Genomic DNA, 71,224 nt, shown 5'->3' with positions numbered 1-71,224 from the left:
TTGTGCCTTCTCTTCCTGCCCCCAATCCCTCCTAGCATCCGGGTCTTTTCCAATGAGTCAACTCTTCACATGAGGTGGCCAAAGTATTGGGGTTTCAGCTTCAACATAGTCCTTTCAATGAACACCCAGGACTGGTCTCCTTTAGAATGGACTGGTTGGATCTCCTTGCAGTCCACGGACTCTCAAGAGTCTTCTCCAACTCCGCAGTTCAAAAGCATCAATTCTTCAGCACTCAGCTTTCTTCACAGTCCAACTCTCACATCCATACATGACCACTGGAAAACCATAGCCTTGACTAGATGGACCTTTGTTGGCAAAGTAATGTCTCTGCTTTTGAATATGCTATCTAGGTTGGTCATAACCTTCCTTCCAAGGAGTAAGCATCTTTTAATTTCATGGCTGCAGTCACCATCCTCAGTGATTTTAAAGCCCCCCAAAATAAAATCTGACACTGTTTCCACTGTTTCCCCATCTATTTGCCATAAAGTGATGGGACCAGAGGCCATGATCTTCGTTTTCTGAATGTTGAGCTTTAAGCCAACTTTTTCACTCTCCACTTTCACTTTCATCAAGAGGCTTTTTAGTTCCTCTTCACTTTCTGCCATAAGGGTGGTGTCATCTGCATATCTGAGGTTATTGATAGTTCTCCCAGCAATCTTGATTCCAGCTTGTGTTTCTTTCAGCCCAGCGTTTCTCATGATGTACTCTGCATGTAAGTTAAATAAGCAGGCTGTGACAATATACAGCCTTGACATGCTCCTTTTCCTATTTGGAACCAGTCTGTTGTTCCATGTCCAGTTCTAACTGTTGCTTCCTGACCTGCATACAGGTTTCTCAAGAAGCAGGTCAGGTGGTCTGGTATTCCCATCTCTTTCAGAATTTTCCACATTTTATTGTGATCCACACAGTTTGGTATAGTCCTTAAATCCTACCCTGGTCATTCCTCTTCCTTTTCTCTCTCCACAAAGTCTAACCGGAAATCAACATGTTTCCATATGTATTATACTTAAGAATTGTATGTGTGTAACAGCAATCAATGCAGAGAAATAGAGGAAAACAACAGAGTGGGAAAGACTAGAGATCTATTCAAGAAAATTAGAGCTACCAAGAGAACATTTCATGCAAAGATGGGCTCGATAAAGGACAGAAATGGTATGGACCTAACAGAAGCAAGAGATATTAAGCAGAGGTGGCAAGAATACACAGAAGAACTGTACAAAAAAGAGCTTCATGACCAAGATAATCACAATGGTGTGGTCACTCACCTAGAGCCAGACATCCTGGAATATGAAGTCAAGTGGGCCTTAGAAAGCATCACTATGAACAAAGCTAGTGGAGGTGATGGAATTCCAGTTGAGCTGTTTCAAATCCTGAAAGATGATATTGTGAAAGTGCTGCACTCAATATGCCAGCAAATTTGGAAAACTCAGCCGTGGCCACAGGACTGGAAAAGGCCAGTTTTCATTCCAATCCCAAAGAAAGGCAATGCCAAAGAATGCTCAGACTACCACACAATTGCACTCATCTCACATGCTAGTAAAGTAATGCTCAAAATTCTCTAAGCCAGGCTTCAGCAATATGTGAACCGTGAACTTCCAGATGTTCAAGCTGGTTTTAGAGAAGGCAGAGGAACCAGAGATCAAATTGCCAACATCCGCTGGATCATGGAAAGAGCAAGAGAGTTCCAGAAAAACATCTATTTCTGCTTGACTGACTATGCCAAAGCCTTTGATCGTGTGGATCACAATAAACTATGGAAAATTCTTCAAGAGATGGGAATACCAGACCACCTGACCTGCCTCTTCAGAAACCTGTATGCAGGTCAGGAAGCAACAATTAGAACTGGACATGGAACAACAGACTGGTTCCAAATAGGAAAAGGAGTACATCAAGGCTGTATATTGTCATCCTGCTTATTTAACTTACATGCAGAGTACATAATGAGAAACGCTTGGCTGGAAGAAGCAGAAGCTGGAATCAAGATTGCTGGGAGAACTATCAATAACCTCAGATATGCAGATGACACCACCCGTATGGCAGAAAGTGAAGAGGAACTAAAAAGCTCTTGATGAAAGTGAAAGAGGAGAGTGAAAAAGTTGGCTTAAAGCTCAATGTTCAGAAAACTAAGATCATGGCATCTGGTCCCATGCCTTCCTGGGAAATAGATGGGGAAACAGTGGAAACAGTGTCAGACTTTATTTTTTGGAGCTCCAAAATCACTTCAGATGGTGACTGCAGCCATGACATTAAAAGACGCTTACTCCTTGGAAGGAAAGTTATGACCAACTTAGACAGCATATTAAAAAGCAATGACATTACGCTGCTGGCAAAGGTCCATCTAGTCAAGGCTATGGTTTTCCCGTGGTCATGGTCATGTATGGATGTGAGAGTTGGACTGTGAAGAAAGCTGAGTGCTTAAGAATTGATGCTTTTGAACTGTGGTGTTGGAGAAGACTCTTGAGAGTCCCTTGGTGCAAGGGGATCCAACCAGTCCGTTCTAAAAGAGACCAGTCCTGGGTGTTCGTTGGAAGGACTGATGCTAAAGCTGAAACTCCAATACTTTGGGCACCTCATGCGAATAGTTAACTAATTGGAAAAGACTCTGATGCTGGGAGGTATTGGGGGCAGGAGGAGAAGGAGACAACAGAGGATGAGGTGATTTTATGGCATCACCAACTCAGTGGACATAAATTTGAGTAAACTCCGGGAGTTGGTGATGGACAGGGACGCCTGGCGTGCTGCAGTCCATGGGATCGCAAAGAGTCGGACACGACTGAGTGACTGAATTGAACTGAACTGAACTGAATACATAGTATGGATTTTTGCATTAAAAATTTACAGAAGTGTTTACTTGCTTTTTCAACTTCTCCGCCCCCCTTCAGCTTTGTTTTTGAAATTCATTCGTATTGATATATGTAACCTGGGTTACTCATTTGTATGGTTATTCATGGTATGAATTATTCAGTTTAGGCATCCATTTTCTTACCAAGGGAAAGTTGGAATATTTCTACTTTTTTACCACTGTAAACTTGCTTTCCTGGTCTCCAGGCATGAGTGTGGAAATTGGGTATATGCCTAAAGAATTGCCTGGTGGTGAGGTTTGCATTTCTGAAACTTTACCAAGCACTGTCACATTGCTCTCATACTTACATTCTCACTGGAAATATATGAGGGTTTCCATTTCCTTAAAAGCCTGGTATTATCAAAGTTGAAAATTTTTGCTAATTTTTTTGATATGAACTAAAATCTCATTATAGATTAAATTTTCATTTCCCTGATTTCTAATGAGTTTGAACATTTCCCCATGCTTTTGGCCACAGAGGTTTCTTTTATGAATTGCCTTTTCATATCTTTTGTCAATTATCCTTAGGTTGTTTGTATTTCATTTATTATTTGCAGATCTTATGTATTTGGAAAACTAATTTGTTGCTAGTACATGCTTTGTAAATATGTGATTCAGTCTGTGATCTTTTAATTTTGCTCTTTATATCTTTTCTATGCAGAAACTTCAAATTTTAATGTTTAATTTCCCACTTTTTAATGTGGTCAAATGTTTTATTTATCAAGACTTTATGATTTGATAGTCTTTTAAAAGTTTTGACATATTTTTAAAGACTTAATGTTCATGTTTTTGAACCACTTGGAATTTTTGTATATTATATAGGACAGAGACTTAATTTCCCTGTTTCCTTGGGGACAGACTGTAGTAACAGAACCATCTACTGAGTGTTTCATTTACCTTTACTGACTTGTAATGCTATTTTTGTCATTTATGATATTTTGATATCATTCTTAGTTTTTCTGTTCCATTGTATGAGTACATTTAAAAAATATTACTAGACCTGTAAAATGTCTTGATATCCTATGGGGGTAAATCTACCCTTATTCTTTTTCAAATTCCTCTGGGTATACTTGGCCCTTTATTCTGCTGTAAAAATTTTAGGATTAATTCATTAAGTGCTATGGAAATTCCGGTTGAGCTTTGTTTGGAATGCCATTAGAGTTATAGATTGCTTTAAGAAGTGCCATTTTGAAATATTAAGCCTTCCCTCCCTTGGATTTGGTTTATTTTTCCATGTATTACCTCTCCACCTCAGTGGCTACTGAGACAAATATTAGGTTTCCTCCTTTAATGAGCTCACAAGGTTTTGTGAGAATCAGTAGAGATTATACTCAGGAAAATCTTTCTAAAGTCTGTAGTTCTGACCATATCTGTTGCAGCCTTGGCATTTTATTAAGACCAAAAAATTTCTGGCCCCATATCTCACTGAGATTAAAACTCATAGAAACTGGGGGCAGAAAAGGAAGCTCCACATTTACAGGCCTGCAAAGAATAGCATGGAGATCAGTTGCTCCACCACATGTAGAATCTTCCCAGACCAGGGATTGGACCCGTGTCCCCTGCATTAGCAGGTAGATTCTTATCCATTGTGCTACCAGAGAATTTCTGTGCTGCTCATTTAATTCTTCACACAGCCTGATGAGGTGGCTACTATTGTAACCACTGTTTCACAGATTAGCAACCTGAGATTTAAAGAGGTCAAGGAACTTGTTCAGGGTGGGATGTGTACCTAAGAACAATCAGAAACCCAAGATGATGCTCTTAACTGGTACTGTTGTTTGTTCCAGGCAGCTAGTATGTTTGATAAGGAGGTAGAGGGGGCCAGGCTATTCTTAGCCTGCACATGGTTTGAACACCAGGGTCGGGGTTTGGCTGCCCCAGCCAGATCTCTAAGGGCAGAAGCTACTAGAAGCTTATATCTGGGAGATATCACATGGGGTGGAGCTGGAAAGGGCCTGAGAGGAGGGCTGTTAAGAGTCACCCTCATGGGGAAACATGCCCTCCTTTCTGGGTTCTTCCAGAGGGGAAAAGAAACTCTGTTTACCAATTGCTCTAGCTGTCCCCAGAGGGAAAGTGCTGAGTCATCATCCTTGGCCCCGTGGGGGGGGGGGGGCGGGGGGGGGTGGGAGAGAGAAAGGAAAAGGAGGAAAGAAGAGAAGGAAGGAGGGGGGATGAGAGTCAAGGAAATCGGTCTTTTTGAAATGTCAGTTGAAGTTTTCTCTGATGTGCCAAACACACCCTTTCCCCTACGCATTCTGAAGCAATTGAGAAATACCTGTATCCCTTTTCTTTATACCTGGGAAACTGGGCATTTACAGAGGATTTCCAAGTTTCTGATTCTCCAGAACCATGCTGATAGAGCTGACCATTGACTCAGGGTCCATTTGACCTAATCAGGGCAATAAAATAGCATTAACATGTAAGCCCCACCGCCTGCATTCTGACATTTGTCACCCCAGCTCTTCCCATGCACTTAATCATATAACCATGAGTCACATAGCTCTAGGTCTTAACTTGGGTCTCCCTCAAAGGGAAAGCAGATCATTCACCCCAGAAAATAGGAGGGGTGGGTGGCTGGGAAGTGACCAGGAGAGAAGGCAAAGCCAGTCCAAGGTGTGTTATTGAGCTGTTTACCACTGGAGGCAAGAGGGCTCAGTCCTGCTGGGGGACCCTCTGAGGACTTGTTTAGAATATACCTCAGTACTGCTTACCTGGGGCACGGGAGGGGACAGAACTCATTTATCCACTACCCCCTGTTCTTCATTGGTTATGTTAGGGTTGAGGGAAGGCTCAACCCCCCGCTCCCCAGAATATGCCTCAATTGCATATTGATTATTTTGAATTAAAGCTATTTAAGAAACAGTCTGTATGCAAGGAGGACATTTTGGTTCTCCTCTCTGTATCCCTGAGAGTAGGAAATAAAACTCTCATGTGGAAGGAAATAAATCTCTTTCTTATCCCCAGACATATGGAATTCAGGGTTGAGAGTTTGTTTCTTTACTAATTTGCCCTCTGTGGGGTCGCACAGAGTAGGACATGACTGAATGATTTCGCAGGAGCAGCAGCAGCAGTACAAGTTCATGTGCTCAATGCAGTGACCCAAACAAACCGAAACCCAAAAGTTTGGAGCAGAGAAAGGTTTATTGCAGGGCCATGCATGGAGACACGCCCTAAAAAGCCCGAAGCTCCCTGAAGGGTTTTGGCACAGAATTTTTAAAAGCCAGGTGAGGGAGGGGGTCGAAGGGTATGTGATCAGCTCATGCACAATTCTCTGATTGGCTTGATGGTGAGGGAACAGGGTGGAGTCACAGAGGTTAACCTTGTCAGTCCTTAGGGTCTGGGAGGCCTGAGCCTATATTCTCATGATCATCAAGTAGTTAATACCTTCCTTTTGATATGTGTGTGTGTGGGGGTGGGTTCCACATCTGTAAAACAACTCAGGAAATGTGTCTCTAATACTGTTATCTACATACTTCAGAGAGGAGCTAAAGCAGAGGATGTAGAGGAAAGGCCTGTCCCAGTACTGCTTAGTTAGAATTCCAGCAGATGCTGCTTTGAGGTTGGCTAGTGACATCTGAGTCTGACACAGCTATTACATTTTTACTTCCAAATGTATTGCTCTCCATAGTGGCTAACGCAGGTGTCACCATTAGTGGTTTTAATGCTTTTCTAGATATGAGAAAATGCAAGAATTTGGGCTTATAAAATCTGAAAATATGTATCTGAAGACCTGTTCTGCTACCTTTTCCCAGAGTACAGAGTGCCTCCTTCCTGATCTCCAACCTGAACTCCTTTTAGGGGGTATTAAAGGCCAGCAGCTACAGTGGAGAGGTAGATGGAAAATGCTAATTTTTAGTCGGCAGGGCCGCTTCATGGTCATAAATTTGACCATGGCTTTGAGAGCATTTCATGACCACTTCATCCCATGGTACTAGGAATGCTCATTCCGAAGTCTGGCAAAGATTTCGCGGAGGCCACTCAATGTGCTGTCACTGAACTAAGCCTTATTAACAATAGCCTAAAGTCTCTGGACCACCTGTCTTACTAGTATATTATGGTCCAGGAAAATATTCCCTCTTGTTGTTTCTTCCCATATCTAGAGTTACACTGCCATTAATCTCATATGGAACTATGTATCATCATTTTATCAGAGGCTCAGTTATACATTTGTTAATGCAAGAAACAACAAGTTTGTAAAACAGGCAATATCAGTAATGAGTTATTACAAATATCTCCTGGTTTGGGGCATATATTAATTTCTTCTTTCCTGCAAATGTTCACAAGTGAGCTAGGTCAGGATGTTTCCTGTGGGCTGAATAAAGTGTTTCAGTTTAACATTCAAGCATGGGGGCAGGGCTCCCTGAGACAGGCCAGTATGTATCATTTAAAGGATAGGCAACATCTTTTGAGTGATTAACTGGTAGCAAAAGCAACAGAATGCAAAGGTTAAAATAAAAGAACCAGAACTAGTATGGAGTCAGATTTGTTATTCTCTGTTACAATTCCCCACTGTCAATGTCCACTCCACAATCTTGTGGGAAACGGGCGAAAACCACTCTTGTCTACTTCCTGCCAAACAGGGAAGATGAAGGGTGATTGTGGAACAGAACTGATCAGCCTTGGACAAGGAATATTAGAATCTTTAGAAAATAGCACAGTTCTCTTCTTTATCTACAATTATTCGAACTCGACGAACTCCTTTAACCTTGTTGTTTTCTAATTTGTAATTGGACTTAGGCTTTTAGCTCCAGTTCTGATCCTCATCTATTAATTTTAACTTTCTGACTATGCCCTAACTATACTTAGGGGGAAAGATTTCCTTATATCTGGAAAAGCACAGATTCAGTTCAGTTCAGTTCAGTTCAGTTGCTCAGTCGTGTCTGACTCTTGGTGACCCCATGGACTGCACACGAGGCTTCTCTGTCCATCACCAACTCCCAGAGTTTACTCAAACTCATGTCTATTGAGTCGGTGATGCCATACAACCATCTTTTCCTCTGTCGTTCCCTTCTCTTCCCGCCTTCAATCTTTCCCAGCATCAGGGTCTTTTCCAATGAGTCAGTTCTATGCATCTGGTGGCCAAAGGATTGGAGTTTCCGCTTCAACATCAGTCCTTCCAATGAACACTTGGAACTGATCTCCTTTAGGATGGACTGGTTGGATCTCCTTGCAGTCCAAGGGAACTCTCAAAAGTCTTCTCCAACACCATAGTTCAAAAACATCAGTTCTTTGGCACTCATCTTTCTTCACAGTCCAACTCTCACATCCACACATGACTACTGGAAAAACCATAGCCTTGACTAGACGGACCTTTGTTGGCAAAGTAATGTCTCTGCTTTTTAATATGCTGTAGAGGGCAATGGCACCCCACTCTAGTACTCTTGCCCGGAAAATCCCATGGATGGAGGAGCCTGGAAGTCTGTAGTCCATGGGGTCCCTAAGAGTTGGACATGACTGAGCAACTTCACTTTCAATTTTTGCTTTCCTGCATTGGAGAAGGAAATGGCAACCCACTCCAGTGTTCTTGACTGGAGAATCCCAGGGATGGAGGAGCCTGGTGGGCTGCTGTCTATGGGGTCGCACAGAGTTGGACACAACTGAAGCAACTTAGCAGCAGCAGCAGCTATAGCTAAGTCGCTTCAGTCATGTCTGACTCTGCAACAGCATAGATGGCAGCCCACCAGGCTCCTCCATCCCTGGGATTCTCCAGGCAAAAATACTGGAGTGGGTTGCCATTTCCTTCTCCAACACATGCATGCATGCTAAGTCTCTTCAGTCGTGTCTGACTCTATGTGACCCCATGGACAGCAGCCCACCAGGCTCCTCTGTCCACAGGATTCTCCAGGCAAGAATACTGGAGTGGGTTGCCATTTCCTTCTCTGAATATGCTGTCTAGGTACAGAAAAGCCAGTAATACTTCAAGCAAAACCAAAAATTATAGTATTTTTTGGTTTCATCAGTTGACTCACTTCTGCATAATTAATTCTTTTTACTAACATTTTTATGAAATCAGAGTTTCCATTAGACTTTTAAAATATCTTACCTAGTTTAGCAGTAAGATTTAAAAGTTATCAGGAACCTGTTTTTGTCAAAATGTCCTTTTCATGACTCTTTTTGAAGATGTGGCAGTTTTGCAAATTGTCAGCTTATCTGTTTATGAATGATAACTGTCTTAGAAAGGTGTGGTTAAGGATCTAATTACAGTGTGTCTTGACAAAGAAGCTTATCCAAGTTGTTGTGACATACAACATTGTACAATAACAACTAAAATTGAGACATCATACCAGGGCATGTCCAAATTTCAGAAACGTTGTGTAGTTTCTAGAATGTCTGTATTAATAAAATTTATTCATACCATATAATCTGAGGAGGCTGATCATTCACTGACTTCTGTGTAATTTAACTTATCAGTTTTGTATAAATATATGTATTTTTAAATTATATTAAATTTTTTTCTGAGGGGCCCTCTGAAGCATCTCCAAGCTAGCTGAAGTCAAAAGAACTTTAATTAGAATTTGATATGAAATTCATAAAAAATATCAAAAAGTTTTAAAAATATTTGGTCAGATCATAGGTCACTGTGACTATTTAAAAACAAATACAGATCACTTAAATGCAAATTCATACAATCTGTTATCAAAAGCAGCATTCGAAGTAAACATGTTCTCTTAGAATAGAGGAACCAAATCTAGTCTTGCACCAGTCTACTTTTAATAACAAAATCCATTTACCTGAAGAAGTTAACCTAATCTCAGCCCAACCATGTATAAAAATCCTTTTTTACTCAAAACATGTATCCTACTTTCCTACTGTATAGTGAAATGTTTTATTATTTTTAGTAGCACTCATTGCATATTTAAATTAGAATCCATGAGTCTTAAACATCTAAATTTCTAGTGAAAACCAAGAGGCAAGCAAATGTTACTAAAATTTGGAGAGACTATTTTAGAGAATTTTCAGAATGCAACTATTCCTGTAGTTTACTGAAAAACTCTTATGTCATTTGTATTTAATTAACTCATGAAAGTTTCATATCTTTTCATGTGTTTGTTAGCCATCTGTATGCCTTCTTTCAATAGCACCCCACTCCAGTACTCTTGCCTGGAAAATCCCATGGATGGAGGAGCCTGGTGGGCTACAGTCCATGGGGTCGCTAAGAGTCAGACATGACTGAGTGACTTCACTTTCACTTTTCACTCTCATGCATTGGGGAAGGAAATGGCAACCCACTCCAGTGTTCTTGCCTGGAGAATCCCAGGGACGGGGGAGCCTGATGGTCTGCCATCTATGGGGTTGCACAGAGTCGGACATGACTGAAGTGACTTAGCAGCAGCAGCAGCAGCAGCAGCAGCAGCAGCATGCCTTCTTTGGAGAAATGTCTGTTTAGTTCTTTGGCCCATTTTTTGATCGGGTCATTTATTTTTCTGGAATTGAGCTGCAGGAGTTGCTTGTATATTTTTGAGATTAGTTCTTTGTCAATTGCTTCATTTGCTATTATTTTCTCCCATTCTGAAGGCTATCTTTTCACCTTGTTTATACTTTCCTTTGTTGTGCAGAAGCTTTTAATTTTAATTAGGTCCCATTTGTTTATTTTTGCTTTTATTTCCAATATTCTGGGAGGTGGGTCATAGAGGACCCTGCTGTGATTTATGTTGTAGTGTGTTTTGCCTATGTTCTCCTCTAAGAGTTTTATAGTTTCTGGTCTTACATTTAGATCTTTAATCCATTTTGAGTTTATTTTTGTATGTGATGTTAGAAAGTGTTCTAGTTTCATTCTTTTACAAGTGGTTGACCAGTATTCCTAGCACCACTTGTTAAAGAGATTGTCTTTTCTCCATCATATATTCTTGCCTTCTTTGTCAAAGATAAGGTGTCCATATGTGTGTGGATTTATCTCTGGGCTTTCTATTTTGTTCCATTGATCTATATTTCTGTCTTTGTGCCAGTACCATACTGTCTTGATGACTGCAGCTTTGTAGTAGAGCCTGAGATCAGGCAGGTTGATTCCTCCAGTTCCATTTTTCTTTCTCAAGATTGCTTTGGCTATTTGAGTTTTTTTGTATTTCCATACAAACTGTGAAATTATTTTTCTAGCTCTGTGAAAAGTTCTGTTGGTAGCTTGATAGGGATTGCATTGAATCTATAGATTGCTTTGGGTAGTCTACTCATTTTCACTATATTGATTCTTCTGATCCATGAACATGATATATTTCTCCATCTATTAGTGTCCTCTTTGATTTCTTTCATCAGTGTTTTATTGTTTTCTACATATAGGTCTTTAGTTTCTTTGGGACCCACTCCAGTGTTCTTGCCTGGAGAATCCCAGGGACGGGGGAGCCTGGTGGGCTGCCATCTATGGGGTCGCACAGAGTTGGGCATTACTGAAGCGACTTAGCAGCAGCAGCAGTTTCTTTAGGTAGATATATTCTCAAGTATTTTATTCTTTTTGTTGCAATGATGAATGGGGTTGTTTCCTTAATTTCTCTTTCTGTTTTCTCATTGTTAGTGTATAGGAATGCAAGGGATTTTTGTGTGTTGATTTTATATACTGGAACTTTACTATATTCATTGATTAGCTCTAGTAATTTTCTGCTGGAGTCTTTAGAGTTTTCCATGCTGAGGATCATGTCATCTGCAAACAGTGAGAGTTTTACTTCTTCTTTTCCAATTTGGATTCCTTTTATTTCTTTTCTGCTCTGATTGTTGTGGCCAAAACTTCCAAAACTATGTGGAATAGGAGTGGTGAAAGTGGGCACCCTTGTCTTGTTCCTGACTTTAGGGGAAATGCTTTCAATTTTTCACCATTGAGGATAACGTTTGCTGTGGGTTTGTCATATATGGCTTTTATTATGTTGAGGTATGTTCCTTCTGTTCATGCTTTCTGGAGAGTTTTGTTTTTTTTTTATCATAAATGGATGTTGAATTTTATCAAAGGTTTTCTCTGCATCTATTGAGATAATCATACGGCTTTTATTTTTCAATTTGTTAATGTGGTGTATTACATTGATTGATTTGTGGATACTGAAGAATCCTTGCATCCCTGGGATAAAGCCCACTTGGTCATGATGTATGATTTTTTTAATGTGTTGTTGGATTCTGATTGCTGGAATTTTGTTAAGGATTTTTGCATCTATGTTCATCAGTGATATTGGCCTGTAGTTTTCTCTTTTTTTGTGGCATCTTTGTCAGGTTTTGGTATTAGGGTGATGGTGGCCTCATAGACGGAGAAGGCAATGGTACTCCACTCCAGTACTCTTGCCTGGAAAATCCCATGGACAGCGGAGCCTCGTAGGCTGCAGTCCATGGGGTCGCTAAGAGTCGGACACGACTGAGCGACTTCCCTTTCACTTTTCACTTTCATGCATTGGAAAAGGAAATGGCAACCCACTCCAGTGTTCTTGCCTGGAGAATCCCAGGGATAGGGGAGCCTGGTGGGAGCCTGCAGTCTATGGGGTCACACAGAGTTGGACATGACCGAAGCGACTTAGCAAAAGCAGCAGCGGGCCTCATAGAATGAGTTTGGAAGTTTACCTTCCTCTGCAATTTTCTGGAAGAGTTTGAGTAGGATAGGTGTTAGCTCTTCTCTAAATTTAGTCCAGGTTCAATACAGGATGCTTGGGGCTGGTGCACTGGGATGACCTGGAGGGATGGTATGGGGAGGGAGGTGGGAGGGGGCTTTAAGATGGGGAACAGGTGTACGCCCGTGGTGGATTCATGTTGATGTGTGGCAGAACCAATACAATATTGTAAAGTAATTAGCCTCCAATTAAAATAAATAAATTTAAATTTAAAAAAGTTTCATATCAAGTTATTTTTCTTTCTGACAAATTTACAACAGATATAACAAGATTTCATTTAACTTCCATTAAACTTAGGTGCTTGTACATCTGGAAGTTCTCAGTTCACATAGTATTGAAGCCTAGCTTGAAGGATTTTGAGCATTACCTTGCTAGCATGTGAAATAAGCTCAATTGTGTGGTAATTTGAACATTCTTTGTCATTGCCCTTCTTTGAGATTGGAATGAAAACTTAACTTTTCCAGTCCTGTGATCAGATGTACAAGCTGGATTTAGAAAAAGCAGAGGAACCACAGATCAAATTGCCAACATCCACTGGATCGTAGAAAAAGCAAGGGAATTAAACAAAATAAAAATAAAAAATCATCTACTTCTGCTTCATTGACTATGCCAAAGCCTTTGACTGTGTGGATCACAGCTATTTATAAGGCCTCCTCAGACAGCCGTTTTGCTTTTTTGCATTTCTTTTTCTTGGGGATGGTCTTGATCCCTGTCTCCTGTACAATGTCACGAACCTCCGACCATAGTTCATCAGGCACTCAGATCTAGTCCCTTGAATCTATTTCTCACTTCCACTGTATAATCATAAGGGATTTGATTTAGGTCATACTTGAATGGTCTAGCGGTTTTCCCTACTTTCTTCAATTTAAGTCTGAATTTGGTAATAAGGAGTTCAGGATCTGAGCCACAGTCAGCTCCTGGTCTTGTTTTTGCTGACTGTATAGAGCTTTTCCATCTTTGGCTGCAAAGAATATAATCAACCTGATTTCGGTGTTGACCATCTGGTGATGTCCATGTGTAGAGTCTTCTCTTGTGTTGTTGGAAGAGGGTGTTTGCTATGACCAGTGCATTCTCTTGGCAAAATTCTATTAGCCTTTGCCCTGCTTGATTCCGTATTCCAAGACCAAATTTGCCTGTTACTCCAGATGTTTCTTGCCTTCTTACTTTTGCATTCCAGTCCCGTATAATGAAAAGGACATCTTTTGGGGGTGTTAGTTCTAAAATGTCATGTAAGTTTTCATGGAACTGTTCAACTTCAGCTTCTTCAGCATTACTGGTTGAGGCATAGGCTTGGATTACTGTGGTATTGAATGGTTTGCCTTGGAAATGAACAGAGATCATTCTGTCGTTTTTGAGATTGCATCCAAGTACTGCATTTTGGACTCTTTTGTTGACCATGATGTCTGAGGAGGCCTTACAAATAGCTGTGAAAAGAAAAGAAGCAAAAAGCAAAGGAGAAAAGGAAAGATATAAGCATCTAATTTCAGAGCTCCAAAGAATAGCAAGGAGATTTCAGAAAGCCTTCCTCAGTGATCAATGCAAAGAAATAGAGAAAAACAACAGAATGGGAAAGACTAGAGAGCTCTTCAAGAAAATTAGAGATACCAAGGAAATATTTCATGCTAAGATGGGCTCGATAAAGGACAGAAATGGTATGGACCTAACAGAAGCAGAAGATATTAAGAAGAGGTGGCAAGAATACACAGAAGAACTGTACAAAAAAGATCTTCAGGACCTGGATAAACATGATGGTGTGATCACTCACCTAGAGCCAGACATCCTGGAATGTGAAGTCAAGTGGGCCTTGGAAAGCATCACTACGAACAAAGCTAGTGTGGAGGTGATGGAATTCCAGCTGAGCTCTTTCAAATCCTGAAAGATGATGCTGTGAAAGTGCTGCACTCGAAATGAACAGCAAATTTGGAAAACTCAGCAGTGGCCACAGGACTGGAAAAGGCCAGTTTTCATTCCGATCCCAAAGAAAGGCAATGCCAAAGAATGCTCAAACTATGACACAATTGCACTCGTCTCACACGCTAGTAAAGTAATGCTCAAAATTCTCCAAGCCAGGCTTCAGCAGTACGTGAACCATGAACTTCCAGATGTTCAAGATGGTTTTAGAAAAGGCAGAGGAACCAGAGATCAAATTGCCAACATCTGCTGGATCATGGAAAAAGCAAGAGAGTTCCAGAAAAACATCTGTTTCTGCTTTATTGACTATGCCAAAGCCTTTGAGTGTGTGGATCACAATAAACTGTGGAAAATTCTTCAAGAGATGGGAATACCAGACCACCTGACCTGCCTCTTCAGAAACCTGTATGCAGGTCAGGAAGCAACAGTTAGAACTAGACATGGAACAGCAGACTGGTTCCAAATAGGAAAAGGAGTATGTCAAGGCTGTATATTGTCAGCCTGCTTATTTCACTTACATGCAGAGTACATCATGAGAAATGCTGGGCTGGAGGAAGCACAAGCTGGACTCATGATTGCTGGGAGAAATATCAATAACCTCAGATATGCAGATGACACCACCCTTATGGCAGAAAGTGAAGAGGAACTAAAGAGCTTCTTGATGAAAGTGAAAGAGGAGAGTGAAAAACATGGCTTAAAGCTCAACATTCAGAAAACTAAGATAGTGGCATCTGGTCCCATGCCTTCATGGGAAATAGATGGGGAAACAATGGAAACAGTGTCAGACTTTATTTTTGGGGGCTCCAAAATCACTGCAGATGATGATTGCAGCCATGAAATTAAAAGATGCTTACTCCTTGGATAGAAAGTTATGACTAACCTAGATAGCATATTAAAAAGCAGAGACATTCCTTTGCCAGCAAAGGTCCATCTAGTCAAGGTTATGGTTTTTCCAGTGGTCATATATGGATGTGAGAGTTGGACTGTGAAGAAAGCTGAGCACCGAAGAATTGATGCTTTTGAACTGTGGTGTTGGAGAAGACTCTTGAGAGTCCGTTGGACTGCAAGGAGACCCAACCAGTCCACCCTCAAGGAAATGAACCCTGAATATTCCCTGGAGGGACTGATGCTGCAACTCCAGTACCTGGCTGCCAGGGTCCAGCCCTGGTGGATCCAGGGTGATTCGAAGGTGGGGGGACGGCGTCGGCGTCTTTGGAAAAATACATATTTAATTACAGATATATAGAGAGATTAGAAATGGATAGTGTAGTAGGAGATAGTGTAGTGGAGAAAAGAAGGCTGAATCCAGATGGGAATTCAGCCAGAGAAACGGGGAGCAAGAAAGAAGCGACATGGGGGAATCAGTCTTTCCGGAAACTGATCCGATTTCTTTATTTTTGGGTTTGCTTATATACCTTTTGCTACCCATAGGGATGAATACAGAGTCACGCGGGGGTCAGCAGTCCTGACCTTTATCAAAATCAGGTGCTTCACATAAATGTATAAAAAAAAGGTCTTAGGGATATTACATCATCTTCTGGCCATGAGTGAGACCTGCTGACATTTTATGATCCTTTCTTTTTGATAACCAAAAAACTTATTTCTTCCAATGGTGTTTTTTCTTAAACCAGGCACCACCCTCCAAATAAAGTTACATTCCTATAGGGTGAGGGTGTAGTGAGATACAATCAAGAAAGGAATTTATTTAACCCAAGGTTAACATGATTAATCTTAAAGGTTAATACTTATTTCTCCTATATGCTTAAAGGTTAATACTTATTTCTCCTATATGCTTAAAGGTTAATACATATTTCTCCTATATGCTAGTTATATTCATTATAAGAGCAGGGAACATGGAGATTTAGCAGCAAACATCAACCCAACAAATGAAAATCCTTTCACCAATGTTCCCCTTAAGATCTATTTAGTCTTAAGATAGTGATAAAGTTACATTTTTACATAGCAAGGACACAGTGATTTATAACAAAGTACAGTGATCTATTATAAAAGAGAAAACCCATTAACTCAAAAAGTCTAGTATTGCTAACATCAAAAACTACTATATTTCCTTTTCTATATTCCAAATACATTGATTAATATATTCCCAGGTGCCTAAGGATGTGGAGGCCTGGCGGCAATCATTGACTCAACAAGAAGAAAAAGTCCTACGCTAATTAAGACTCTCAAAATACTCCAAAACTATCTGTGCTGTTTATGGTTAAGAGGTAGTAAACAATCATGTGGCAGAAGTATGGATAATCCTGTCACACAAGCTAGTCTATCAGCAGAGAGGTTTGACCTGAGACAATCTTGTCACATCCAGAGCAGGGAATTAGCAGCAATTATTGACACAACAAATGAAAAACCCTTCACCAATATAATTCCTAACCAACCCACTATACTAATAATTTCCAACTCCCCAAAAGAATTTGCCTTTAGTAAGTCTAAAACATCTCGTGCCTCTCAGGTTGGGAGGCTGTAAACAATCACGTGAGGCCGGACGAACCTATACACGCGGGCTAGATAACCTTCAGAGCAGTCCGTAAGCTGAAACACTCTTGTCACGCCCAGGAATTTTTATTGCCTTGGAGCTGCACGCTTACTCCTTCTCCGAGAGAAACGGTTATGGGGGAGGGCCCACCGTAAAGTCAGAGGTGTAGGTGAGAGCATAAAACAGACTCTGATTTTGGGGTAGATGCTCAGGAACAGAGGGTTTCCTGAGGCTTGATCACGCCTTTGCGTATGCCAAGCCTCCTTCCTCATGACCCTTGCCATGGGCGGAGTTCCTCACGTTGGCCCCCGGCACCTGGCCACCTGATGTGAAGAGCTGACTCACTGGAAAAGAGCCTGATGCTAGGAAAGATTGAGGGCAGGAGGAGAAGTAGGCGACAGAGGATGAGATGGTTGGATGGCATCATCGACTCAGTGGACATGAGTATGAACACTTTCCAGGAGATAGTGAAGGACAGGGAACACAGATGTGCTGAAGTCAATGGGGTTGCAAAGAGTTGGACTGAGCAACTGAAAAACAACAACACCTAGGTGCACTAAAAGTATTATACTCAATGTTGATGGCTCTAAAGACAGATCTATATTAATTAAATAGTTCCAGGCGAATTTAAGGTTCTCTCTTCATCTCAAAAGAATTTGGAGACAAGCAAGGAGGTTAAAGAAAGGAAAGTGAGACTTTAAGCAAGAATACTTCCCCAGGGGGAGAGCAGTCAGACAGGTGAGGAGCTGCTGCGCTGGGTTTCTTTGCAGGCCAGTCATGCTGCTGCTGCTACTGCTAAGTTGCGTCAGTTGTGTCTGACTCTGTGCAATCCCATAGATGGCAGCCCAACAGGCTCCTCTGTCCCTGGGAATCTCCAGGCAAGAATACTGGAGTGGGTTGCCATTTCCTTCTCCAGGCCAGTCATAAGGGGTATACAAATGAAGGGGTGGGATATTTACTGGGGAAGGAGGAACTTGGGGGTCTGATTTTCATTCCAACTCCATTTCCCCAAGGGGAAGAGGGATTTTTGTACTTATTTAGCTTATATCCAGAGAAGGCAATGGCACCCCACTCCAGTACTCTTGCCTGGAAAATCCCATGGATGGAGGAGCCTGGTAGGCTGCAGTCCATGGGGACCCTAAGAGTCGGACACGACTGAGCGACTTCACTTTTACTTTTCACTTTCATGCATTGGAGAAGAAAATGGCAACCCACTCCAGTGTTCTTGCCTGGAGAATCCCAGTGATGGGGGAGCCTGGTGGGCTGCCATCTATGGGGTCCCACAGAGTCAGACACAACTGAAGTGACTTAGCTGTAGCAGCAGCAGCTTAGATCAGAAGTATCATGGCATTGGTGCCTGATGGGTAGTTCTTATCTGCAAGGCTAATTTTACTGTAATGAGAGCATAATGAGCAGCAGGTTACACTTGGAAGCAGGAGATTCCTGCCTTTCCCCACCTCTCTCTGTCTGCTTCTAAGACACTTATCACCCAAAAGATATGGTCTCCTGTCAATCTGTAGGTTCCTTCCTTTGTCTGCCTATGTACCACCCACTACGTTTGTTTATAAGATGGGTGATTTCCTGCCATTTGGGCCCTGTCCCTCTAGCTACCTGCCTGCTGTAACAAGATCAACAAACAAACCTTAATATCAGGTATTAACTTAGAGTATTTCCCTGTTCATGTGAACTTGAAACTCATTTTGTGTAGCTTCTTTTATATTTAATTTATAAATGCTCAAAGTCAATTTTTTTCCAGTTCCCAAATACTCAATTCAGATTAAACAAACAAATAACAGTAATATACAGTAATACACATCATCTGCTCACACTCACATGCCTTTCTGCCAGCAAAACCTGGAGAAAAAGGGGTTTGGACTCAGCTACTGAGAGAGTCATTCACAGACACACACACCCTCAAGATAAAAGCAATTACAAAAGACCCACTTTGATTAAAAATCAAGCTGTTAGGGACCTTTGCTCTCCAGATCTTGGGGAGTATTGAGGCATTTTCTTTTGTTTAGGGAGCATAGCTAAAGAGCTCCTGTGTGTGTGTGTTAGTTGCTCAGTCATGTCCGACTCTTTGCAACCCCATGGACAGTATCCCGCCAGGCTCCTCTGTTCATGGAATTCTTCAGGCAAGAATACTGGATTGCCATTTCCTTCTCCAGAGGATTTTCCTGACCCAGAGATCAAACCTATGTTCCCTGTATTGGCAGGCAGATTCTTTACCATCTGAGCCACCTGAGAAGCCCATAAAGAGCTCCTAATTTTGCAAAGACACCCAGGAGACTATAAGAGGGAACAGAGTTCTGATCACTGACAATTATTCACAACCACTGCTATCAAATATCAAGTAAATGGCAATCCAAATTTGTCTCTTGAGGGTCAGTTTCCTAGCCCCTAAAAGAAAGATTCCCAACCAGTGCCCCATCAGTCCAAAAGAGAAGAATCCCAACCAATGCCCCCATTGGAGATGAAGCTGAATGAATGACCAAGGCTAGTTCAAAAGGGAAAAAAATCCCAACCAATGCTCCTCCAAAGGCAAAATCAATGCAATGGAGAAGATACTCAGGCTTCATCACTCACGAGCCCCTTATTCACCAAAGATGTCCCAACTGGCCAATGTAAGTACTAACACACACACAAACAACAAACATAAGGTCCCCAAACAGAGGATCAGATGAGGCACAGTCCAGAATTTCCACTTTCATTCCCAGACGGAGGCTCCAGAGTGGCCTGGCTCCCGAAAGAGAATGGACCACAAGTGGCTCACCTGAAAATGATACACACAAGAACACAAGCAATGACTAAGCTACAGGCACACAGACAGAAAATCAGAGGTGGTGTAGTCTGAAATTCCACTCCTACTCCCAGACAGAGGCCTCCAAACATACTGGGGCGGGGCTCTTGAAAGAGAACAGACCAAGTGGCTCAATTCCTGAAAGGGAAGCAGCCCAGATGGAGTGGAGAGAATTCCTAGCCTGAGCAAGCTGGAGCAACTCACCCAATGACACCTAATAAGGACCACAGCTCTGGATATTTCTCAGCTCCAAACTGCCTCGTGTCCTGGATGGCTGGCGCCTGTCGGGGGTAGTTCTTCTGAGATCCCTGGAGTAAAATGAGCCCGGGCAGCTGCCGGAGGCTCAGGGAAGGAGCTGCCCCTAGCTAGGGCTGATTCCTAGGCTGGCTTGCCAAAATGGTTAGCCCAAGTTCATGCGACTGACATGCAGTGAGGCCAAACAAACTGAAACTCAGAGTTTGGAGCAGAGAACGGTTTATTGCAGGGGCAGGCAAGGAGACAGGTGGCTCAGGTTCTCACAAGCCCCAAGCTCCCCAAAGGGTTTCGGCAAAGCAATTTTAAAAGCCAGGTGAAAAGCGGGGGGTTGCAGGATATGGGATCAGTTTGCACAGCTCTCTGATTGGCTGATGGTGAGGGAACCGGGTGGTGTCACAGAGGTTAACCTTACCAGTCCTTAGGCGTCAAGAAGTTAATATCTTCCATTTGGTGGGTTTTTTTTTTTTTTTTAAAATATTAATTAATTTTTGGCTGTGTCAAGTCTCCATTACTTCAAGGGCTTTTCTCTAGTTGCTGTGAGTGGGTGCCACTTTCCAATTGTGGTGCACTGGGTTCTTGTTGCTCTGCCTTCTCAGAGCTCATGTTCCAGGGCTTGCGGTCTCAGTAGTTGTGGCACGTGGACTCAGTAACTGTGGTTCCCAGACTCTGGAGCACAGGCTCAATAGTTATGGCACAAGGGCTTAATTGCTCCGTGGCCTGAGGGATCTTCTTGGACCAGGGATTGAACCATGGACCATGTCTTGGACCATGGTTGGACCATCTTCTTGGAGCATGTCTCCTGCATTAGCAGATGAATTCTTAATCGCTGAGCCATCTGGGAAGCCCCTGGTGGGGGCTTTTCACATCTGTAAAACAATTCAGGAAATGTGCATCCAGGTACTTCAGAGAGGAGCTAAATCAGAGGATATGGGGGAAAGGCCTGTCCCAGGAAGGCCCCATAAGGTCCTGCTCAATTTCATACCCAAGCCAAAACTTTGCTGAAATTCCTTGCTAGTTAAGCCCCCAAACCTAAGTTTCCTGCAAATTCCTCTCAAATCTATTGTTTCTATGTCTAAAAATCAGAAAAGCTTCCTGCTTTGGTCACTTCTCAGGTCCTATTTCTATGAGACCTCTGAACACAGAAATCAAATTGTTTTTTTTTCTTCCTGTTAATCTGTCTTGCATCAATTTTATTATTAGTCTAGCCACAAGAACTCAAGATGGGTGTGTGTTTGGGGGAAGGTTCTCCTTCCCCAATAGTCAAAGGTTGCCTCAGGGTTATTAACTGTCTGGTCCAAACAGGTGTGTGCAACCTGTGATGGCTGACTGCACAGACCCCCACCAGGAGTCTCACTTGACAGATGCAGGAACAGAAAATGAGAGATATGAGAAAGAGGTGAGGTGCCAACAGGTTACATATGTGTGCAACTGGCTGCTGTAGAAATGGCCAGAGCATAAAGGCAGGCAGGGAGGCAGTGAGATGGCTTATAAACACTGCTGGAGAAGAGGTTCCATCACCTGTCCTCCGGAGAGCACCGAACATTGTCATTATCTTAGGATCTTCACCACAGCCCCATGAACCCCCAGACACCATCTGATGCACTGACAGGGGGCAACGGAGACACCAAGGGCAGTGGGGTTTCATGTGAGGTCACTCAGTGACCCACAGACAGAATTAAAATCAGAACTCATATTTCCTGATTCTCTCTCAAGAATCTTCAGTCTACTGGGCTTCCTAGAAGCCATCTTCCCAGCAACAGGGTCACCTGACAGACAGGGGAATTGAGTGCTGGACCCAGGCTGTTGGGAATATTGGGAAAAGTCTTTTTTTTTAATTTTTTGGCAGAACAATGTTAGAATGTGAGTTCCTTGTCTGTCTTGTTTATCATTTGAGTGCCTAGTGAAATATCTGCATATAGAAGTTACTCAATACATACATGTCGGTCAACAAATGAATCAATTTGATGACTGATTGGAGAAAATTGGCACCATTCTTGGCTCCTCTTGTCTGCCGATCTCCTCTTTGATGTTTATCTTCTCAGGCACCAACAGGCTCATTTACTGTGTGTAACTTGGGTCTGCTGGGTTTTATCTGTTCTGCTCCCCCACCTCTCTTTCTCCTCCTATTTGCCAAGACTGTATCCATGCTTTCCAGGGTTGAGGCATCTCTTACTCATTTGTTTCAGAACATTACACAGCTCTCTGTTTTATCCAGAACTTAAATGACCATACTGTTTCAGGTGAAAGGGCTGGGGTCTGGCGTCCTTGGAAGATCAGGGATTCTAAGCCAAGTCTTCCTCCATTATGCTTCATCCTTAGCTGTCCTTGTGACAAATCCATCTTAGGGTGGATCAGAACACCTTGGAAGAACCCTACCTCTCTCTGGACAGAGCCTGCAGAATAACCAATTTTGATCCATTCCAGCCCTGTCGCATTCCTCTTGCCCTCCGCATCCATATGCTTCACGCTTGCCTCCCCTATATCTCACACTTTCAGGACCAAGATACTTGGCCAGAGCTGGTTGGGGTTGCTCATGAGCAAACACAGCACAAGTGGAAGGAGCTGGGCTGACCACACAGATCTGGGAGTCCCAGATACCAGGTTGAGGAGCCATCCCCCCTGCCTCCCCCAACTCACTTTGGGCTCTGACTGTAGCAGAGAACCAGCAACAAGCACAGACCATTGTCACGCTCTCAGGATCCTCACCACAACCCCACGAAGAAGGCCACGTGAGCAGAAGACAGATGCAGGTGAGCTCAGAGGTGGGGATGCATGGAGGACATCAGATGTTTCTGAAACTCTCTAGGTGATTCCAGTGTGAATCAGGATGGAGGACTATTGTTCTAGACACAACTTTTCTTTGCTTGGATGTAATCTGATCCCTCCTCACTCCTATCAAGAATTCACACTTACCACTCATTCTATATGTCTGACATCCCTAGGAAATTGAAGCAAGCATAGTAAGCGTTAGGCTGAGGACAGTCGTGAGCTCTGGGCTCCTCACTAGGCAGTGATCCCTGGGACCCAGCCACAAGAGGGGCCAAATTCACTGTCCAGAGAGGTACCAATATGGCAGTTCCAGTATATTTTGCATTGGTCAATCAACCTTTTCTCACTTTCTCTTCCCCTTATCTCCCACTAGAATAGCCAATCCCTTCAAAATTCATTCAACAAACAATTATTTATTTAAGTGTCTACTGTGCTGGGTGCTGGGGAAGAGGAGAGAACCCTGATACAAAGCCTCCCTTGAAGATTTACTGAGCTATGGGTAAAAGTGGGGCAGTGCAGTGGGTGCATGCTGCCAATATTCTCCTAACTCCAGTAAAACCCAGGGCCTGCAGAACCCTCCAGGGTGTCCATCCTTTCACTCATCCACCTGATCACAGGTTTCGCTGAATGCTTGTATCCCGTCTGTTCTGGCTCAGTCATGCAAACGAAGGAAAAGACCAGCTCAGTCTCTGACACAGCAGAATGGGGAGATTTGAGGCCAAGACAAGCACTCTAGATAAGACAATTGCTGCAAGGCAAAATGTGAACAAACCCAAGAAGAGTTGCAGATGGTTAGAAGACTCCTCAGTTTGTGTTTCTGAAATGGAGGAAGGGTGTGTGGAGGAAGGCTTTCTGGAGGAGAAGACCTTTTGGAAAGCATTTGTATAAAGGCAGAGGCTCAATGTCTCCATCTCTTTAACCCAGGTAACTACTGGATTGGAGGTTATCTCTAAGTTTTTCTTTGCAGTTGACATTTTCTACTGGATCCTTGAGGGCATAGCCAATGAGAGCTCCAGGAAGGCACATTTTGGTTTCAAGAATCACACTGCCAAGGTAGTGCAAGGGGTAGCTGGTAGGATCAGGGCCTAGGAATTGAATGCTGGCGAGTCTCTGATTCTGGCAATGTGGTGACCTCTCTCTGGTGCTAGAAGTGAGGATGGTTGTCAGATTTCAGCCACCGTGTGAACAGCAAGGTGTGTGATGAGTTGTGTAGCCATCGGCATAATAATGACCACCTTTTCACACAAGTTACCTTGAATGTTACACACTATCTCATTTAACTTAAACAAGGTCATCAGTACTTGCTTTTTAAACTCATTTTCCAGATAATGAAACTGAGGCTTAGCTTGCTTGTGCCTTCTTGCTAGAGAGCTTCCATTGTTCCCTTTGGACACGGACTGCTGGGAGAGCTTGCATTTATGTCAGGCTCATGATTCTTTAAGTCCTTTTTTTTTTTTTTTTGAGTCATCTTCAGGAGCAAGGTTCAAGCCCTAGAAGGGAGAGCCTGGGTCAGAGAAAGGCTAACTCCACTCCCAAGATTATAACACAAACTTGTGTGTACAAACTTTTCTGACCTTGTTTGGGTTAAATGAGATAGTGTGTGACAAGTATCTGAAGCATCCAAGGTAGCTTACATGAAAAGGTAGTCATTATTACGCCAGTGATCATGCCAAGAACTGCCTTCTGTTTGTTCCTCTGAGGAACACATTGCCTCGTTTCTTTGAAGCCCACTATCTAGTTTTCTTCATTTGAGTTTTGGTGGAAATCAGCCAGGCTGTCTCCTCTGTTTGTGCATTTGGGGACTGTTGTCTCTGCCCGTGGAGCTCAGCCCAGCCTGGGCTGTCGCTGACTGCAGGGCGTGGCTGGAGTGGGAGCTGGCAGGGTGCCTGTGCTCATAGTATAAGGGAAATTGAGGGCAGTAGGAGGCAGGCAGAAACCTGGGCGACTGTGACTGCAGCCATGGTGCCTGTTTTGCTCTCCCTGAGTCTCTCCCACCTGAGCCTGTGGGCTGTTGGACTGGTCTCAGTCTTAGTCTTCCTTAAGCTCACTCGGCTGCTGCTGCGGAGGCAGATGCTAGCCAGAGCTATGGACAGATTCTCAGGGCCCCCCACCCACTGGCTTTTTGGGCATGCCCTCGAGGTAAGTGACTGGGCAGAGGATAAAGAAACCAGCCTCCTTTCCCTTTGGGAGTCTGGCCTAACCTGCTGGGGGCCATGGCAAGAGATCCTGTGCTTGGGCAGAGAAATGGGGTTCTGTGAGCCGTGATTCCCGTTCATCTTTCCCAATGAGTCTCCCCCTCACTCTCACTTTCCAAGCTTGCCTCAGGTGGGGGTGGGGAATGGGGGTGGAATTTAAAAGCTGGGACTCAGAAGGGCCACAGACTCCTCCCCATCATTCTGAGGCCCAAGGTTCAGACAGAGCTCTGCTAAGGACTCAGGGATAACCTGGGGAAAAAATTTTCCTAGAGTCTGATCCAACTAGGCAATCTCATTTAGAGCTTAACCAGTATCCTCTTGTTCTGTCCACTGTAAAAATTTCCCTTTTTAGGGCAGAAAATGGAAGTGAAGGCAGGGACAAGTGCTCTCACCTAAGAGACCTGTTGAACCATTTAAAAATTGGTGCTCCCAGAGGTGGAGTTCTCCCTGCCATGCCTATGAACTGGGTCAGGGGCTAGGCATCTTCCTGGGTTCAGATTCTGACTCATCCTTCCCAGTTATCTCAGGGTAGTGGGGACCCTTAGCACTCATTGTCAGGAAGAGCTCTTAGTTCCTACCTCCATGAGGATCTAGAGTAGAGGTTTCTGAACACATAGAAAGGGACAGCTGCATTGGAATCAACTGGGAGGAGCAGATTCCTCGGCCCCTGAGCCCTGAAGACTCTAACATTTTGGAGCTAGGGGGTCTGAGTTTAAAAACGTCCCCAAAGTGTTTTGATCTGCAGCCAGGCTTGGGAAAGTAGGTATAGCTGCCAAAGGTTAAGGTTTTGAGGGAGGAATTTAGATTTCTACTATGTCCTGAGTAAACTTTTCCCAGGAGTCTAGGGAATTACCTTTCCTTCATGATTGATACTCAGGATAAGCCTTACCTCTGGGTGGGATCAAGAATGTGATTAGTCGCTCAGTTGTGTCTGACTCTTTGTGACCCTATGGACTGCAGCCCGCCAGGCTCCTCTGTCCATGGGATTTTGCAGGCAAGAATACTGGAGTGGGTTGACATGCCCTCCTGCAGGGGACCTTTCCAATCCAGGGATCGAACCTGTGTCTCCTGCACGGGCAGGCGGCTTCTTTACTGCTGAACCAGTGGGGAAGCCCAGGCAAGAATAAGTCTCTACAAATAACTGTCTTAGGATGGCCTGGGCTTCCCTGGTAGCTCAGACGGTAAAGTGTCTGCCTGCAATGTGGGAGACCTGGGTTCGATTCCTGGGTCGGGAAGATCCCCTGGAGAAGGAAATGCAATCCACTCCAGCACTCTTGCCCGGAAAATCCCATGGATGGAGGAGCCTGATAGGCTACAGTCCATGGGGTCGCAAAGAGTTGGACATGACTGAGCGACTTCACTTTCACTTTAGGATGGCCTAGTAACATACCTGTATCCTAGACACACCCAGAAAAGGACAGAAAGTTCTGGAAGATGAATCAGACCCAGGCTCTGCTCTCAAAGAGCTTACTCTCTAGGGAGAAAACAGACACTAGAGCCTTCGCTGCCACCAGGCTACTAGGGGCTGGGGTGCCTCACCAGTGTTTTGCATCAGCCTCAGGTTTGGTATCTCAGTGCTTGTCCTGTACGGTTGTCATCTTCTGTTTGCTTGTTCATCATTCCCACTTGACCATGGAGATCTGGTCTGATTCTTCCCTGTCCCTTCAGGGTACAGCACAAGCCTCCCCAGAGTAGGTATCACTGGATGAAGAGACAGTGAGCATAGGAGAGTGAGGCAGGGTATCAACAGAGGAGACAATGATGGAGAAGACAAGTGGAGGGACCAGGATTTATCTGGGGGGGCTGTATTAAGTATAGGGACGTTCTCTTCATGGGAAGGTTGAGGTATGACCCTAATGTGGGAAAGAGGCATTTAGAGAAACCTTCAATCGCTTTCCTCTCGTGTCTCCTCCTCTTCTCCTTGCCTCCATCAAAGCTGGATTTGCCATCAGCCTGTGGGCTTTCCTAGGGCAGAGACCTTGCTCCGCGACCCCCGTATCAGTGCTGTCTGCCCTCGTTCCCCTGGATGCTCCTGCCCTCACCTTGAGAATGTATTAAGGACCTGGAACACAACTTAGCTTTGGCTTCTTGGCTCTCACACAAGTATCTGAAGGGCCTTGGCACGAGGAAGGGTGGGCAAGGCCCGGAGGGGTGGTTTCTCTCAGACACAACAAATGTTTCCTGGGGAACCATGGCAGGCCCAACACCCCTGCATTCCTCCAGGGCTTGGCACCTCTGCTCTCAGCTGAATGGATCTGTGCCTTTTCATTCAGGACATGATCAGTCTGTACAGAGTAATTGCATGTTTGATTCTTGGGCCTTGCGGTGATGGAAGTAGGAAAGGAAGGAGGAGGACTGGTGGTAAAAGGAAGAGCCGCAGGGGCTGGAAGAGATGTCCATCAGGATTCACTCCTCCCCTCTTGGCCTCCAGTTATAGTCTGTCCTCTACCCATCAGCCCCCTCAATTCTTAGAATGCATCACCTTGAGGTGGGGGCCCAGAGAGGACCTGCACATAATAGGTGCTCAGCCATATTGTTGACTGAAAGCTGGGGCCCCTGGGAGGGGCCCGAAGCTCTAATCTGTGTTGGAAGGAGAGAAAGGAGAATGCCAGCTCCAAGCCCAGGACAGGTGATCTCCTGGGACTGTAAAAGCCCTCTTCCCTGGTCCTGCTCATTGCTGGGATGGTTTCCTTGACCATGTGCAGGTTAGTGAAGAATGCTGGCCTGGGGATGTGGCTTATTTTCACTCAGTAGACATTGACGGGGGAGCCTGGTGGGCTGCTGTCTGTGGGGTCGCACAGAGTCGGACACGACTGAAATGACTTAGCAGCAGCAGCAGCAGCAGCAGATATTGATCATGGGCCTTCACCATGCTTCCTCTCTGTACTTCCACTTCCTTTTCTCCACATTGAGAAAAGCCTTTTTACCTTGCTGGGTTGGAAGAGGATCAACAGAGATAAAGTAGAGATACACTGCAAACTGCTGGGCAGATAGACATCACGTGTCAGTCATCATAGGCGGACTCCTGCTGCAAAACACAAGGGAGCACTTGCTTTCCTCATCTTCTTCCTTCCTCCTAAATCAACCCAGTCTTCAGGAGCCAGATAAGGTCCCTTTGTTCCCAAGCAGCTAGCGTTATCTGACCAATTACTCTGGGTCTGGCCCTATGTTGAGGCCAGAGGAGGAAGAAACAAAACTAGAGCCAGGCCCTAGGGGAACCCAGTCTGCAAGACAGAGATAACACAGCACACAGTTCCAGATCCTAGGGCCCAGGGAGGGGTCACTGTGCCAAGTCTGAGAAGAATCTGGACGTTGCTGCCCATGAAAGTGCGAAAGGAAGGGAGGAAGATGATACCTACGATACCAAAGGGAGAGGCCAGAAAGAGCACTGTGCGTTCAAGAAATTAGTTTGTTCAACAGATGTTTGTTTCTCAAGGTCTTATATGTGCCTGCATAGGTGGTTCTGTGCTTCTGGAGGGGTGAGAGTGAGGGCAAGGAGGAGAAAATAAGACTGAAGTGGGGCTGGAGACAGATCACATGGGACCTCACAGGCCAGGTCAAAAGGCTTTATTGTGAGCACAACAGGGAAGCAGGGAGTGGATTCATGCAAGGGAGTGAAGAGCTCAGATTTGGGTGGTAGAAGATAAACTTCAGCTTCTGGGTGAAGACTAGATTGGCAGAGACTAAATAGGAGGCAGGGAGAGCAGGGTGGAGGCTGCGGCAGTGTTGATGGTGTGAGCCAGCTGGATAAGGGAAGTGAGAGGCAGAGCAGGCTGTCTTGGTGTTGTGGGCATGGGGAGAGGAGGCATTGATGCCTTCACCGCGGCCAGATATGAGATGTGTCAGGGAGACTCCCTTCATGTACCAAGGAGAAGGGGGACATAGGATTGCTCTGGGAGCTTTGTTAGACTGTGGCATCAACACAGCTGACTCAGAGCAGAATTTGGCAAAGTCACCTAAAGAGAGAAAGGACCCCTGAGCCACAAGACTTCTATATAACCTGGAGGAATCAATTTCTGTGTCTATCTACGTGTAGAAATGTGGGGATTTGAGACCCAGGAAGTGGGGGCTCAGGGGTTGGCAGCACCTGTCAGTGTCTGGGTATGGGAACCTTAGGTTCTGGATTTGGGGTGTTTCATGGCAGGACCTCCCTCCTCCCCATACCAGCCCCCAACCCCAGAACAGCTACATTTGGTTCTCTGAATTCTGGTTAGCTGATTCCAATGTAAAAGTCTCTTGGTGGATCTGCAAGGGAGAGGGGCAGCCGCCATAGGCGTCTCCCTCAGTATTAACATAAATCTCAGAGAAAGCATCATTCCTTGTTTCTGGTTGATATCAGCATGGATGGTGTTTCCATCCCTAGGTATGGGAGGAGGGGCAGATATGGGGGGCAAACATGCTATATTCATATTCGGAAATGCTGAGTTTGAGAGGCCCGGAGGATGTTATGCAGAAATCCACGAGATGACTGGTCATGTTTCTGGAGCTCAGGAGAAAGGTAAGCTGGGATGAGAGGTCCATTTAGGAACCAGCCAGTAGATGGCAAAGGAAGCAACGGGAGTAGTTGAGAGCCTTCAGGGAGAAGGTGCAGCTTGGGAGCAGACCAGAGGCTAGATTTTGGGGAGCCTCAGTCTTTGATTAACAAGTGATAAGTGAGGAGCTGCTGAGATGGGGCATCAGGAGAGGCAGGAGGACAGCCAGGAGAGAGCTCAAGAGAGAGAGGGGAGCTGACCATGTCCCATCACTGCTGGAGAGGTGGGGGCCGAGGTAGGAGCAAGCGGAAGCAAGGAGGCAGCTCATTTGAGAAATTGGGTTATGAAGGGAGGAGGGCAATGGGGTGTTAGCTGAGGAGGGAGCAGAGCCAAAGCAGGCTTTGTTTGGTCAAGGGCAAGAGACTTGAACATGTTTTAAATGCCAAGTGGCAAGGAGATGGTAGAGAGGGTGGGGTCTGTGTTAGGCAAGAGAAGGGGGACTGATGGATGAGGTACCTGAGGGGAGGGTTGAAATCTAAAGGGAGTGGCCTTGGACAAGCCCTGGATACCTCCTCCACTGGAACAGGAGGGAAGGTTGGGAACAGGCAGTGGTTCTTCAGGTCTCGTAGCTGACTTTAAGGGATCTCTTTTCTGATAGGTTCTACTTTTCTCTGTGAAGCAGAGCAAGACTGCATTACCAGGAGCAGAGGGGTGGAGGGATAGCTGAGGAAAAAGGATTTTTAGAGGGACAGATTCTGGCCAATAATATGAGGCTTTCTAGAAGGTATTTCTGCCAATCTCTGCTCAAATGTCACCTGAGAGTGCTTCCTTGATCCTTTAATCCCCTGTCTACAATAGCACCCTTGCCCTCTTTTCTGCCTTATTTTTCTTCCAAGAGTTGCCACTACCTGAAATTGTATGCCTGATATATTTGATTCTTGTTGATATTCTTTCTCCCCACTTGGCAAGTAAGTTTGGGGAGGGCAGGGCTTTGTCCTGTTCACACTATGTCCCCAGGAGCTAGCACCATGGCTGGCAGTGAGAGTGGGTGCCCCATGCCCATTTGTTGAATATGTGAGTGTATCCCTGGGAGACCCAACTCTGGGCAGCAAAGTCACTGACACAGGGTGAAGGCCAATGTTTGTACTCCCCTGGACTCCCGGGTGCCTCTTGGCTATCTGCCCTTCTGTCTTCTTAGGTGTTGGATTGCTTCCTGTGTTCTGCTCCAACCTGGTTATTCCTGGTGCTGGAGTTCATCTTTGGTGCTGAAGACAGAGACAGGTGTTGCAGGCAGAACGTATGCAGGCTTTGGGACTGCAAAACCTAGACTTGAGAGTTGTGTGCCATTGGGCAAGGCCCATCATACTTCCCAGCCAATATGTGGTACTAGAAGAGTCGAGGTGACCTGTGTCAACCTCATCCAAAGCCTCCCAAGCTCCTTCTGTTGAGCCAGGGTTGCTTCCATGTGTTATGTATTCGCATACATCCACAGATAACATGTGCGGTATTGTCTCTGCACTTGTCTCTGAAACGGAAGATGGAGGATAAAGTCACTTATTCGTCTCTAGAGTTGGGGGGGAACCATTTCTCTGCTCCTTGGAGCATCATGCATAGATCCCTTCCTCCAAGTTCCCCATGGCTCCCGGCTCATCCTCATAGTTGAATCTCCAAAGAGTTTGTGTAAATTGAGTGTTCTTTTTTTTCTCACTGACTTTCTTTTTTTTTTTTTTTTCGGGGACACTGCCTCATCTCAATTTTTGTTGCTTCTTCTTGGCAGGCACTCCCAACCCCTCTGGCTTTGACTATACAGATTTGCTGTCCTTGACACTACCTGGGGCTCACAAACATCCCGGTGCTCATGAAGCTGGTGTGTGTGTGGGGCAGGGCAGCACCCATGGAGTGGGGAAGACTATAGCACCCAAGGGCATCTAGGAATGTCCATACTGGAGGAGAGCAGACCCAGGAGGATCTGGCCCTCAACTCCCAAGGGACAGTAGAAGCCTCTGTAGCCCCAGAGAGCAGACTGCAAACTCATGGGGAAGGCCACATCTGGCAGCTTTTAGTTCAGTGACTAAAGAGTGTTTTTTAATTTTTATTTTATTTAACTTCTTAATCTTTTTTTTTTTTTTTTTTGGCCACACTGTGTGGCATGGGGGATCCTAGCTCCCTGTCTGGCAAGGGATTGAACCCGTGCCCTCTGCACTGGGAGTGGGGAGTCTTAACTGCTGGACTGCCAGGGAAGTAAGAATTAAGATGATCCAAAGATTGCTGGGACTACTACATTTTGAAAAGCAGTGAGTTCTTGGTTGCTTGAGATGTTTGAGCTCTGGGGGCAGAAGTTCCCACATCATGAAGGAGCTGGGCCAGGCAACTCTGGGTCCTGGGAACCAGAGATCAGCATGACCTGCCTCAAGGGAGCCCCGCAGGCTGAGGAAGAGGAAAGCCCATCCCCTCCCCTCCTTAACAATGTGTTTTTCTGAACTGCTACCCCATTTTGTGAACAGATTTGTTTGCTCCCTGTGGGAGAGCTGTGGCTGCAGCAGACTGGCTAAGTGGGTATCTTGTTTCTTGAACACTTGCCCTCTGAGATTTGGCTCAACTGACTGACGACTTGGGCAGGCTCATTAACAAGAGGGCAGTAGGAAGTGCCTCTGCAGAATCCCAGTCGGCCCAACTCCTGTGGAATGGTTCTCTTTGTCCTTGGGATGTACCATTCCCACCTATAAAGGAGGACTGTGGTTTGGCAATGTTAAGATCTCTTTCAGATCTACTCCTCAGAGCAAAACTTCCTCCAGTTCTGAGGAGGCAGAGAGGAGAGTGGTGCCCATGCTTGCTTTTCCCATCCCCTCCTGTTTAATCTTGGTGATGTCTACAATGGGTGCAAATGCGAGGACGAGCGGTGTGTGGCTCTGGAGCCAGGGTCAGTGAATTATCTCCACGACTTGTTCTCTTCCTGTTTCCTTCCTTTTGGAGAAAAACAAGCTGGCCTAGACCTTGGAGTCCTGTAGGCGTCCCAACTTGGGTCATCTGAGGACTGGTCTGAGATGTACAGTTATGTAACCCAGAGAAGCTAGCCAGGCCATGACCCCTCGAGAGAGGATGCCCCAGCCCTTTTGATGGGGCTGCTACTCCACTAGTGGGGCCAGGTACCAAGAGCTATCCTCACTCCTGCCAGGCTCCAGGGGTGATCAAGGGCATGCAGAAGAAATCTGGGCATGGGGAGGCAGGGCTTGCTCAGGCTGTGTATGTGCTGTGCGTGTGGTACGTGTCAGCATGAGGTCAAATCTCCCATCCTGGGTGGGGATGCTGCGGGCCAGGGGGACACTCACAGCTAATGAGGAGAAAAATAAGGCACAGATGAACCAGATCGGCCAAGGGTTCCTTCCAACCCTGAGATTCTGTGTCTGGCTTTGTGATTTAAGCCTCTCCTGTCCCCTGTCAATTGAACTTGAGAGGGATGGAGAGAAAGGGCACAGTCCTTTCTGGTGATCAAAAAGTCAGCAAGGAAAACCCAGGAGCACAGATGGAAAAATAAGAGGAACCCAGGAGGAAAGAATTATTTCCAGGGATACCAAACAAGAAGGAAGCAAGAAAGAGGTCGGGGACACCAGAAGGAAGGTTCCCTTTTACTAATCGGCAGAGATTATGTTGCTCACTTGTAACCTTTTGGACATTGTGTTCACAAGGGCAGTGAAATTCTTACAACGCCCCTGGGTTGAGCTCAGAATAATGAGTTCAGAGGCAGAGGGGGAAAGACTCTATGGGGAGATTACACTGGACCCTACAGACGGCCTGGAAGGAAAGGAACCCCAGAAAAACCACAGATGATTGGCTGGAGGCCAGAGCAGCCAAGCCCAGTCCCCCTTTGGGAGAAGCGGCTTGGTCTAGACAAGGATTCCTGGGGCTAAATTTTCAAATGTCCTGTGTTCCTCAAGGTTGTTTCCTGGAAGATACAACATGGATTAATTGAGTGGGTGAGGACTGTGAAAAGAAACTTTACAAGGAGGGAAAGCTGGGCCAGTCCTTGCACAGGCCTTGTCATGAATGGCACGCCCTAGGATTGTGCAGTGTACAGTTTATACAGCTGAACACAGCAACCCTGATAGATTTCAGTACGGGGAAGAGAATGTGGGGCTCTAAACCGAGTTTTAAAGGAGATCAGCCCTGGGTGTTCTTTGGAAGGAATGATGCTGAAGCTGAAACTCCAGTACTTTGGCCACCTCACGTGAAGGAGTTGACTCATTGGAAAAGACTCTGATGCTGGGAGGGATTGGGGGCAGGAGGAGAAGGGGACGGCAGAGGATGAGATGGCTGGATGGCGTCACCGACTCGATGGACGTGAGTTTGAGTGAACTCCAGGAGTTGGTGATGGACAGGGAGGCCTGGCGTGCTCCGATTCATGGGGTCGCCAAGAGTCGGACATGACTGAGCGACTGAACTGAACTGAACTGAACCCGAGTTAGAGCACTACTAACCTACAAGCAAAGTGCAAGTCAGTTCACACCTCTGAGCCTCAGTTTTCTCATCTGTAAGACGGGAATAATTGTTCTATATTAGGTACCTGAAGTGATCTATGAATTCACTCCCGTAGCTCCTGACTTACGGGAGATACACAATAATATCTGTCCCCTCCCATCCCCTATGTTGTGAGAAAGAATGTGGAAATGAGGAGTGACTCTGGACTTTAGCCATATAGCAGGCAGGCTAGGGTCATCTGGGAAAACAAAAACAAATCTGCCATACTGTTTACCACACAGAAAGTGCTGATGGTGGCCTTTCTTCTTTGACTCCCCAGATTGAGTGAGACTTGGACTGGTTTTTCATGAGATGGCCTATCTCTGGCCAATGTTTAGACTAGCCAGATGCTTTGTATGCTTTCTCCCTCCTTTCTAGTCTTCTCTGTCAGCTCCTTTTTCATTCTGTTCATCTGGCACACTGTTTATCAAGTATACTCTGTATCCAGGGCCCCCTGCTGAGCTCCATAGTGATCTGGGGATGCCCCACACATGATCTGTGCTTCTGGGAAACTCACGGTCCACAGGTGGGGTTAGGTCAGGGGTCCTGGGTGTGAATCCTAGGTCTATTGCTAACTAGCCGTGTGACTAAGCTTCTCAGAGTTGACTTGTCCTTAACTCCGAAGTAGGAATTATGATGGTGCCTATCTTATAGAATTTTCTGAGAGTTAAATAAAAGAATTTGCGTGTAGTATTAGCTCAGTATCTGAACACATCAAATGTTCAGTGAATGTCAAATGTTAGTTTTATTAAATTTTGGGGGTCTTAGATAAAAGCAATTATAGCACAAGGCAGAATATGGGTAAGGCCCTGGTAGGGCTAGAGAGGTCCAGAGGAGGCAGAGATGTCAGCTGGTGGAAGGTTAGAGAGGTCCCTGGAGAGGTCATTCAGGGTGGATGCCAAGGTACAGACCGAACATCAGTGGGCTCTCTTGGGTAGAGGATATATGAAGAGCGAGGAATGGTATATAACAAATGTGAAGAGATGATGCCACACCCCAAGAGGTCAACTTAGTTTCAAGCACTCAGACTCACAAGGCTACCAGAGGCACAGTTAGCATCCGTCTCCTCCAAGGATATGGGCAGCCAGCCAGCAAGGCAGCATCAGGCATTCTTCACAACCTCCACATAGCCATTACCCACTATCTGCTCCTCAGGGGCCAGCCAAAGGCAGGGAGTTAAGCTCCTCATCCTGGATGTGGGTCAAGCTTGTGTTTGAATCTCCAAGTCCCGCCGAATCCCTGTGTCCACTAGCAGTCCCAAGGGTCCTGCAAGGTCATGCACATTACCAGAGTCACCACACGCAGAGAAGCCCAAAGCATGGTGCTCTCATCAGGTGTTCATGGTTCTTCCCAGTCCAGATGTTATTTACCTCCCAGGGTTCATTTGGCCATAGCTATGTTGCCTAGCAACACAGTTGATATTCTGCAGTTGTCAAGTTTCCAGGGGAATGGGTTGGAGAGTGTAACACAAGGGTCAGTTTACCTTGTAACAGGAGACAAGGTTTGGTGAGTGCTTTTCCCACAGTTGAAAGTATCTCAGGGCGTGTTCAGACCACACTCTTTATTGCAGTTTAGGGGCATTGAGGAGGAGGATGTGTGCAGGAGATGCAGGGATGAGGCTTGGAAGAAGATATTGGGAATGGGAGGGAAGGTTTGAAGGAGAGGAAACCTCTAGTCAGTCGAGGGCTTCCCTTGCCCAGGATCCACATGACCTCAACTAATGACATGCCTGCCTTGTGTGTTCATTAATGTCACAGTGACTTGCCCGAGTTCACACATCTGAAAAATAGGAGAAACAATACTCAAACCCAGGTCTGTCAGGCTCCAAAGATGGCTGTGAGTTCTTGGGAAGCAACCTCAGATCTCTGGATGTAGGCTCCTCTTACTTCCCTGGTGGCTCAGATGGTAAAGTGTCTGCCTGCAATGTGGGAGACCTGGGTTCGATCCCTGGGTTGGGAAGATGCCCTGGAGAAGAAAATGGCAACCCACACCAGTATTCTTGCCTGGAAAATCCCATGGACAGAGTAGCCTGGTGGGATATGGTCCATGGGGGTCACAAAGAGTTGGACACGACTGAACGACTTCATTTTTCCCTGAAATGGGAAGAATGGTTTTGAGGATGCGATGAGTCAAGATATAAGGTGCTTAGAAGAAGGCCTAGCCCACAGCAGGTGCTTAATGAAGATTAGTTGTTACTATACTGTCTCCCAAACTATGGTGCTAACCCACGGGCAGGCCACTGGAGAGTTTAAAGTGTACTTCTAAAAGGCTCCTTCCAAATAGGGGGAAATGGATTAATACATAATGGTATGCCCCTGAAATGGAATACTAGGCAGTTGTTGGAAACACTGTGAAAAAAGTGGAGTTGTTCAGTCGTGTCTGACTCTTTGCGACCCCATGGACTGTAGCCTATCCCGCTCCTCCATCCATGGGATTTTCCAGGCAAGAGTACTGGAGTGGGGTGCCATTTCCTTCTCCAAAGGATCTTTCCGACCCAGGGATCGAACCCTGGTCTCCTGCATTGTAGGCAGACGCTTTACCGTCTGAGCCATCAAATATCTTAAATAAAAAAGGCACGTCTTGGAAAGGTATTTATCATATACCCCACTTACATAAGGCAGCTCTGGTTGAGTAGATGTAGCTAGAAAAACCTCCAAAGTTGGTCTCTGCAGCCTCGTCTCCGGCCACTGCCCCACCTAGTGGCAGCTCCTGGGAGACACCATACTTTTCCCTACTCCAGACACTGCTTGCTGCTCGCTCTGCCTTAGAGTGCTCTTCCCTTACTCTTCACACGGTCAGCTCCAGTATCATCCTTCAGTTTGACCTTGAATGTCCTCGCCAACAAGAGTCCATCCTGGGTCACTCTATCTCAGCAGGGTCTCCCTGTTAACTCTCTCCCAGCGCTGTGCTTATTTCCTTGTTAGTACTGTCTGCAGTCATTTCACTTTGTTGTTTATTTGTTCATTATCACTCTTCCCCACCTAGAGTGAATGGGAAGGACTGTGTTTATCTCATTCCCCTGAGACATCTAGACAGTGCTCTGCACATAGTACATCCTCAATTAAAAAAAAAGTGCCCCATGATTTAGGGGTGGAATCGAGGTGATTTTGAGGTGTATCGAACAGCAAGCTGGAGTTCTCTTTCTAATGAAAACTTTGATGCTGAAAGAAACCTCTTTTTGGCTGCAGCGGAGATAGGTTGGTGGCAGGTACCAGATGGAAGTAAGTTGGCCAGTTTGGGTTGCCGTGCTCACCCAGGGGCAATAAAGCGTGGCCTGGACTTAGAGCAGTGGCTCTGGGGCTGGAGAGAGGACTGAGCCCAGAGATGTGTAGGACTGTGACTGGCTGGGAGGGAAGGGCTGCAGGAGGAGGGAGGGGTGCTCCCTGCACCTTCCCAGGCAACCTCCTCTCTTCCCTGCTGGCCTGGCTGGTGATGCTGGGTTCCTGAGTGGCCTGGCCTTCTGTTGCTATTTCAGATCCAGCAGACTGGGAGTTTGGACAAGGTGGTGTCCTGGACTCACCAGTTCCCTTACGCCCACCAACTCTGGCTTGGACGATTTCTTGGATTCCTGAACATCTATGATCCTGAATATGCCAAAGCTGTATACAGTCGAGGAGGTGAGGATTCCTGGAAGAAGTTGGAGCTTCCTGAGAGCAGAGGGCTTGGTGCCATGTGGAGAGGGGTCCTGGGCTTGCACCCTAAGTCTGGGCAGGTCCTCACCCTATTCATCACCAAACATCCTCCAGGAATCCCCTAGTCCCCGTTTGACCAAGCTTCTCTTTCTCTTATAGACCCGAAGGCCCCAGATTTGTATGAATTCTTCCTCCAGTGGATTGGTGAGTAGGCTCTTGCCCTCCCTGTCCTTGGTGCTGGGTGACCAGGGGCCTTCCCTGCCTGATCCCTCCTTGCCCAATGTTCGCTCTTATGGTTACTACATCCACCAGACCACCTGGCCCCAAGTTGCCACCCTAAGCTCAGCAGGAGAGGAGGAGGCAGGAGAACTCCAGGCTGCCTGAGAGGTGGAGCTCAGGAGACTTGTCCTGCCAGGGTGTCCTCTTCCCTGGGCAGGCAGGGCAAAGGCTCTGGGCAATGTTTTAATGTGAGGAACAGCTTCCTGGAGGAGGTGGCACTACAGGTGATCTGAGGAGGTTTTATTGGTGGTGCTGGCTGGGGCAAGGGCCTGAGGAAAGGAGTGTGGAAGGACAGGACCCAGGCTGGTGTCACCAGAGGCTGCAGGGCTGGGTGCCTGAAGGGCAGACCTGGGTTTGGATGCCAGGCAGATCAGGAGGATGGGAGTGGGGTTAGGCGGGGTGGTGTGTGCTTGATCCTAGGTTGCTAGGATTGGGGCAGGATTGTGTGAACTGACCAGCCGTCCCTCTCCCATGCCTTCCCCAGGGAAAGGCTTGCTGGTTCTCCAAGGGCCTAAGTGGTTCCAGCATCGCAAGCTGCTCACACCTGGCTTCCACTATGATGTGCTGAAGCCCTACGTGGCCGTGTTTGCCGAGTCCGCACGTGTCATGCTGGTGAGCTCCCTGTGCCAGGCTCCCGCCCCCAGGTTTTCCTAGGAGAGGGCAGTGAGGAGAATTGCTGAGGCCCGAGGCCCTGTTCTGCCTGCAGCAGCAGTGTAAGCTTTGCTCTGCCTGATACCTACTGCTGGCCGTGTGCTGACAACGTGCTAAGGCTCCAAGCTGCCCGACAGCCCCAGCTTTTGTCTCCACCGGGAGACCAGCACTCCCTCTTCCCACATCAGAGGGCCTCTGCAAGACCCCAGGAAAGCTCCTACTGTAGCAGACTGGAGGGCTGCCTGTATTGAGAATATTAGGAAGACCTTTCATATCTAAAAAGTGTCTCCTCATCCTTGGCCTAGCACAACTGCCTGAAATAATGTTGAAAGTAAGTCTAAAATTGATGCTGGGAGTCAGGGATCAAGAATTAGGCTCAGAGCCTTATAGCTGGATAATCCCTGAGGTTACCTGGGCTAGCCTTTCTTCTTGCAAGAGACTACCCCCTCCCCACCCGCCAGGATCACTGCAGGCCTGACGCACACAGACTGTGCTGGGGAGCTTACCACCTTTGGCCCTCCTCTTCCCTCATACACAGCTGCCCTGGCTCTGTTAGCTGGGTGAGGCTGCCTGTGGGTTCTGCCCTCTGAGCCTGAACCACCCCCCACTCCCCACTCATAACAACAGGATGGAGGCCAGGCCAGGGACCCGGAGTGCGTGTGGGGAGGACAGTGGTGGGACAGGAGTGCAGGCAGGGTGGGACATCTAGCCTGGTGGGCCCCCTCCCCTACATCACCTTCCATCTCTGGGCTCTAGGACAAGTGGGAGAAAAAGGCTCGTGAGCAAAAGAGCTTTGACATCTTCAGCGATGTGGGCCACATGGCGCTGGACTCGCTTATGAAGTGCACCTTTGGCAAAGGAACCAGCGGCCTGAATGACAGGTCAGGGGGCCCTCGGGGCTGACCACAGTCTCCACCCAGGTTGGCTCCGAGGGCGTATGAGGTGACAGGACTCCTGGGCCCTGGTCTGAGAGGAGAGGGGCGTCCTGTTCTAGGGAGCCTCAGCTCAGGTGGAGCCAGGCCTTTCCCATGGCTCTCATGGGGGGCTTGATGGTGGGGAGAGGATGGGCAGAGAGCGCAGTGCTTGGAGCTGGATTCCACTTGCTCGGGGGCTCTGCTGCAGGTCGAGGTCTCAGCATCTCTCCCTCCCTCCACTGTGCAGGGACAACAACTACTACCTGGCGGTCAGCGAGCTCACACTGCTAATGCAGCAGCGCATCGATTCCTTCCAGTACCACAATGACTTCATCTACTTTCTCACCCCGCATGGCCGCCGCTTCCTGCGGGCCTGCCAGGTGGCCCATGACCACACAGGTGGGCCTTTCCTGCACCGCCCACCCACAGGAGGCCTAGGTTCTGGTCTAGCTCCTCCTGGCCCCTGGGGGACCCCTCCCATTGCAGGACCTCTCTTCCCCTTTTGGGCAGAGGGTGGGTCCCCAGGCAGTGACACCCCATGCTCCCGGCCCAGACCAGGTCATCAGGGAACGGAAAGCAGCCCTCCAGGATGAGAAAGAGAGGGAGAAGATACAGAGCAAGAGGCACCTGGACTTCCTGGACATTCTCCTGGGGGCTCGGGTGAGTGCGCAGTCACCCACCTTGCCTAAGAATGTGTCCCTGACGGGTCTTCAGACTGTCCTCCTGAGACAGGGCTCCCTGGACAGCAGCGGGGCTGCTAAGCATCTTTCCCTCTTTCCCCAGCAGATATGACCTGTTTCTTGTCCTGTGGTGTTGTGCTGTGCTGTCGCTCAGCTGTGTCTGACTCTTTGCAACCCCGTGAACTGTAGCCCGCCAGGCTCCTCTGTCCATGGGGGATTCTCCAGCAACAATACTAGAGTGGGTTGCCATGGCCTCCTCCAGGGGATCTTCCCAACCCAGGGCTTGAACCCAGATCTCCAGCATTGCAGGTGGATTCTTTATTGTCTGAGCCACCAGGGAAGCCCAAGAATACTGGAGTGGGTAGCCTATCCTTTCTCCAGGGGATCTTCCTGACCCAGGAATCGAGCTGGAGTGTCCTGCATTGCAGGCAGATTCTTTACCAGCTGAGCTACCTGGGAAGCCCTTGTCCAGTGGTATACATCAGCAAAGGCTCAGAGGTGGGAAGGTGACTGGTGTGGTGCTGGGGAGAGATGTAGTGGCAGGGAGGCTGGGTCTACATGAAACAGAAGACCAATTCCAGCCTTCGAAGACTCTGAAGAATCTTAGCAACCTAAAACCTTAGACTTTATACATTACTCATTCATTCATTTGAGGAGGTCATGGCAACCCATTACAGTACCCTTGCCTGGAGAATCTCATGGACAGAGGAGCCTGGGTGGGGCTAGAGTCCACAGGGTCGCACAGAGTCGGATATGACTGAAGTGACTGAGCACCCGCAGCAACATTCATTTATTCACTCATTCAGTTGGTCCTTTCACTCCACAAACTCACTGAGCCCTGCTCTGGGTTAGTTCTCAAGCTAGGGATGCAGACACAGAGAAAGCACTAGCCCTGGCCTCCTGACTCTCACAGTCAGGTGGCAGGGACAGGAGGCAGATGTTGACAAGGACCTCTTCCTCCTCCAGAAGGGACTGTGTGTGTCAGGGGAGCCAAACTGATAGGGCTGGGTAAAGTCACAAGTCATTTGGCCAGAGGAATCAAACAAGGCTTCCTGGAGTAGGAGTCCTCCAAGCTGGCTTTGGGGGAACAGATAGGAATCAAGGGGACGCTCCGAACCCCTAGTCTGAAAAGGAATTTCCCTCCCTCTCCCAGACCTTCATTTGACAGCTACTCTTGTGAGGCCTTGTTGGAACCTACCTCACATGCCTTGGGCTGTCCCATTGTGCTTTCCTGACTCAGGATGAAGAAGGCATCAAGCTATCAGATGAAGACCTCCGGGCCGAGGTGAACACATTCATGTTCGCAGGCCATGACACCACCACCAGCGCCATCTCATGGGTTCTCTACTGCATGTCCCTGTACCCCGAGCACCAGCGTCGTTGTCGGGAAGAGATTCAAGAGATTCTTGGGGACCGGGACTCTTTGAAGTGGTGAGTGAGGCTGCCGGTGAGCCCAGTCTGTCCCAGGGAAGAGCTGCACCTACAGGGCCATCCTGGAAACCAGGAGAGGGCAGTTAGCCCTTGCCATTTTCCCCTCCAGAGCTGTGGCTTTTGAGGGGAAGCTATGCGTGGACACAGCCCCGGAGCGCTTTCTCTCACCGCAGACCATTTTCAGATGTGTCTTGTAAAGGTGGTCAAGAGGCTGACTTTTATGTTGGCTCCCTTTGGTGGCAGAACCTGACAACACTTCTGGGTTCCCAGATGGATCAGGGAGCGTTGGAAAGGATTTGAACACTGAGGATGAACAGAGCTGGGGTAGCAGGAAGAGCTGATTCCCTCCCACCTGCTTTTAGATGGACATGTGCAGCCTCTAGACTCCTCTGGTGAGGAGAAAAGGCTGTTGCCAACTTCATCACTTAGAAACTTACAACTATTTTGTTTCTTCATTCAAGCTTGAGCTCACTATCACGACACTGATTGATGCTGACCTCTCTCTGGAGAATGATCTTTGGCAATTTTGACTGGCCCGCTTCCTGCATGTGCCCTCTGCCCCGCCTCTCCCGGCCTCTGCCCCTTGGGCTTTCGAGTCCTGACACCTTTCTCTCTAGACTCCTGTGTTACCTCCAGCCTAGGGATAGGACACAGCAGGGGCCACAGAAAATGCTCAGTTGAGGGAAGAAACTTTAGACTCACTGAGGGAGACTGACTTAGAATTCCAGAATCTGGGATTTGAAGGATGTGGTTTTACTGGTCAGAGGTTGGAAACCTCCTAGGGTGTCCAGCCAGGTGCCAGACGCTGCTAGGAGTGTGGAGGATGAGGGTGAGTGGCCAATACTGACCTGGTTCTTGCAGAACCACAAACCTAGAGAAAACCACAGAGTGGGGTAAGATTGAGCAGCCCCATGTTCAGAACAGAGGCATCAAAAGGGGTGGGTTTCTAAAGAGATGTGTGAAGCTCAGAAAGGCAAAAGAGGAGAACTGGGTGCTCTGGGTTGGGGAACAGTGTGAACACAGCCTGGAGGCAGGGAGTTGAAACATTTATTTAATTTTCATTTTATTCCATCTCAATCTTGAATCAACTTAAAGGACATATTCAATTAAATGTAGAACACAAGTGAAAAATGAGGACCAGGGGAATAAACCCTAGCGTTTGGGGCTCTGTAGTAAGCTGTTGCAGTCGTTATAGTTGGAGCACATTTGAGGTCTGAACTTCCTAGTGGCAAAATGGAAATATCTATCCATCTATCTATCTATCTATCCATCTATCTATCTATATGTAGTTACTCACCCCCTCCAAGCTCGTTATTGTTTGACATTTATTACTTCTTTTGGCTAATGTATATCAGCCCCTACCCCTTGCCATTACAGCTCCATGGGGAATGAAGCAGAACCCAAAGAACTGTCCCTCGTGGGGTTTCTGGGGGACACTGAAAGAGTGACCTTGCCTTTGACTGCTAGGAGCACATACACCCCTAGGATCCTGTGCTTTCCCTTCCTAACAGTGAAGATGAGGGAGGGATGGAGAAAAGTGGAGCCAGGCCCCTGCATTTGTGCATCCACTCCATGTCTGGCCTAGACACTGGAGCACTTGCGTCCCTCTGACTCCCTGATGTGTGGTGGCGGTGAAGTGTGGATTCTGGCTGGGCCTGCCTTCCTGCAGGACTGTGCTGCCCCCCAGTCCACAAAGGCCTGCTTGTGTTGTGGCAGGGATGATCTGGCAGAGATGACCTACCTGACCATGTGCATCAAGGAGAGCTTCCGCCTGTACCCGCCTGTGCCCCAGGTGTACCGCCAGCTCAGCAAGCCTGTCAACTTTGTGGATGGTCGCTCTCTACCTGCAGGTGGGATGGGGTAGATTTCGGGGTGAAGCCAGAGTCCCTGGGGGTGCTCTCTCTGTCCCTGTACCAGAGGGGAAGAGACCAGGCTTTGTGTTCGGCCAGCATCAAAGTCCTAGCTCCACAATGTGTGGGTAAATCCACCAACATCTACACCTCTGCTTTGTCTCCTATGAACTGGGGGTGAGAAGGGTCCCTGCCGTACAGGGCTGTGGTCAGGATTAAAGAGGCAGTGTTCCTCAGGGCTGTCATGTACCACCAAGCAGATTGTGCCCTCCCTGAACAGCTTCAGGAGGCACCATTCACTTAGACTATGATGCGGTGCAATGCACAAGCTGTACAACGGTGTGTGGGGGCTTTGTAAGGAGCGTTTGACTCTGGATCTGACACATAGTAAGTGGCCGGTGAATGGTAGTTGTTACTGCTGATGGCATAATATTATGAATGACTACTTCCCTTGAGAGTCAGTTAATGGGAAGCAGAAAGTGGGTGATAGTCCTTGCCTGTCCTCGTGGTGGGGTAGGTGCGGTCCTCGTTTCCTTTTCCATTCTACACATGTCTGTGTCAGGTGCTACAGCTGGTGCTGGGGCTGTGGGGAGTAGGTGTGCTGTTGACCAACACACTTTGATGTGCTGAGGGTGGGTATGGACTTTCTGTCCCTGGCAGTGCTCAGGGAGGGACTGGTGCTCAGTTACGGGCACCACTTAGGGGATTCTGACCCTGTGAGGAGGTGGGCCTGGCTGTCCCAGGACTGTCTGCTCATCAGTTTTCTGCTCTGCCCACAGGCAGCCTGATTTCTCTGCACATCTATGCCCTCCATAGGAATAGTACAGTGTGGACTGACCCCGAGGTATGCCATCCCTGGGCTTGGAGTTCAGAAGGGGTGGGCTTCTGTGGGGTCAGCCTGCCCTGGGACCTGGCAGATATTCAAGCAAGCCCTGTCCCATCAGGTCTTCGACCCCTTGCGCTTTTCTCCTGAGAATGTGGCCGGACGCCACAGCTTTGCCTTCATTCCCTTCTCTGCTGGGCCCAGGTAAGGAGAGCCCGACGTCCCTGTCCAGAGGTGAGGATGGAGGATGTCATGGAACATCCTTTGGGGGAACTCTGGGATGAGGAGGGCCATGCTGGGTGTGCGGTGACCCTGATGTGAGGGAAGTTCGAGGGACCCTCTTCCTGCCATTAGCATACTCTTGTCTTTGGCAGGTGAGTCATTCCAAGAGAGACCCCTAAGTCACAACCCACAGTGTGAACCTACCTAGTCTGGGACCCTCACTATGCCCCCGAGATCTGTTTCTGAAGCCCAGGCCAATCAATCAGTCAACGACTCATCCATGCATAGTGACTGATTTCTGTTGGACACTTAGAGCGCTAGTTTTTATCACTCTGGACATCTCATAGCCTGATGTCATTTTGTGCTGCTCATTGCAGGAACTGCATTGGCCAGCAGTTTGCTATGAACGAGGTAAAAGTGGTCACAGCCCTCTGCTTGCTCCGTTTTGAGTTTTCCCCGGATCCCTCAAAGCTACCCATCCAGATGCCCCAGCTGGTCCTGCGCTCCAAGAATGGCATCCACCTCCATCTGAAGCCGGTGGGGCAGGGCTCTGAGAAGTAGCTCTGCTGAGATGAGAGCCCCAGACAGCCCAACCTGTGGCCTCTTCCTGGACGCTGCCCTCTCCAAGCTGGGCTGTAGAGTAGCTGTGTTCCCCTGTCTTCTGTAGGCTTATGGACTAGAAGCAGAATAGGCAATGCCATGTAAACATGTATGTCTATAAATGCTTACTGCACATGTGTTCCAGAGCTCACTCATTCATTTAACAAACATGCCGAATAACTACTTGCTTCTAGATTCTTTATTGATCTCCCGTAATTGTCCATCTTTCTGAAATTTACATAGCATTCACATGGAATCTGTGCCTTGGGACTGGTGGTTAGGACCAGACACTCATCCACTCCACACAATATACAGATGGCTTTCGGGGCTTGCACCCTCCACCAAGATCTGTTTCTTTGTTTAACTTTGTATATATGTTTCTGGAATATAACAGACATAAGGAAAAACTGCTTAAATCAAAAACACATAAGAATGAATTTTTAGAGAAAACTCCTTGGTAACCACTGTTGAGGTTGAGGAATATGGACTATGGTTTCATGGGTATAAATTCTGCCCCTTCTGAGATGGGTCTCTGGGGGCACTCCTGCCATCATCGGCATCTGTATCAGTTACCTGGTGCCCTGGGCATGTGAGTTGTGGCTGGGGAAGGTGGCAGAGTGACATTAAAGGGTGGCTCCCTGGAAGAGATGGTGCTTGAATCAGGCTTTAAGGCAGGGTGAGGTATGAGGGTGCAAAGAGGGACTTTTGGAGAAGGACTCAGGCTGGGGCCGTGTGGGGAATTAGTGCTCTTCCCAAAGTAGTCCCTGCCTAATGGCTGGGGGCATATACACCTCTAGGGTTCAAGTCTAAAGCCATTAGTGGGCTTCAATCCAGGAACTGGACAGGCGTGGAAGGAAGGGAACTGGGCTCCAGGGGAGAGGCAAAAGAGGGGGAATTCTAGCCCTGGGACTTGGGGATGTCTTTATATTGCCTTGGGGACAGACCACCTGGAGACACATCCTTCCTGCTGCTGATGCGTGCCCTCTGAGAAGAAGGTCATAGCCTTGGGAGTCGGGCCATGGGCCTCAAGCTCACTCCTACAAAGCCTTGTCAAGACTCAGATCTCCTTGCTCACCTGAGGCTGGGATGCTGAGGCCTCACCAGAGTGTCTCCCATGCCACCCACTTTCCCCTCTGTCCGGGACAGAACTTTCTCTGCACGAGTGAAGACATGGTTTCAGTAGGCATCCCTGGGGAGCAGAGCTCAGCGTACCATCCATCTCTGACCCATGGGTGGAACTCAAGTCTAAGAGTTGACTACTCCTCTGATCCCTGGATTGTCAGGAGGCTAGTGAGGCAGGACTGGAAGAAGCTGTTATCCTGCTTAAACACTAAAGGAAGGAACCTGACTCTGCCCTCTTTTGACTAAGACTTCATGGGTAGAATTGCATCTCTCTCTGAGGGCACATGCCTGTGAGAGCTCTGGAGTCAGAAGGAATGGGGAAGGTCCCTGTGAGAGGGGAGCTGGGGGACCAGTGGGCACCAAAGCTGAATTCCACTTCATCCTACCAGCTCTCCAAAGAGATCCTGCTGCCTCATAGGATCCAGGGTTTGTGCGCATGTGTGTGAGCAGAGTGTGGACTGTGTAAGGGGCACATATAGTTGAGGTTGCACAGGGATGTCTGTCTATGTACAACCCCAGTTGATACATGTATATGATATGTACAACCCCAGTTGTATCCATACTTCTGGCAGATGCATGTAGGAGTATGGATGCAACTGGCGTCTTTCCTACTGCCTGGAACAAGCCGGGTCTCTTCTTAGTCATTCTCTTCAGCGCCTGTAAAATCCTGTGATTACAACTCATGTTCATGGCTGGCCACATAGAAGAAAAAGTTCCTGTCGCCCCATACTCTGAGAGTGACTAGACTGACCCTTTCTGTGCCACTTCACTCCAGGGGACTCGTCAAACTTTCTGCCTAGGACACACCCAGCTAACTCTACTGCTGCATTCCTGGTCAAACAGTGTCTACCTGGCCACTTTTTTTTTTTTTTTAATCCAACAAGAAGCTTTAACTTTATTAATGTTAGAAACAGTACAAACTTCGAAGTCAGCTGCAGTTACTCTTTTGAAGCACCAAAAAAGGTCCTTTTGTCAGATAGTTATTGTTAATGTCATAATAGCACTTACAATATTATTACTGTTGCTCTTCAGGGCTCGGACTGCCTTTGTTCTTGACACATTTGCTTGTGACATGACCAATTCTATGTCCTTAACTTCCACACCTGTTTCATCAACCTCTTCCTCTTCACTCTCCTCTTGTACAGTTGGAATCTGTGTGTTTTCCTGAATTTTGGAAACAGCTTCACTTTGAATGCTGAATTTCTCAGCAGCTGCTAATTGTGCTTGCTAAGCCCTTGATCTTGGCTTCCCTCGAAACTATCTAGGTATTTGAAGCTGGGCTCTTGTACACATCTGGTTTCTTGATGACAAAAAGGATATTCTTAGATGTCTGAATAGTCACTCTAGTAACCTCTGTAACCTGGTGAAGACCTAGTTTGGACATAGCCTTCCGTGCCTTCTTTTCACTCCAGCTCTGTTTTGCTTTCCTGACTGGTTCTTCATCAGTTCCAGCTGCTGCTGCCAGCTGGGCTTTTGTGGTTGCTTGCGTAGAATCCTGTTCCTCAAGTTCTGGTTTCTGTTCCAGACCTTGTCTCAGTCTGGGACTGTGGCAACTTCTGCTCTAGGGCAGGGATTTTTCTGTGGCTTCACCAGGTATTTTATATGGGGAGTGCAGAACTAAGATGGCCATAGAAAGAGAGCAAGTGAGAGTGCGACCCACCCCTGTTGCAGAAGAAAGCCTTCCCCTGGTCACTTCTAGAAGCAGAATGAACTAGCCCGGTGACCTAGGAACCTGGAGATGGAGAGAGGATTACTGGTCTGAAGGTCCTGGCCACAGGCACTGGCTGAGGAGAGGCCCCATCAGGAGGCACATGGCAACATCACAGCACAGCACAGGGCTGCCGGGAGGTCTCCTCTGGCACCAGGACACTGGTCTAGGAAGGGCAGGGGTGGGAGGGAGGAGGACCTGTGTGCAGAACCAGAAGAGAGCAGGGCTGGGTGCAGAAAGGCTGGAGGAAGAGTGCAAAGGGCCTGGTTCTGGTCAGTGCCAAGGGTCAGGAGGACAGGCCCCAACATGGTCTCCAGGAATGGCAGAGTTGAAGAAGCTGGTCCTCACTCAGAGTGGCCAGGCTGCATGCCAGGGACTCCAAGATGCTCTCCTGTGTGGAAAAGTGCCACCAGCTGTCCTGGATTCGGGTCTGACATCTGCTCCCAACAGCCAAGCCTTGTGCCCAGCCGGTTCCTCCCAGGCCTTCCAATTTAGCCACCTACTCTTGTCCTCAAAGGAATCTGAGGCCCTGCCTGTGAGGAAGGGACTGGTGACCTGGCCAGGCTGGGCTCTGCTCAAGTCTCTTCTGGGGTGAAGGAGACCTTTGTGCCTGGCCAAGTCTGTAAGTCTTCCTGCTCAGCACAGGGTGGGTGCTGGCTGGGCCCCTCTACAGATGTGGTGAGGAAGCTACCACGGAACAACAAGGAGGCTCCTTCCCCGACAGGTACTGATGTGAGCGTCTTCCTTCTGAGCCTTTGGAGAAGAGCCCTTTCTCCTGACTCAGCTGTTATGGGGGCCTCAGATGCCAGGCAGGGTGTGGGCATTGAGGGACCCCAGAGTGTGAGGCTGCAGGGGGGCCAGACATGCTCTCCCTGCTGGGGTCCCAGCCCCACAGAGCAGATGTCATCTCCCCTCCTCCTCTCCACTGTCTTCCCTCCCCTCCTCTCTCTTCTGTTTCATCCAGCTCCTTTCAGAGAAGACACACACAGTCTATATCAGGGAGGGCGAGAGAGGGGAAGCCACATGACTGATACACAGGAAGACCCATCGCACATGCGAGAGAGCGGGGGACAGGCTGATGGTAGTCACACAGGACTTAACAGGTCCAGCAATGGCTGCCCAGGTGTCTTCATCCTCATCCCCAGATCAGAAGAAGCCTGTCTTATCTGAGTTGTTCATCTAATCATAAAGGTCCTGATGAAAGAGAAAGCGATGTGAAGACAGAAGCAGAGGGACATTTGAAGATGTTGCTGGATTCATATAGGGAGGAGGGCCCAGGAGTCAAGGAATGCAAGAATTGTAGCTTTAGATGCAGAAAAGGCAAAGAGCTGTATCCTGTCCTAGATCCCTGGAGAGAGGCCCCACCAACATCTCATTTTGTCCAGGGAAACCCCTTTCAGACTTCTCACTCCAGAGCCACCAGAGGATAACTTTGGGTTGTGCTAAGTCCCTAATGCAGTGGCAAATTATTTTACCATCAAAACGGAAGTGAATACAGGGACAGACAGACAGGCAGGCAGAAGTGGAGAAACACAGGAGAGAGCAGACAGACTGGAGGGTGTCGGGTGATCAGGATTCCAGTGGACAGTGAGAGATACAGGGGGTCAGAGACAGATGGAGAGAAAAGCAGACAGGGAGCCTGGAGAAAGGTGAGAGGAGAAGGGCAGAAAGTCAGCTGGGCAGGAGGCAGAAGATGAGGCAGGCTGGTGGCGGGCAGGTCAAAGCAGGAATTTGGCAGAGAGACAAGGACAAGAGAGAGTGACAGCAAGGCAGGGTGGCAGGCCGGGGCCCTCAGAGCTTGTCCTTGTTCCCGCAGGGATTAGAGGAGCTTCCTGAGCTGCTAGTAGACCCCGTTTAATGAACATGGGCCCTGGAGGGATCTGGTGACAGCTCAAAGCGAAGCAAGGTTAGGGCCACGGCCACCTTCATCTCATTCATGGCAAACCGCTTTCCGAAGCAGTTCCTGGGCCAGTGAGGTAAATGAAATGAGAAGTGGTCTCAAACCCTGTTCTGAGCTAGGTAGGCATTGGCCATTGACCAGAAACGACACTCGGGGCTGCCCTCTGCGTGGCCCAGCCCTGATCCCTTTCTTGTTGGTTACACTGAACTTGCCACTCAAGCCTTGGTCCACACTCTCCCTGGGACCTTTGACAAAACCTACGTCTCTAAGGACTCCTAACTCCTACTTCTGGTCTCAGCAGCAGGGAATCCTCCTGGGGAGGATCGGCACACTGAGTCACAGAGTCAAGTCGAGTGGATCAGGAAATGTGAATTAGAGCTGTGTTCACTGGTCCACAGGCAGTTTCTGGTTTCAGGCCAGGCAGGGCAGTGTAGGGGGTAAGGAGCGCCACATTTTCAGGTTGTCACCATCTGTGGCAGACAAACAGGGTTCCCAGTCCCCTGAGAGAACAAGAGGGGGCTGTGTAAGGAATCAGAATGGCAACAGGGAGGCTTTCTGGAGAGGACACGGGTTAGTGACCTTGAACCTGCTGGACCACTTGCCTCCCAATTAATGGTCTGGCCTCCTCAGTCAACCTGCCTCTGGAGTCTTCCTATTCTATTCCAGAAATGACCCCCTAACCATCCCTCGGTCTCCTCATCTGTCTTTTTCAGTCTCCTTGCCTCACTACCTTCTGCTGAAGCCATATTGGCTCCAGGCCTCCCATGCCCTCCATCACAGGGAGGACACATCCCAGTGCCTCAGCTGCATCACAGCCTTGTCTGGATTGTTCCTCATTCACCTGGGGTCTGTCCAGCTCCTCTTCCTGACTCAACTGCTGTTAAGGTCCCCTTCCCTGACCTCTGCCAGCCATATATGCACAAAGCCCAAGCCAGTGACCACCCACTCCCATCCCCTCTGTTGGCTGTACCTCTTCCTTCCTGGACCCCAAACACCACTAGTGTTAACTCGAGGCCACGTCACCATGCAGTGTCTAGGACGGTGCCAGAAACATGGAACCTTCTACAACCTTCTTAGTGAATGAAAAAGTAAAGAATTCATGAATGTATGATTTCTGTCTTATAAAGTAGAAGCTCTGCAATAGGAAAACGCTGCTTATCTGTCTTAGATAGCAGTATTGTCTCTTGATTGTGAGCTCTTCAAAGCAGGGAAAACGCCTTTCATCTCTTTTCCCCCCCATCTCCTAAGAAAGGACTTGGTACACAGAAACAGGCTTAACAAGTAGCTTTATATTTGAACAAAATGAATTGAAAAAAATTAAATATTAATTGTGCCCTAGGAACTGAGTTGTGTAATACCCCTTGTCCTCGAGTGGCAGCTGCCTGATTTGCAGCCAGTGTCTACAAGTGAGAACACAACCTTGGCAGAAACCAAATCCTAAAGCAAATTCTGGGAAACTGCTTTAACCTTGTTCTGTGAAGGTTGATTCACCAATGGAAAATTTCACCAAATTATAGACTCATAAAAGCTTGTTTTACTAAGTAGTTACAAAGTTATGGAAATGACTGTTTCAGGGGAGTATCTGTAGCTCTTGAAGATTTTCACAGCAGTCATTTTGGAGTGTATCACTCGGCACTATTTAAAGTGTGCTTTTTTATATTTTACATGCCACTAACTTTTCAAATACACGTGTCAAATACAAAATAGTCTCTCTAAAGCTCTTGGTATCCCTCCATTTTATTCTTTTTCTGCTAAGACTAGACTCTAGATCCTGGATTATGACATGGGATTTCCCAGGTGGCTCAGTGGTTGAGTCTGTGCTCCCAATGCAAGGGGCACAAGCTCGAACTCTTGCTGCTGTTGTTCAGTCACTCAGTTGTGTCCCACTCTTTGTGACCCCGTGGACTGCAGTACGCCAAGCTTCCCTACCCTTCACCATCTCCTGGAGCTTGCTCAAACTCATGTCCATTGAGTCAGTGATGCCATCCAACCATCTCATCCTCTGTCATCCCCTTCTCCTTCTGCCTTCAATCTTTCCCAGCATCAGGGTCTTTTCCAATGTGTCAGTTCTTCTCATTAGGTGGCCAAAGGATTGTTTCAGCTTCAGCATCAGTCCTCCCACTGAATATTCAGGACTGATCTCCTTTAGGATTGACTGGTTTGATCTCCTTGCAGTCCAAGGGACTCCTGAACAACACAGTTCAAAAGCATCAATTCTTTGATACTCAGCCTTGTTTATGGTCCAACTCTCACATCTATACATGACTACTGGAAAAACCATAGCTTTGACTAGACAGATCTTTGTTGGTAAAGTAATGTCTCTGCTTTTTAATATGCTGTCTAGGTTGATCATAGCTTTTCTTCCAAGGATCAGGCATCTTTCAATTTTGTTGCTGCAGTTACCATCTGCAGTGATTTTGCTGCTGCTGCTGCCGCTAAGTCGCGTCAGTTGTGTCCGACTCTGTGTGACCCCATAGACAGCAGCCCACCAGGCTCTGTCCCTGGGATTCTCCAGGCAAGAATGCTGGAGTGGGTTGCCATTTCCTTCTCTAGCAGTGATTTTGGAGTTCCCCAAAATAAAGTCTTTCACTATTTCCATTGTTGCCCCTTCTGGTTGCCATGAAGTGATGGGACCAGATGCCATGATCTTTGTTTTTTGAATACTGAGTTTTAAGCCAGCTTTTTCACTCTCCTCTTTCACTTTCATCAAGAGGCTCTTTAGTTCCTCTTCGCTTTCTGACATATGGGTGGTGTCATCTGTGTATCTGAGTTTATTGATATTTCTCTTGGCAATCTTATTTCCAGGTTGTGCTTTGTCTAGTCTGGCATTTCACATGTTGTACTCTGCATATAAGTTAAATAAGCAGGGTGACAATATACAGCCTTGACATACTCCTTTCCCAGTTTGGAACCAGTCAATTGTTCTGTGTCTGGTTCTAACTGTTGATTCTTGACTTTCATACATGTTTCTCAGGAGGCAGGTAAGGTGATATGGTATTCCCATTTTTGAAGAATTTTCCACAGTTTGTCGTGATCCACACAGTCAAAGGCTTTAGTGTAGTCAATAAAGCAGAAGTGGATGTTTCTCTGGAAATCTCTTGCTTTTTCTATGATCAAATGGATGTTGGCAATTTGATCTCTGGTTCCTCTGCCTTTTCTATATCCAACTTGAACATCTGGACATTCTCAGTTCACATACTATTGAAGCCTTGCTTGGAGAATTTTGAGCATTACTTTGCTAGCGTGTGAAATGAGAGCAATTGTACAGTAGTTTGAACATTCTTTGGCATGCATTTCTTTGGGATTGGAATGAAAACTGACTTTTCCAGTCCTGTGGCTACTGCTGAGTTTTCCAAATTTGCTAGCATATTGAGTATAGCACTTTAACAGTACCATCTTTTAGGACTTGAAATAGCTCAGTTGGAATTCCATCATCTCCACTAACTCTTGTTCATAGTGGTGCTTCCTAAGGCCCACTTGACTTCGTACTCCAGGATGTCTGGCTCTGGGTGAGCCATCACACCATTATGGTTATCTGGGTCATGAAGATCTCTTTTGTTTAATTCTTCTGTGTATTCTTTCCACCTCTTCTTAATATCTTCTGCTTCTGTTACGTCCACACTGTTTCTGTCCTTTATTTGCCCATCTTTGTGTGAAATGTTCCCTTGGCATCTCTAATTTTCTTGAAGAGATCTCTAGTCTTTTCCATTCTGTTCTTTCCCTCTATTTCTTTGCACTGATCACTGAAAAAGGCTTTCTTATCTCTTCTTGCTATTCTTTGGAACTCTGCATTCAGATGGGTATATCTTCCCTTTTCTCCTTTGCCTTTCACTTCTCTTCTTTTCTCAGCTATTTGTGAGGCCTCCTCAGACAATCAATTTGCCTTTCTGCCTTTCTTTTTCTTGGGGATGGTTTTGATCACCACTTCCTGTACAATGTTACAAACCTCTATCCACAGTTCTTCAGGCACTCAATTAGATCCATCCCTGGTGGGAAACTAAAATCCTGCAGTCAGCTCATTACAGCCTAATTTTTTTTTTTTAATTTAAAAAAATTATGACAACTAGAAAAGGTGTCATATATGTATTTATATTGTCAACGGCAAATTGGCCTGTGCCATTGGCACTTGCCATCTTCCTCTACAGGGGTTAAATCATGTGCTCCCACAGCTGCTGATCTTCAATATCCCCTGAAAATAGTTCCGGGTAGACAGAAGAAATGAGGAATTCTGTACTTGGAGAAAAACTGGTAGAACAGATCATCTGACAGTTATATGTTTTCGGAAGCTTATTTTATTAGCCCAATTGTTGTGTCTCCTCATATTTAGAAAAGCACTAAAACCCTGCAGGGTGATAACTGCTCCTTGTAACTAGCAGAAACCTTCTGCTATATATATATATAGCTTCATGCTTCCCTGGAGCACTTTCTCAGAGCTATCTGAGGTGCTGTCTCCTGTGCTGCAGTCCTCATTTTGATCCAGACAAAACTTAACTCGCAGATTTATGTTGTGCACTTTTTTAAGTTGACAGTTTTATGGACCACAAAGGGACCCAGAGTAGACTTCTCTCCTTTGCCTGAAAGCTATGAGGAACTGGAGCCAAGGGATCAGCAGAGGCTTCTTGTGCCTGTCTCACTCCTTGGAGAGTCCAAACGAATTTGGTAAGTGCTGGGGTCCAGCCCCAGTGGATCCAGGGTAATTCAAAGGGGAGACAGAATCGGCGTCTTAGGAAAAACTTATTTAATTACAGATATAAAGAGTGATTAGAAAAGAATAGTGTAGTAGGAAAATTAGTGGAGAAAAAGAGGCTGAATAACTTGGTCTATGTGGAATACCAATAAAACTCCAAGAAAAGGAATTTGCACCACCTATGTAGGCCACAGGCGTCTTTCCATTCTCCCAAAGGAGAGGAGGCACTGAGGCCTCCGTGGTCAGATCTTAGAAGCCCAGGCAAAATTAGCAGGCTTGGTGAGTACCCACGCTCCAGATGGGAATTCAGCCAGAAAAACGGAAAACAAGAAAGAAATGACACAGGGGAATCAGTCTTTCCAGAAACTGATCCGTTTTCTTTATTTTCACATTTGCTTATACACTTTTTGTTGTACATAGGGATGAATACAGAGTCACGCGGGGTCAGCAGACCTGACCCTTGTCAAAATCAGGTGCTTCATATAAAATTATACAAAGGTCTTAGGGGTTTTACATCATCTTCTGGCCATGAGGCCTGCTGACATTTTATGGCCCTTTCTGATAATGGTCAGTCAACCAGAAAACTTATTTTTTCCAGGGGTGATTTTTTCTTAAACCAGGTGCCACACTCCAAATAAAGTTGCATCCCTATAGGGTGAGGGTGTAGTGGGTTACAATCAAGAAAGGAATTTACTTAGCCTAAGGTTTAACATGATTAATCTTAAAGGTTAATACTTATTTCTCCTATATGCTAGTTATATTCATTATAAGGGCAGGGAATATGGAGATTTAGCAGCAAATATTGGCTCAACAAATGAAAAACCCTTCACCAATATAATTTCTAATCAACCCACTATACTATACTAATAATTTTGTAACTTCTCAAAAGAATCTGTATATAGAAAGTTTAAAGCCTCTCATGCCTCTCACAGTTGGGAGGCTGTAAACAATCACATGTGGCCGGACGAACCTGCTCAGGCAGGCTAGAGAAACTTCAGAGGAGTTTGTAAGTTGAAACACTCTTGTCAAGCCCAGGAATTTTTATTGACTGGAGCTGCAAGTTAACTCCTTCTCTGAGAGAGGTGGTGGGGGGCAGGCCCCCATAAAGTCAGAGGTATTGGTGAGAGCATAAAACAGTAAAGTAGGCAGACTCTGGTTTTGGGGGTAGATGCTCGGGAACAGGGGGTCTCCTGAGGCTCGATCCCGCCTTTGTGTTATGCTGAGCCTCCTTCCTCATGACCTTTGCCATGGGTGGAGTTCCTCATTCTGGCTCCCGGCAGGTAAGACTTTCCTTGTTCTCAGATCTCTCATATAAGTTGATAATCTTGAATTTTATTTGGCAGTACATAGCAGGTATCTGGAGAAGGCAATGGCAACCCACTCCAGTACTCCTGCCTGGAAAATCCCATGGACAAAGGAGCCTGGTAGGTTGCAGTCCATGGGGTCGCTAAGAGTTGGGCATGACTGAGGGACTTCACTTTCACTTTTCACTTTCATGCATTGGAGAAGGAAATGGCAACCCACTCCAGTATTCTTGCCTGGAGAATCCCAGGGACAGAGGAGTTTAGTGGGCTGCCGTCTGTGGGGTCACACAGAGTCGGACACGACTGAAGCAACTTAGTAGCAGCAGCAGCAGCAGCAGCAGGTATCTTCCCTTCATGGATAACAGCCTTGTTGTGTTGAAGGGGCCTTTATAATCAATGAAGCTATGAGTCATGCCATGCAGGGTCACCCAAGATGGATGAGTTATAGTGGAGAGTTCTGACAAAAGCCATTCCAGTATTTTTGCTGCAAGAACCCCATGAACAGTATGATAACACAAAAAGATATGACACCTGAAGATGAGCCCCCCGGGTAGGAAGATGTCCAATATGCTACTGGAAAAGAGTGGAGGGCAATAGGTCCAGAAAGAATCAAGTGGTTGGGCCAAAGCAAAAATGACACTCAGTTGTGGATATATCTGGTGGTGAAAGTTAAGTACAATGCTGTAAAGAACAATATTGCATAGGAACCTGAAATGTTAGGTCCATGAATCAAGGTAAGTTGGATGTAGTCAAGCAGGAGCTGGCATAAGTGAACTTTGACATCTTAGGAATCAGTGAACTATAATTGATGGGAATAGGTGAATTTAAATAAGATGACCATTATATCTATTACTGTGGGAAAAAATCCTTTAGAAGAAATGGAGCAGCCCTCATAATCAACAAACAAGGCCAAAATGCAGTACTTGGGTACAGTCTCAAAAATGAGAGTGATCTTGGCTTGTTCCAAGGCAAACCATTCAACACCACCAAGTCTATGGCCCAACCACTAATGCCAAAGAAGCTGAAGTTGACCAATTCTATGAAGAGCTACACGACCTTCCAGAATTAACACACACACACACGCACACACACAAATGTCCTTTTCATCATAGTGTACTGGAATGAAAAAGTAGGAAGTCAGCAGATACTGGAGTAACAGGCAAGTTTGGCCTTAGGGTACAAATGAAGCAGGGAAAAAGTTAACAGAGTTTTGTCAAGAGAACCTGCTGGTCATTGAAAACAGCCTTTTTCAACAGCACAAGAGACAACTCTACACATGGACATCACTAAATGGCCATACCTAAATCAGATTGATTATATCCTTTGCAGTCGAAGATGGAGAGGCTCTATACAGTCAGGAAAAACAAGACCTGGAGCTGACTGTGGCTCAGATCATTAGTTCCTTATTGCCAAATTCAGCTTAAATTGAAGAAAGTAGGGAAGACCACTAGGCCATTCAGATATGACCTAAATCAAATCCCTTAAACAGTGGAAGTGACAAATAGATTCAAAGGATTAGACACTCTGATAGAGTGTCTGAAGAACTATGGGTGGAGGTTTGTAATATTGTACAAGAGGCAGTGCCTAATGCCATCCCGAAGAAAAAGAAATGCAAGAAGGCAAAGTGGTTGTCTGAGGAGGCTTTACACATAGCTGATTAAAGAAGAGTTCAGACCTTGATGTCTCAAGTGCCAGTTTCTTGTGGAATTTCATACCCAGTGGCTTGTACCCAAGAAGGGAGATTTTCTCCTATTTGGATGTGGGTTTCCATCTCACCTGATCCCCCAGGGCCACTTTCATTTAGTCAGGGCGTTATTTCCCCACATCCAGTGAGCACAGGCTTTCAGGTATTTCTTTACCCTCTGCAGTAAGAGTAGGGGTTGCAGCTTGATTTCCTCTTGGAACTGTCACTAAGGGAAAGGCAAGTCAATAAAACCCTTATTTCACTGCCAGAACTGGGGGTGAAAGGTAGGATGGGTACTAGATAGTCACTGTGGATGCACCAGCAGAACTAAGAGTTTAGAACTATTTCTTCTGACCTGAAATCCTTGTCCTCAGACCAGATTCTGTCCCACTGCCTGGTTGACTTATGGGCCAGCACTACAAATTACCTACAGAAACTTACACCAGGAAAACTCCTGGTGTACAAGACTTTTGGAAGTTATTTCTACAACATTTGCATAAGCAATTTATGATAAAACATATCACTTGGTCAGCAGTTTTGTCATATAATTTTATTTAGATTATAAAATAGGTTATATTTTAAAGGGCTTCCCTGATGATTCAGTAGGTAATGAATCTGCCTGCAATGTAGGAGACACAGGAGATATGGATTCTATCCCTGGGTTGGGATGATTCCCTGGAGGAAGAAATGGCAAAATTAAACTTATGATTTAAATTCATTTTACCATATTGATTGTTATGTATCTTCAATATTATCCTAGCATGTATGTAAACATTTGTTAATATGAAAGAATGTATATGGCTACATTAAAAAAATTAAGTACTAAATTGTGTCTATACAATATTATTTTACTAATTGAGTATGTACACAGTTGCAGGACAGTTTCTGGATGTACACGTATGAAAATTGTATTGAACTAAGATTTTGATATGTGAACTTTTTGCCTCATTTTAATTTACTCATATCCAGAAACTTACGTGCACTTCCCATCTTGTAGTGGAATCTTTGTACATCCCTGAGTGTTGACCACCAAGCCCTTTCCTTTCTGATTTTACTCTCTCTATTCTTGCCCTGATGGGCTGGCGATTCCACAGGACCCACTGCTCTGCCCCCAAGATGCTGCTGCCAGTGCTCCTTGCACTGGCTCCACCTGCTCATCTTCCAGGTCTTTGTTCATATTCTTCCCTCTACCTGGTGGCCTGTCCCTCTTTGCCAGAGAGCAACTGCCTCTCCTCAACTTTGGAGACTCAGCTTTATTTGGTCAACTCTGGATTTCTCACCAACATTTGGTCCCAGGCATGTTCCATGTAGCCACATCATCTTTATTTCAATGACTTCTGTGTAACTCAGAGCAACCCTCTGCACTTTGGTATCTCATCTCTGCCTGCATCCTTCTCCCATCAGGACTCAGGAGCTCTGAGGCAATTTGTCTACTGTGGGTCATGTTCCTTCACTCAGCCTGTGCTTACTGAGCATTTACTCTGTGCCAGACTCTGATTTAAGGCACAGAATTAGGATGTGGCTGATCTGTTTGGAGTCTGCAGACTAGAGGAGGAGACTGAGAAATTAAGTAGTCATAACAGAAGGGGGCTCATGAATGTGTGATGGAGGGAAGACAGAGCCTATGGGGAAGCTTTGGGGAAGAGGGCCTAACTCAGACTTGGACATTAGAAAGCTTTTTCCTCCACTTGCTCATTGTTTGACTCATCATTTACCAAGAGGCTTTTGGGTTTCAAAGTTTATCTAGACCCGGGCTCTCCCAGAAGGAGCTCATAGTATTGAAGACTGAAGACTAAAGACTAAAATAGTCTTTAGAAGACTGAAGACTAAAATACCTAAATCTGGTTATCGCTGACTAAGCGGAGGGACGTGCAAGGGGAAAAAAGAGTTGTCCTCTCCATTTGTGAGTGACCCATCTTGGAGGAGATGGCTTGGGGTTGGGCCTTGGTAGATGGACATGAGGGACAACAGCATTCCAGGGAGAGGGCCCATGAGAGCAGAGTCCCAGAAGCTGGAATGCATAGGCAGGTGGGGAGAACCTTGAGTAACATAGGGTGCCAGAGATTAGGAAGGAGAGAGGAGAGAGGTACCGGGCCAGCCCACATGGGGTTCAGGCTCCTGTCTCTGGCTCCACTCTGCTCTAATCATGCTGCAGAGAAAGAGAGGTCTCAGCTCTCTGCAACCCCTGACTGTCTCCTAACAGTTGTTTGAGCCACAAACCCTTGGTGACCCCTCTCCACAGGTGGCTCCTGTGTTTGCTCTGAGCTTCCCAACCCCCAGACTAATGCTGTCAGTGCTGGGCAGGGAGCTGCTTGCCCCTCCCAGCCTGTAAGCTGCTCTTTTCCCTCTTTCCGGTCCCTCCACACAATGGACTGACAACCCTCTGTGCAGGCTCTGTGCTGGTGTTCAGGGTGAGGGGGATTATAGGCTCAGTGCCAAGAGCTCATGGTCCAGTGACAAGACACCAGGCTGGCAACTCAAATTTCAGTTCTTCTCACCTGGCCCCAACCTGGGAAGCTTCACTTTTCTGTGCAAAGAACGTGTCAGGGTTCAAATCACTTCAGTATTCTTGCCTTGAGAACCCTATGAACAGTATGAAAAGGCAAAATGATAGGATACTGAAAGAACTCTCCAGGTCGGTAGGTGCACAATATGCTACAGGAGATCAGTGGAGAAATAACTCCAGAAAGAATGAAGGGATGGAGGCAAAGCAAAAACGAACCCAGTTGTGGATGTGACTGGTGGTAGAAGGAAGGTCTGATGCTGTAAAGAGCAATATTGCATAGGAACCTAGAATGTTAGGTCCATGAATCAAGGCAAATTGGAAGTGGTCAAACAAGAGATGGCAAGACTGAACATTGACATTCCAGGAATCAGCGAACTAAAATGGACTGGAATGGGTGAATTTAGCTCAGATGACCATTATATCTACTACTGTGGGCAGGAATCCCTTAGAAGAAATGGAGTAGCCATCATGGTCAACAAAAGAGTCCGAAATGCAGTACTTGGATGCAATCTCAAAAACGACAGAATGATCTCTGTTCATTTCCAAGGCAAACCATTCAGTATCATGGTAATCCAAACCTATGTCCCAACCAGTAACACTTAAGAAGCTGAAGTTGAACGGTTCTATGAAGACCTACAAGACCTCTTAAAACTAACACCCCCAAAAGATGTCCTTTTCATTATAGGGGACTGGAATGCAAAAGTAGGAAGTCAAGAAACACCTGGAGTAACAGGCAAATTTGGTCTTGGAGTGCAGGATGAAGCAGGGCAAAGACTAATAGAGTTTTCCCAAGAAAACGCACTGGTCATAACAAACACTCTCTTCCAACAACACAAGAGAAGACTCTACACATGGACATCACCAGATGGTCAACACTGAAATCAGACTGATTATATTCTTTGCAGCCAAAGATGGAGAAGCTCTATACAGTCAAGAAAAACAAGACCAGCAGCTGACTGTGGCTCAGATCATGAACTCCTTATTGCCAAATTCAGAGTTAACTTAAAGAAAGTAGGGAAAACCACTAGACCATTCAGGTATGACCTAAATAAAATCCTTTATGATTATGCAGTGGAAGTGAGAAATAGATTTAAGGGACTAGATCTGAGAGACAGAGTGCCTGATGAACTATGAACGGAGGTTCATGACATTGTACAGGAGACAGGGATCAAGAGCATCCCCATGGAAAAGAAATGCAAAAAAAGCAAAATGGCTGTCTGGGGAGGACTTACAAATAGCTGTGAAAAGAAGAGAAGTGAAAAGCAAAGGAGAAAAGGAAAGATATAAGCATCTGAATGCAGAGTTCCAAAGAATAGCAAGAAGAGATAAGAAAGCCTTCTTTAGCGATCAATGCAAAGAAATAGAGGAAAACAACAGAATGGGAAAGACTAGAGATCTCTTCAAGAAAATTAGAGATACCAAGGGAACATTTCATGCAAAGATGGGCTCGATAAAGGACAGAAATGGTCTGGACCTAATAGAAGCAGAAGATATTAAGAAGAGGTGGCAAGAATACACAGAAGAACTGTACAAAAAAGATTTACACAATCCAGATAATCACAATGGTGTGATCACTCACACTCACCTGGAGCCAGACATCCTGGAATGTGAAGTCAAGTGGGCCTTAGAAAGCATCACTATGAGCAAAGCTAGTAGAGGTGATGGAATTCCAGTTGAGCTGTTTCAAATCCTGAAAGATGATCATGTGAAAGTGCTGCACTCAATATGCCAGCAAGTTTGGAAAACTCAGCAGTGGCCACAGGACTGGAAAAGGTCAGTTTTCATTCCAATCCCAAAGAAAGGCAATGCCAAAGAATGCTCGAGGTACCGCACAATTGCACTCATCTCACATGCCAGTAAAGTCATGCTCAAAATTCTCCAAGCCAGGCTTCAGCAATACGTGAACTGTGAGCTTCCAGATGTTCACGCTGGTTTTAGAAAAAGCAGAGGAACCAGAGATCAAATTGCCAACATCTGCTGGATCATGGAAAAAGCAAGAGAGTTCCAGAAAAACATCTGTTTCTGCTTTATTGACTATGCCAAAGCCTTTGACTGTGTGGATCACAATAAACTATGGAAAATTCTTCAAGAGATGGGAATACCAGACTACCTGACCTGCCTCTTGAGAAGCCTATAGGCAGGTGAGGAAGAAACAGTTAGAACTGTACATGGAACAACAGACTGGTTCCAAATAGGAAAAGGAGTACATCAAGGCTGTATATTGTCACATTGCTTATTTAACTTCTATGCAGAGTACATCATGAGAAACGCTGGGCTGGAGGAAGCACAAGCTGGAATCAAGATTGCTGGGAGAAATATCAATAACCTCAGATATGCAGATGACACCACCCTTATGGCAGAAAGTGAAGAGGAACTAAAGAGCCTCTTGATGAAAGTGAAAGAGGAGAGTGAAAAAATTGGCTTAAAGCTCAACATTCAGAAAACGAAGATCATGGCATCCAGTCCTATCACTTCATGGGAAATAGATGGGGAAACAGTGGAAACAGAGTCAGGCTTTATTTTTGGTGCTCCAAAATCACTTCAGATGGTGATTGCAGCCATGAAATTAAAAGACGGTTACTCCTTGGAAGGAAAGTTATGACCAACCTAGATAGCATATTCAAAAGCAGAGACATTACTTTGCCAACAAAGGTCCGTCTAGTCAAGGCTATGGTTTTTCCAGTAGTCATGTATGGATGTGAGAGTTGGACTGTGAAGAAGGCTGAGCGCTGAAGAATTGATGCTTTTGAACTGTGGTGTTGGAGAAGACTCTTGAGAGTCCCTTGGACTGCAAGGAGATCCAACCAGTCCATCCTGAAGAAGATCAGTCCTGGGTGTTCATTGAAAGGACTGATGTTGAAGCTGAAACTCTAATACTTTGGCCATGTCATGAGAAGTGTTGACTCTTTGGAAAAGACCTTGATGCTGGGAAAGATTGAGGGCAGGAGGAGAAGGGGATGACAGAGAATGAGATGGCTGGATGGCATCACCGACTCGACGGAGATGAGTTTGAGTGAACTCCGGGATTTCGTGATGGACACGGAGGCCTGGCATGCTGTGATTCATGGGGTCACAATGAGTCAGATACGACTGAGCGATTGAACTGAGCTGAACTGAACCATGAGACCATATAATCTCCTCAGTCTGAACAAACTGACCTGGTTTTTCTCTACAGCTGATTTAAGTCCCCACCCAGCAAGTGAGCCTCTTTTCCTGTGATGTGACACTGTCTTAGATTCCTGTCTGTTGTCTCCACACACAGTGAACCCACAAGGCTGATCCATCAGAATGACATCTGTGCTCCGAGGCGAGCTCAGGGCCAGGCAGGGAGGGTGGGATTGAGGGATGGGGCAGGGAAGCATCTGGAAGCCTGTGAGAACAGCTGAAGGTGCTCAGTCTGGAGACTGGGGAGATTCAGGAAGGAACAGTTGTTGTCCTCAAAGGGCAGGGCTGCCAGGACAGCCTGAGATCTCCTTAAGGAAGAGTGTCTGACAGACCCGAGGACACCAGCACAAGGCCTGGGAGGAGTGAGCTCCCTGGACAGGGTGAAGAGCCATGACCTGAGAGGTTAGCTGGGTTACTTCATGGGGCCATGTGCTGGTCACACAGCAAGCCTTTGTCCCATGGATTAACTGACCATGATCATGCCCTAGAGCCCCTCCCTTCCCGGCCCTCCCAATCCCTGGTCCAGCTCCGCCCTATCTCCTGCTTGTGTCCATAGAGCCAGTGGGAAGCAGGAGACGGGGACTGATGAAGGGCTTTGAGCAGCCACTGTTTACGCAGGTAGAGCTGTGCCACCTTGAGCAGCAGAACCAGGCCGAGCAGGGAGACCACCTGCAGGAGCCCAGAGACCCCACCCAGGGCTCTGGAGGGGCTCAGTGCAGAGACACTCATGGTGCAGTGGCTTCTGGATCGCTGACTGTCCCTGACTGTGGTTGACTTTCCCTGAGCACCCAGTCTGGAGGATCTCCCTGCCCACCTGGGGGAGGGTGAACATGGAGGCAGAGCTCAGACCTGGGACTCCAGAGTTGATTGTGCAGGATACACTTGGGGAAGAGTGGGAGAAAATCTTTCTTAGCTGACAGTGACAACGGCCAGGCATACCCCCACTTTTCCTTCTCCAATTTTCTCACCAAATATTTAATGAGAAACTGCAATGTGCCATGTTGTCTGGTGCAGAGACACATCTGCAAGTAGAGCTGACTTGAAACTAGTCAGTCACAGTTAAGTTCAGCAGACTTTCAGTAGATGTGGTTTGTTTTATCATCATCCCCACTTCAGAGAGTAAAACTAGCTTCAGAGAGGAAAAGTGATGTTGTCAACAGAAAACAGACTCTGAGAGACCCTGGTGAAATTGAAATCCTTCTCTGTTGAACTTCAGAACTGCCTGCCTCAGCTCCTCTTAATAGTTCCCCAGGGCTTGTCCCATCCACTATGGAGTGTGTCCTGGATGACTGTGCCAGTGGATGGAGCACTGGCCTTGGATCCAGGAGGCCCAGCCCCAGAGTGATTTTACTACTTATGCAGCTAGTGACTTGTCCTCTCTGAGCCTCAGCCTCTAATTTGAAATGTGGGATAATAATTTATTTCCTACATACCTCCCAGGAATGGTATTTCAGTCATTCATTCACTCATCAAATATTTCTTGAGCTCACAGGCTGTATTAAAGGTAGAAACTTACCCTAGTACAATAAAAATCATTCTTGTGACCCAGGAATAGACACTGACCTGCTCCCCCTGACCAAAAAAAAAAAAAGAATGGGGCATTGAAGGGTGAATAAGAGTTCAACAGGTAGAGAGTGCTTTTAGAGTGGTGGGTACTGAAAAGAGATGGAGATCATATGCAAAAGAGGAAGGGGTGAAGTTTCATCTTTAGTGACTTAAATCACTATTTCATAATTCTCTCCCTTAAGATCAAATCCAATGCTTACAATTCCAAGTAAAACACCAAAGATTTCCATGAAATCTTCCATTTGGAAGCCAGCTCTCTCAGGAGCCTTAAGATTCCTCTTGACCTGCTCTTCCACCCTATGTAACTCTGACCCCAACACTCTCCTTGAATGCCTGATCTCCTAATATGTGGTTCATGCACAATCTATGGAGCCACATTTGGGGGGCTGGTCCAAACTAAAGGTCAGGGGCGGGTAACCACTTACACTCAACCCCCTTTCAGCCCATCCATCCCCTCCTTGTCCTGGGTTCCTCTCAGGGCTCTGCAGCTCTTCCTCCCCACACTGAGTGACTAGATTTTCCTTTATTGGTTCGGCATCTTGATTCAGCCCTAAGAACAGAAAGGAGAGGGAGTCCATTGTCATGTGCTCTCAGAGTGACCAACTGAAGCCCTTCTGTACCTCCTGACACCAGGGGACCTGAGAAGCTTCTTGTCTAGGACCCTCCCAGTCAACTCTCCTGCCCTTTGCTCCATCTAGCCCAGAGTGTCCATCTGGCCCATTCTTGTAGCAGATGAACTAGCCCTGAGGCCTAGGGCCTGGGGCGAGTGGGGAAAAAGGGGAACTGGTCTGAAGATTCCAGCTTCAGGCACCGGCTGGGGAGATGTCCCTTCAAGAGGCACATGGCACCATACCAGCACAGCCCCAGGGCTGCAGGGAAGTCTCCTCTGGCACCAGGGCCCTGGGCTTGGAAGAGCAGGGGTGAGTGGGAGGAGGACCTGTGTGCAGAGCCAGAAGACAGCAGGGTTGGGTGCAGAGAGGCTGGAGGAGTGCAAGGGCCTTGTTCTGGTCAGTGCCTGTGTCAGGAGGACTACATCCCTCCCAGTCTCTGGAAATACCTGGGCTGAAGAAGCTCCTTCATCACGGTGGCTGAGGAGAAAGACCAGAGACTCCACGGTGTTGTCCTATGTGGGAGGTACCACCAGCTGTCCTGGATTTGGATCTGACATCTTCTCCCAGCAGCCAATACTTGTGCCCAGCTGGTTCCTCCCAGGCCCTCCAGTACACACATGCCCCCACCACTTGTGGCCTCTGAGGAGCCTAAGGTTCTGCTTGTGAGGTAGAACTGTCAGGGGGCTGGTGACATGTCCAGGCTGGGTTCTTTTCAAATCTCTTCTAGGATGAAGGAGACCCATGTGCCTGGCCAGTCTGTAAAGTCTTTCCTGCTAGCACAGGGTGGGCGTTGGCTGGGCCCCTCTAAAGATGTGGTGAGGAAGCTACCACAGAAGATCAGGGAGGCTCCTTCCCTGACAGGTGCTGGTGTGAGCGTCTTCCCTCTGAGCCCTTGGAGATGAGAATTTTCTCCTGACTCTGCTGTCATGGGGGCCTCAGATGCCAGGCAGGGTGTGGGGAATGAGGGACCCCAGAGTGTGAGGCTGCAAGGGAACTGGACATGCTCTCCCTGCTGGGGTTCCAGCCCCACAGAGCAGGTGTTATTTCCCCTTGTCCTCTCCACTGTTTTCCCTCCCCTTCCTTCTCCTTTCCCTCTCCCTTCCCAGCTCCTTTCAAAGACACACACACTCCATATGACACTGTGAACTTTATCCAGGGAGGGCAAGAGAGAGGAAGCCGTATGAGTGACACATGGGAAGACTCATCACGCATGGGAGAGATCGGGAGCCCAGGCCAATGGTAGTCACACAGGACTTCGCAGGTCCAGCAACAGCTGCCCAGGTGTCCTTGTCCTCAACCCTAGATCAGGAGAACAAGCCTGTCTTATCTGAGTTGTTCATCTAATCACAAAGTCATCATGAAAGAGAAGGTGATGTGAAGACAGAAGAAGAGGTTCATTTGAAGATGCTGTTGGATTTGAATGTGGAGGACGGCCCAGGAGCCAAGGAATGCAAGGATTGCAGCTCTCGATGCAGAAAAGGCAAAGACTGGGACCCTGTCCTAGATCCCTGGAGAGGGGGCCCGCCAACATCTTGGTTATTCAAGGGCAACCAATTTCAGATTTCTCACTCCAGAGCTGTCAGAGCCTATTCCCTAAGGCAGTGATACATTATTTTATCAGCAAAAGGAAGTGAATACAGGGACAGACAGGCAGGCAGAAGGGGAGAAACACAGGGAGAGAGTAGACAGAATGGAGGAGGGCTGATGATTGGGATTCAGGTGGGCAATGAGAGACATAAGGGGTCAGAGACAGATGGAGAGAGAAGCAGATAGGATCTTATAGACAAGTGAGATGAGGAGGACAGAAAGTTTGCTGGGCAAGAAGCAGGAGATGAGGCAGGCTGGTAGGTGGGCAGATGGAAGCAGGAAGTGGGCAAAGAGGCATGGACAGGAGAGAGATACAGCAAGGCAGGTTGACAGACAGGGGCCCTCAGAGCTTGTGCTGTCCACAAAAGGATCAGAGGATCTTCCTGAGCCACAAGTAGATCCCATTTTTAGACTTCAACACAAGTTTTCAAATGGGCACTGGGACTCTTGAGGGATCTGGTGCCAGTTCAAATCGAAGCAAGTTCAGGGCCACAGCCACCTTCAACTCATTCATGGAAAACTGCTTCCCGATGAAGTTCCTGGGTCAGGATGGGAAAAGGAAGTGAGCAGAGGCTTCTGACACCTGCTGGAGACAGGGGTTCAGGGCTGTCCTCCACATGACCAAGCCATGATCCCTTCCCTATAAGTCACACTGAACTTGCCACCCAGGCCTTGGTCCACACTCTCCCCCTGTCTTTTGACAAAGCCCACCTCTCTAAAAACTAGCCCCTAACTCCCACTTATGCTCTCAGCAAGAAATCCTGTTGGGGAGCACCTGAACTCTAAGCACAGAATCAAGTCAAGCAAATCAGGAAATGTGAATGAGAACTTTGTTCACTGGTTCACAGGCAGTTTCTGGTTTTAGGCCAGGCCAGGACACTCTATGGGACAGGGTGGGCTTCACACTCAGGCCCTCACTTTCTATGGCAGACAAATAGGGGTCCCCATTTCCAGAGAGGACAAGAGAGGGTTGTGCAAGGAATCAGAATGGCAACAAACAACTTCCTTGTTGGGACACGAATTAGTGACCCTGAACCTGCTGGACCATTTGCCTCCCAGTTAATTAATGGATTGGTCTCCTGTATCCCCTCAGCCCTTCAGTCAATCTTCTCTAAATCTTCCTATTCTACTCTAGAAGTGACCCCCTAACTAACCATCCTTTGGTCTCCTTACCTGACCTTTTCAGCCTCCCTGCATCTCCTCTCTCTATTGAAGCCATGGCAGCTCCAGGCCTGTTCTGTTCCCCATCACAAGGAGGACATCACCCAGTGCTACAACTGTATCACAGCTCTCTCTGGATTGTTCCTTACTCATCTGGGTCCTGTCCAGCTGAGAGAGCTTCTTGTTACGTAGGTTGATAAGGATACCAGGGCCTTCAAGGAGGAGAAAGGGACAAACCCATTTTTTCCCCTTACATTCCTTCATCTTAGTCACATAAGACATCTTTTTCTTAAGCTCTGAGTTGTTATGGTAACAATCTAAATTGCCTAAGACTAACTTTCTTTAAGCCCAGAGCTGATGGTTACAGAAAACAAAACAAAACAAAACATATCTTACTCAAGGGTATGTTTTTCCTTAAGCTTGTACTAATGATTGTATAACAGCAATGTATCTTGATCCAGGACATGTTTCTCCTTCTTAACAGGAAACTTCTGACTAATCCTATTATCTTAAGATGTATGTTGTGGGAGTGGGTCTGATAAGACCTCTACAACCTTGAGACATTCTTTTGAAAAAGTATATAAATCTTCTACAAGTGGTTGACCAGTTTTCCCAGCAGCACTTGTTAAAGAGATTGTCTTTTCTCCATTGTATATTCTTGCCTCCTTTGTCAAAGATAAGGTGTCCATAGGTGTGTGGATTTATCTCTGGGCTTTCTATTTTGTTCCATTGATCTATATTTCTGTCTTTGTGCCAGTACCATACTGTCTTGATGACTGTAGCCTTGTAGTAGAGCCTGAAGTCAGGCAGGTTGATTCTTCCTGTTCTGTTCTTCTTTCTCAAGATTGCTTTGGCTATTGGAGGTTTTTTTTGTATTTCCATACAAATTGTGAAATTATTTGTTCTAGTTCTGTGAAAAATACTGTTGGTAGCTTGATAGGGATTGCATTGAATCTATAGATTGCTTTGGGTAGTATACTCGTTTTCACTATATTGATTCTTCCAATACATGAACATGGTATATTTCTCCATCTATTTGTGTTCTCTTTGATTTCTTTCATCAGTGTTTTATCGTTTTCTCTCTCTATATATAGGTCTTTTGTTTCTTTAGGTAGATATATTCCAAGGTATTTTATTCTTTTTGTTGCAGTGGTGAATGGAATTGTTTCCTTAATTTCTCTTTCTGTTTTCTCATTGTTAGTGTATAGGAATGCAAGGGATTTCCCTTGTTAAAACTAGCAACACTCTCTGCCTCCTTCTGATGTCTATGTAAGATGCTTTCTCTGCCCCTTTTGACTGTAATAAAACTTTTGCCACACAAAGCTCTGAGTGACTGAAACCACCTGTCTGGTCCCAAAGTGAAATTCTCTCCCTCAGAGATCATGAATTCAATACAGTTTACTGTAAGCTCTTCTTCCTCAACTCAGCTTCTCTTGTTGTCCCTTCCCCCACCTCCACAGACCACATGCCCAAAGCTCAATCCAGTGACCACCACCTTCACCACCTCTGCTCGCTGCACCTCTCCCCTCCTCAAGGCACCTCAAGGCACCATTAGTGTTAGCTCAAGGACATATCACATCCAGTGTCTAGCACAGCGCCAAGATCTTCTAACCTTCCACAGTCTGCTCAATGAATGAGTGAGTGAAAATGTGGGTGTGTGAATGGTGTCTGTCTTGAGTAGACATGTTGATTTGTTGATAGTGAGCTCTGAGGGAGGATGGCGTTATCCTCTCTGTGTTTCCATCTCCTAGTATAGGCCTTGGCACATGAAGACATGCTTAATATATGCTCTCATATTTAAACAAAATTTAAAGGAAATCAGTCCTGGGTGTTCATTGGAAGGACTGATGCTGAAGCTGAAACTCCAATCCTTTGGCCACCTGATGAGAAGAGCTGACTCATTTGAAAAGAACCTGATGTTGGGAAAGATTGAAGGCAGGAGGAGAAGGGGACAACAGAGGATGAGATGGTTGGATGGTATCACAGACTCAATGGAGATGAGTTTGGATAAGCTCTGGGAGTTGGTGATGGACAGGGAGGCCTGGCGTGCTGTGGTTCATGGGGTCTCGATGAGTCGGACACGACTGAGGGACTGAACTGAACCGAACTGAAAACAACCTAAATGGAATGACAGTATGATATATATTAATTCTGACCTAGGAATCAAGCTTCTGAGTCCCTCTTGTCCTCTAGTGGCAGCTGCATGACATGCAGCCATGTCTACAAGGAAGGACTGGACCCTAGTGCAAATTAAATCCTAGAACCAATTCAGGAAGACAATTGGCTTCAAACCTATTCTGTGAAGGTTGATTCACTAACTGAAAATTTCACAGAACTGTAGATTCAGGAAACAACAACAACAACAACTGGTTCTTACTAAGAAGTTGCAGTTATGAAAGTTACTGTCTCAGGGGATGATCTTACAATTTTCACCATAGTCATTCTGGATGTGTCATCCACCTTAATCATCATTTAAAGTGTGCTTTATATTTACATGCAAGGAACTTTTCAAAGGCTTGTGTTAAATACAAAATAATGGATTTTTCTCTCACAATTGCTTGATTGTCCTCCACTTTATGCTTTTTGCCCACGTTAGACACTGTAGAATTTGGGAGTGTGGTATATAACCCACCATACTACTACTAAGTCGCTTCAGTCGTGTCCGACTCTGTGCGACCCCACAGACGGCAGCCCACCAGGCTCCCCTGTCCCTGGGATTCTCCAGGCAAGAACACTAGAGTGGGTTGCCATTTTCTTCTCCAGTTTTCCTTTAAAATAACCCACCATACATATAAAGAATTTGGGCAACTTGAAAAGGTATCACATTTATATGAATATTTAGTTAAAGATTTGTGAGAGTCCCCCAGAGAAATAGAGAACACACTGACTGTGTAACTTTCTTCAAAGGGCAATTGTAACTGCTCACTAATATGACTTGAACCTCCAGGACAGCTGGGAAGAAGGAAGACAGCTGGGAGTCCAAATCCATGGAAACATAATATATACAATGAGAGGCTGATTGGTGATTTAAGCAGAAAAGGTAGTGCTCTGACTAAGAATGTGGGAAGAGAGAAGAGTCATCTGCCTTTTAAGATAACTGATAATTGCAAAGAACTAAGCATCTGAAGATTAACTATCATGAAAACTTCTGATGCTAAAGTCATACTCCTAAAGTGAGGAAATCCCCAGAATACTTTGAAACAGCCACTGACATGGAAATGTGGCCAGTTATTGCAGAAGTCAGGAGATCAAAGTCATTGTGGGTCCTGAAAGCCTTCTTATACCTGGAGACCCACCTCCGCTTCTCAACACA

General features: G+C 46.5%; 1 protein-coding gene and 2 pseudogenes across 1 annotated transcript; 1 reads left to right on the top strand and 2 right to left on the bottom strand.

The window, feature by feature from the left end:
• Positions 1 to 24,592: 24,592 nt before the first annotated feature.
• Positions 24,593 to 45,100, top strand: LOC128044594 (cytochrome P450 4B1). Its single transcript, XM_052636905.1, has 12 exons — positions 24,593 to 24,785; positions 37,304 to 37,445; positions 37,620 to 37,664; positions 38,224 to 38,351; positions 39,147 to 39,271; positions 39,552 to 39,703; positions 39,858 to 39,964; positions 41,225 to 41,415; positions 43,132 to 43,265; positions 44,045 to 44,109; positions 44,210 to 44,292; positions 44,688 to 45,100. Exons 1-12 carry the CDS (start codon positions 24,606 to 24,608, stop codon positions 44,869 to 44,871), a joined length of 1,536 nt encoding a protein of 511 aa, XP_052492865.1. The 5' UTR covers positions 24,593 to 24,605; the 3' UTR covers positions 44,872 to 45,100.
• Positions 45,101 to 47,004: 1,904 nt separating this feature from the next.
• On the bottom strand, positions 47,005 to 47,662 carry LOC128045615 (nascent polypeptide-associated complex subunit alpha-like; annotated as a pseudogene).
• Positions 47,663 to 67,177: 19,515 nt separating this feature from the next.
• Positions 67,178 to 71,224, bottom strand: part of LOC128044951 (taurochenodeoxycholic 6 alpha-hydroxylase-like) — a 14,215-nt pseudogene continuing 10,168 nt past the window's right edge.

Source organism: Budorcas taxicolor, chromosome 3, assembly GCF_023091745.1.
Source record: "Budorcas taxicolor isolate Tak-1 chromosome 3, Takin1.1, whole genome shotgun sequence".
NCBI lineage: Eukaryota > Metazoa > Chordata > Mammalia > Artiodactyla > Bovidae > Budorcas > Budorcas taxicolor.
This window is presented reverse-complemented; position numbering and strand designations above follow the sequence as displayed.

Coding starts and splice junctions, on each gene's coding strand:
- LOC128044594 (XM_052636905.1), top strand. CDS start 24,606: ATGGTGCCTGTTTTGCTCTCCCTGAGTCTCTCCCACCTGAGCCTGTGG. Junction 37,665..38,223: donor ATTCTTCCTCCAGTGGATTG/GTGAGTAGGCTC, acceptor TGCCTTCCCCAG/GGAAAGGCTTGCTGGTTCTC. Junction 44,110..44,209: donor CAGTGTGGACTGACCCCGAG/GTATGCCATCCC, acceptor CTGTCCCATCAG/GTCTTCGACCCCTTGCGCTT.